The 52,076-nt window shown below is 39.6% G+C and overlaps 1 protein-coding gene across 1 annotated transcript; it reads left to right on the top strand.

The window, feature by feature from the left end:
- The first annotated feature begins 40,609 nt into the window (after nt 1-40,609).
- prmt6 (protein arginine methyltransferase 6) lies at nt 40,610-43,377 on the top strand. Its single transcript, XM_078280880.1, has one exon. The coding sequence runs from the start codon at nt 40,654-40,656 to the stop codon at nt 41,707-41,709; it is 1,056 nt and encodes a 351-aa protein (XP_078137006.1). The 5' UTR covers nt 40,610-40,653; the 3' UTR covers nt 41,710-43,377.
- Nucleotides 43,378-52,076: the final 8,699 nt, after the last annotated feature.

Genomic DNA, 52,076 nt, shown 5'->3' with positions numbered 1-52,076 from the left:
TTGTTTTTAGGGCTGTCAGCATTAACGCGTTAATCTCGATGCGATTAAGGGCCGAGCGTTCATTTTTTTTAATCGCATGCCACCATTTATTAATTTATTTTACACTTCACTCAGCATCGCGTCGTGCCTAACAGGCTACTATTTTGACCCTTTGCCGCACCTTTACTTATCATCAAGCTGCCATACTTCCTCGTAACACATCCTGCTGCTGCAGGCTGCAGGCATGATGGAGAAACACAGCAGCAACGAAAAATTCTGAATGCCTGCTTTTTATTTTCCAAAACTGACGGACGGGTCGAAAGCCATATGCACGTTGTGTAAAGCTGAATTAAAATATCACCGAAGCACATCAAGCTTGAGCTACCACCTACGAGCTAAGCATAGTACAGTTAACGTGACTCAGGTTGATGCTAGCGGGCTCAGGCAAAGCACTATTTTGGAGATTGCTACTTGCCGACCTGTTGATGAAACCAAATCCAAAAAATGACTACCGCTCTTGCAAAATGGGTGGCAACTAACTGCAGACCTGTCAGCATCGTAGAAGACTCGGGTCTTAACCCTTGTGTTGTCTTCCCTTCAACCTCGAAAAAAAACACTTTTTATTCCCGAAATTTTTTTTTTTTCTTCTACACATTTTCAGCGTTCATTTCTACGTCCCATATTTTCTGATATAAAACAAAAATTTTAAACGGGTCAATGTGACCTGAAGTCAACACAAGAAGTACTACGGTTGGCATGTTCTGACCCTTCTTATACATTGCCGTCGAGGGGGACAGCAGTTTCACGCATACACAGCCTGTACGACACGGAGAAAGCAGCCAAACAGGAACTGCTGCAAAGTGATGCAAGGTGATCACTGGACGTCAGTGAGTAATCAAAATTATCTAGGAGTTACTGCACAAACTTATTTCATTTCGTTTCCGTCTTTTAACGCACACTAACAGATTTTATGTTAAAGTCCCTGTTGATTGTATCCCTCCGACACAACACAATCCCTCAGGTCGCTGTAGGAGAAAGGGGCGGGGCGCAGGAAAGACGTGAGAGAGAGGGAGCAGAGGAGTGTTAATAAAGTGTTTGGCTGGTGTTAAACTGGATGCACTATGTGCGTTGCTGATTTTCTTATGCAACCTAGCTAGGCGAACCTAACAGTCCGTTACAGCACTGATGAGGGGCAGTGGCCCTAAATCCCGGGACCCACTGTCGGTATTTTTGGACCGGCCATCCCAGCCACAGCCCCTGTTAAAACCGCCCGCTCCCGCGAGATTTGTGTTGGGTCACTGCACAAGCAAATCCTACAGGTTGGTTGTGGTGTTAGAACTGGGAGGACAGTGTGAACCTCTCACATTTCACACTCTCCCAATGATGGTCCTTATTGGCAAGTGAAAGGGAGCACTCGGCACCTTGCGTGATGGAGGAAGCACATTGCTGTCTGCAACCTCAACAGTAGTCGGCAGTGTCAAGGACTTTGCAGTGCAAAGAGAATTGTGCATTCTAAAATGGGGAGAAAGTGGGCTAGAAACATTAACAAAATTACCTCTAGTGGGTTGAGTGCCACTTGCATTTTTCTTCTTTTACAAACTAGGCCCAACATGATCGGCACAAGGATAGCCAACATGTTCCACTGTGCACACACACTCATCAAACTGCCACAAAAATAAAATAAATACATTTAAAAATCAATGGCTGGACCTCAGTAGAATGTGCCAGTGTTTTAACATCCCCTGTTGGTTTGTCAGCCTCTCTCAACACGTGGGTTCCCAACATCCTCCACCTTTTCCCTGTGTCAATACGATTCCCTTCCCCTTGTCCTGCTCGCCAACTTCTCTCAGCAGTGGCTTAGAAATTATGATTGCTTATTGGACTGTGACTTTCCCAGCCACTGCCTCTCAGTCACCTACACACACCTACTTCCTCTATTGTAGCCTCAGGTCCCTTGCCTCCCTCGCTCTCTCCATCTACAACCCCCCCCCCCTTTTCTCTGCTTCCTCTTGCTCTTCCTTTCCATCCTCCACTCACTTCAGTGCCTTTGTGATCGGAGTGACAGGCTTTACAATATGTTGCTTCGGATCTACCTCACCTTTAATAGTTCAATACAATGCCAATGCAGGGTGGTGTAGGACCCTGGGGAATGACTGGAGAAGCCAGTCCTGTCTTTCTTTCCATCTCTGGGTCTCATTCGGTCTCCTCTACCCTTTTCAGTCAAGACAAAAAGCTAAACACACAGCCACAACCATTAATTATCATGGACAATATAGAGGGGAGATGGGTCTGTGTTCAGTCAAAGCTGAGGACAAAAAATCAGTAAAGCCTGCCATCTGAGTTGTTGTTGAGAAAGCTTATAAAGAGAGTGACAAAATAACCAAAATACATATACATACAGTATATTTGTTAAAAAATGAACCAACACATCTGAGGATCTTTGAGAACCTTGTTATAGGTTGAGCCTCAAGTGTTAAGAATTGTGTAAAGAAACCTATAACTAGAGGTGATGAATATGAAGTGAAAGCCACATTTATTACAAAAAAGTGCATAGCATCTATCTGCAAAGTAATGAATGAAGTAAAAATATCTACTGCAAATGCAATACAGTTATTTGTATAATGAATTGAATGCCAAAAAGCATGAAAAAAAGGTAAGATTGTAATGTTACATTCTACTTATTTCACTGTTTTAGCCACGCTAGCAGCATGGCTCTATGGATGATAATATGGATAATCTGACTGAAATATCTCAACAACTATTAGATGGGTTGCTATGAGATTTAGTATAGACATGCATGGTCCTAAAAGGATAAAGACTATTGACTTTGGTGATCCTCTAAATTTTCCTTTAGTTCCACAATAAGATTTATATTTGTGATTCAGAGTGAAATATTTCAACAGCTACTGGATGGATTGACACAAAGTTTTGTTCAGACATGTATTCCCAGATGATGAATCTGAATCACAAAAGGTTTGGACAACTATGGGATAGGTTGCCATGGAATTTGGTGCAACTATTCATGTCTCCCACTGGATAAATCCTTCTGACTCTGAGGACCTGACCTTTCCTCTAACGCCACCATTATGTTGACATTGTTGTTTTTATTGAAAGATCTCAGCAACTATTGGATTGGTTGTCATGACATTGGTACATTTATGTCCCCCTTAGGATGAATTTTACAAACTTGTGATCACTTGGTCATCCCCTAACTTTTCATCTAGTGCCATCATTGTTCTCATCACACCATTGTTCTTTATACATTTTCACTGTTGCTTAATGTGACTAGTGTTACTTAGACGGGTGGCGTCTTTATAAGCCTTTTCTTGGCTTTTAACCTCCCTTGCATGTTTTGTCTTGTATCAAGCCGTATTGTTGTTTTTTATTAATATGTGAATAAATATACTAAACTAATTATCAGGTCAAAACATAAATTTGTCCAATACGTTGGTGTATGAATAAATACCTACAAAACTAAAGACATTGCCATCAGCCTCAGCTGCACTTTGTGCTTAGTGCTAATTAGCAAATGTTAGCATGCTAACACGCAAAACTAAAATAGTGAACATGGTAAACATTACTTGCTTATCATCAGCATGTTAAAATTGTCACTGTGAACATATTATCACTTAGCTCAAAGCACTGCTGTGCATAGCATCAAAGCCGCTAAACTCGTACCCCTATTTTCCACTGGGTGTGTCTGTGAGCCATTCCCGATGCGCCACGAGCAGTCGCAGCCATTCAAGTCAATGCTTGATACTCCACCTGCCGCGCCACGGCGCGTCCCAGAAGTGTGTGTGAATCGGCTTTGCGCTCCGCCGAAGATACGCGCCAGGTCTATTTTTTTTACGCGAGTCGCGGGCCGTACGGACAGCCGGCCAGGAAGTGAAACAGCGAGAATATCCAGTCACTTTACCAAAAGAACCTGAAACATAATCAAAATACCCCCAAAGCCACAACCACATTTCTCATATCCTTGAAGTGACGCCAATTATACAGCAAAATTAATATTTATCAAGGTCTTATCTGAGGCATCTTTGAGCTAAATGTGGTTAAAGCTCCTTGAGTAAACTCCTGATAACAGATGATATCTGCAATAGATGACTGCACACTGTGACTAAAGAGCGTATTTACTTTTTCCATCAGTATCTCCCATCAGCGTGTCTTATTATTGGGTTACTGTAAAAATCTCTATTTATTTGCATAGATCTTACTTTTTTTTAATCAAGGATGCCAATTTAAGGTTTAAGTGATTTCTTGTAGTGGGTCGGCCTGCAATACAAAGGGTTGATGCCCGACAGTTTCTACGTCCCTGACCTGAACTGGAGGATTTGTCTCCAGCATAATAACCACAGTGAAAAGGATCAGTCCACAGACATCATTAAGACACAATATCCTAACAGAGATCTAGAAAATATGTGTGTGTGTGTGTGTGTGTGTGTGTGTGTGTGTGTGTGTGTGTGTGTGTGTGAGTGTGAGAGAGAGAGAGAGAGAGAGAGAGAGAGAGAAAGAATGCTCAAGTCTCCAAAATTATACCATTGCCTGGGGATAATGGTTAGCATCGGGGCTTTTGAATTGGTAATCCAGAAGACAAGATGCATGGATTAATCATGAAGTAAATCTATTTTAGGTCAAGTACGTTTGATAGGCATTAGCAGGGGGCAGAAGGTTAATACGCGAGGTTAAAGAAGCTACCGATGTGATCACTTTAGCAGACGATGAGAGAAATTTTAAAATGCATTCATGGTTGTGAAGTAAACAAAGACATTTTAAAGTGCATTTGTGCTGGAATGAATCTGGAAAGTTAGGAAAAAGAAGGTGCAGAAACACAGTGGGTAAATGGCAACCACCTTAGCCCATTTAAATGCCACACAACTAAAGCATTTAAATGAATAATTTTTAGGAATCAAACTGATACTTAAAAATCAGGTTGGAGTAATAGCATACATTAATGCTCATGTCTATAAAACATCTTCCTTTGTTGTGAAACACATGAAATACATTTTAGTTAAACATTTCTTGTTTTAAAGGGGAAAAGCATTTCTGCTTATCCAGGAACTCTTGTTGTCTTACCATCTTGGAACTAGTGGTTTAATTGCATTTTAAACTGGCTTAGAATAAGATCTTTACAGTTGGAATCTTTAAGATTGTCAACAAATCAAACCCAGTTATTGTTGCTATTTATGATCAATGTATTTACATTCTTTAATTTCCATAGTTTTCATTGTTAGTGAAGGAGTCCGCCATTTTCGTGTGGGATTCAAATTGCCTGCCAACGCAGCATTCAACTGACAAAACAGGGAATGGCTTTTATTGTGAAGTAATCACAGGAAATGCAACATATGTGAAATTGTGGTTGCTCATGGCCCTTTATTAAACACCATGAGTTTGTTCAGATGCACCCTTTTGTTGCTCTTTTGTTGAATGTCTGACAAAGTAGCTTCTCAACAAGTGTTTGCTGCCTCTAGAATTCTAGGACATGTAGTATTAAACTGCACTTTTCATCTGTAACTACAGGTGTCACCAACTCAACCAGGACTAAAATCTTTATTATTTTTTTTATTTATTTAATTTTTAATTTAATTTTATAATTGTCAAGTGTGTCAAGACGATTGCACAAGTATCCTCTATTAGTTAATCTTGAGTTTACATACAAAAAAATATATACACTCATTCCAATATGATATTATGAAGAAGCCCCAACTGTGTTGGGCAGGTACATAGTGATTGGAATTTTAAGCCTTGTGGACAATACATGAAACCGAACGCTTTATTTAGTTGTAATAATCAAACTTCTTTGCACATTATGCATGTTCAGTTTTCTTAATCACCAGCCCAACCAACATGCTGTTGAGACCTTGCTACTACAGACATGCAGTGAGTCAGGAGTCTGTGGAGAACTCTGGAGGAGGAAGGCGATACCTCTGACGCCTTTTCTTCAGTTCATTCAGATGGGAGGTTGATCAATGCTTCGGCTCTGTATGGACTGGGACTGGTGTTTCTAGGCGTCACTGCACTCGTTAGTGTAGACTGCCCTCCAGCCCCCCCTTAATCACACCAGTCCAATCACTCTTCTGAGACTTTTAAAAGGAGCGTACTAGTAGTTAAAAGACTGATTCCTTCTAATGATATGCTACCACTCTTTTGGTTGTTTCCTTTTTTGTATCCTTTGTCCTTTTTTCTTCAACACTCACTCCCAGCAATATTGCACTTTCTGCTCCCCTCTGTGTGACCTCAATGACAAGATAAGCACCAGCCACAGTCAGTCAATTGTTCAGTGATCAAGCATCGAGATGACATCATTATGCGCTGAAATATTAGCCAAGCCCGGCTCTATCTGCCCAGCCCTACATTCCTGTCACTTCTCCCTAGCCCCTTTTTGCATATTCATTGACGGTGTGATCTCCTTAGCGTGTACCCTGGGGAATCAGGGGGATAACCTGTAGTGTTCATCTGTGCCCGTGTTTATCTGGGCATGGGGGTGGGTGTTAAGGTGCAGAGCGGGTGAGCCAGGGCTCAACTAGGTGTGTGCATACATGATTTATGTGGCTTATACACAGAAGGGGGAGATAGAGACGACCTTGCTTGCAGTTGAAGCCAAAGCTATCTCCTACATGTTAGATGCATGGTATGCATGTTGATGCCGTAGAAGAAATGTCACATTACAACGTTTAAGGTGGGAGATGTATTGTTTTAAATCAGGGTTTCCTCTTCTTTAGCTCCACTCTTGGGTTTTATGCCTGGACTTGAAAGTGGTTTTGCTTTAAGAAAAGGTTTGCATCTTTTTTACATTAAAAAATGTCGTTTGTTGCTGATTGACACAACAGCTATTTTGCTCATAGCCAGTTCATGATAGGTTTTTACTTTTATTCTAAATCTGTGCTGTGAACGATATGAGGCATTTTACATTTAGGCAAGCAACAGCATTCATTTAGAGTAAATATAAAAGCTAGAACAAGTTTAAAACTGCAGTTTCTTTATTAATACATTGTCATCAAGAAAGGCAGACATTGACTAGTGAAAGCCGCATGTTTAGAATAGAACAGATTGGATGGATCACATAGTTCAAATATCACTCATAATGCAAAAAGTCAAAAGTGTTTTATGAGGTTTGGTGGAGGATGGCTGAAAGAACAGAGCAGTAATTAAATGTCTACAGTTACATAAGAACACCCCCTAACCACATCTATTAAACTACATGTGAGCTTGTAATGAGGCCGCCAATGCTTGCAGCACTCGCATGTGGTTTAAAAAAAAATGTGTTTCCAGTTGCTTCCTTTTGCCCTCCGCTTCACTTTAACAATTCAATCCAAAATCAATTGTGTGCCTGACTGAGGACGTTTTAACCCTTGTCAAAACAAGGGACCGTGTAGGAAATGTTGCCTACAATTGTTGTGGTTGAAACCTTGTACATGTGAGTTCACAGTGCCATGATTGCAAATGGGATCTTGCATTGATTTGTGTTTTCAATCTAACATACAGGCCACAAAGCATGTCGAACTTGTCACCTGACAAGCTTTAGATTACTATGCTGCATCCGAGCAGGCATATAAAGTAGTCCTATATGTATTTTCACTTTGCCTGTTTGTTTCTATGTGTGTGTGTGTGTGTGTGTGTGTGTGTGTGTGTGTGTGTGTGTGTGTGTGAGAGAGAGAGACTGCTCAATTTAGGTGTCTCCTTTTACTGCATTGAAATCAGCTGTTAATTCACTTTGCTGTTGTCATATTACGTTCTATTAATTTCCCTTAACTTTGGCTTGAATCTTATCAAATACATTAAACCACGAGTCATTTTCGATGTGGATGACAGCTTGTTAATGCAGATGAAAGCCCTCCTCCTTCAGACTGTACATTTTAGGATAAATGTGTGAAAAGGAAACCTTTTACCTGTCCATATTCACACAGAACCAATCACCCGTTGCTTATAAAACACATTGGATACGCTGTATCATATGCAGTTGTATATGTGACAGTTCTGTCACAGCTGTCAAATATAGGCCATGTAAAACCCCAACAAAATGAGAACCCAGGCAGCATGTTTCCTCAGACGAGATTGCTTTGCGGAGGTAGTAGGTGACATGTTTATCCTTAATTTATGGGTGAAATGTGTGTCTGTGTGTGTTCATTTACTCATCCTGCTGAGAAACTGTCGGTATAAGTAGTGTTATACTGTACAGGGACAGTGTAAAGGATTACACAGTGACAGTGCACGCACAATAGTGTCTCTGTTTTAAATTTTACACAACTTACAGTAAACACTTAGCCTGCATTCAAATGAATTAAGCACATTAGATATGTGGGCTGAAAAGCTCTGCATGAAGAAAACTGCACCTGCATCACATCTTTTCTTTGATGGTTTCCTACAGTGTTTTGCAGTGTGTAATATAATATTCTGCGTAATATCTCTAGAGGACGTCAGATCTGGATGGGAATTAGCAGATTCCCTTCAACCTCAACTATGCTCGCATCACTTTAGCCGCTTTCCCACTAGACAAAAAAACCCACTGCAGTACAAATCACTCTGCAGTAGGCGCAGGTATTTATTGGCTCCAGCTCTGATCGGCAGTCATGGAAACATGACACCCAGGTGGACACGCTAATTTTCCTTTTTCAGTGCAATGCTATGCGACTCTTTGTCATCTCAGCCACAAATTCTGTCCGTCTCCATGTAAGCACTTGAACATTGTTCCAAATTAGTCAGCACAGAGTTTGAAAGACAGACTGAATAAGTAACGTATACAAGTAAAAGTAACTACCGCAACATTTTCCCTGGCCTCTATGCTTCTTTCTACTGTTTACTAACCCTGTTTTCCGGTGCGTTTGTGACGTCGTATGACGCAAAACAGAAAGCCATACCCGTCTACTGGCTAAAAGGAGTCGGGAGTGCATTGTTTCCCACCTTTAAAAAAAGCCAAATATATAAAAAAATATACAATGGTGACAAATGACAAAAAATTATGTTAGTACTAAGACTCGGTTAGAATTAAGGGGTTTGGGAATGAAAGTATGAAGAGAAGTATGAAAACTATAATTCGAGGTTCTACTCCTGTATGAATCCCTATGCGTTTGCATGCCTATACACTTGTGCTAGTGCCTCGCATCCCCTGCTGCTGCTACCTTTTATAAGAATTCCTAACAATAGAATTTAATGTGATGCAAAGGCATGTTCCTGAGACCTTTTTGCCTTTCTAAATGGCTTCTAAACCTTATTTATACACTGCTGTCCCGCTGGCAGAACCTGCCCATGTCCACGCACCACATCAAACTAATAAGGCACACACAAACAGCCAGCTATTATTCAGCAGCGTGAGACTGACTACATGTAAGCATGTTCATGATTTATATTCACAGTCACACTCAGGCCCCTAGGCTTTTCTAACTTTTTGTGTCAAATGGGTTGGCAGTGTGAACCTTTCGTTCGGGAGGCCGTCAAGTATCCAAGAGGTCACAGCTTTGAATCACAATGTTCAAATGCAAAATGTGTCACTCAACAGTATCCACATGCAGAAGTAAAGCAATCCATGTTCCTAAAGGTTTCTAAACAAAGACAAATGTATTAATTCAGTAAAGTAACAGTTTGATTATTAGCAGATTTCAATGAGAAAACAACTACAGGAACGTCTTGAGCCTCACAAAGAGATCTAACAAGGAGTTTGTTACAGTGGCTTGTTTTCTCACATCCATCTCATCTTACTTTACATCTGACAGCATGAGCAACAGTAATTACTGGGGCTAAGAGAGGGGAAGTCCCATTCGTAGAGAATTACCAATCATTTAAGATTTGTGCACAATACCAAAACAATTGCATTGTACCCGTTGGGTTGCATATCAGAAGCTGGTTTTGGATTGATGTTATCTTGCTGCATTTAAATATAATAATTTTCAAGCCAAAAAAACAAAATGAAACACAAATAGTTCCAAGGATTCTCTAACACAAACCTCTATTCATGTCAGTGTGAACAACATGTAGACCAAGATGTGAAAGTCAAACCGTCCATTGAAAAAAAGTACTACTTTGGATGCTCTTTAAGGGGCAATTCTGTTCATTTTCAGTAAAAATATCCATCTTCCTCTGCTCCTTCAGAAAAAACCATGATCAAACGCCAAATGTTTGACTCAGTCCCAGAGCCAGAGTTATCGTCTCCAGCAGGATCAGATCACAATAGCAGCTGTGGGTGCCTTAGACACTATTTTGACATGTTCCCTGTCGGAGGCAAAACATTTAAACCAGGCAAATTTTAAAGCAAAATTTGTACTTTTTTGGACCACTTCCCCTAAATGAAATCTGAAGTGTGAAGATGTTTTAGTTTGGCAGGTTTCATTTCAATTCATTGCAACCCTCAATATAGCAACTAGAGGTAGAGAAAATCCTCAATCTATCAAATGTCTAAGATTTAAGTTTAGAATGCCAGTGTCTCAAATTGTATAAAAATAACCTTGTTGTGGGTGAGAAGGGGCATTGCTTGAAATACAGTGCCTTGCAAAAGTATTCACCCCCCTTGGCTTTTTACCTATTTTGTTACATTACAGCCTTTAGTTCAATGTTTTTTTAATCTGAATTTTATGTGATGGATCAGAACACAATAGTCTAAGTTGGTGAAGTGAAATGAGAAAAATATATACATAAAACTATTTTTTTGAAATAAAAAACTGAAAATTGGCAAAGTGTCACATGATCTGTCATTACATATACACACCTTTTCTGAAAGGCCCCAGAGGCTGCAACACCTAAGCAAGAGGCACTACTAACCAAACACTGTCATGGATACCAAGGAACTCTCCAAACAAGTAAGGGACAATGTTGTTGAGAAGTACAAGTCAGGGTTAGGTTATAAAAAAATATCCAAATCTTTGATGATCCCCAGAAGCACCATCAGATCTATCATAACCAAATGGAAAGAACATGGCACAACAGCAAACCTGCCAAGAGACGGCCGCCCACCAAAACTCACGGACCGGTCAAGGAGGGCATTAATCAGAGAGGCAGCACAGAGACCTAAGGTAACCCTGGAGGAGCTGCAGAGTTCCACAGCAGAGACTGGAGTATCTGTACATAGGACTACCATAAGCCATACGCTCCATAGAGTTGGGCTTTATGGCAGAGTGGCCAGAAGAAAGCCATTACTTTCAGCAAAAAACTAAATGGCACGTTTTGAGTTTGCGAAAAGGCATGTAGGAGACTCCCAAAATGTATGGAGGAATGTGCTCTGGTCTGATGAGACTAAAATTGAAACCTTTCGACCAGCAAAGAAAACGCTATGTCTGGCGCAAACCCAACCATCACATCACCCAAAGAACACCATCAGAATCCAGCATCATGCTGTGGGGATGTTTTTCAGCAGCCGGGACTGGGAAACTGGTCAGAGTTGAGGGAAAGATGGATGGTGCTAAATACAGGGATATTCTTGAGCAAAACCTGTACCACTCTGTGCGTGATTTGAGGCTAGGATGGAGGTTCACCTTCCAGCAGGACAATGACCCCAAACACACTGCTAAAGCAACACTTGAGTGGTTGAGGGGAAACATGTAAATGTGTTGGAATGGCCTAGTCAAAGCCCAGACCTCAATCCAATAGAAAAGCTGTGGTCAGACTTAAAGATTGCTGTTCACGAGCGCAAACCATCCAACTTGAAGGAGCTGGACCAGTTTTGCAAGGAGGAATGGGCAAAAATCCCAGTGGTAAGATGTGGCAAGCTCATAGAGACTTATCCAAAGCGACTTGGAGCTGTGATTGCCGCAAAAGGTGGCTCTACAAAGTATTGACTTTATTTTGTCCTATTTCTTGTTTGCTTCACAATAAAAAACAAAACAAAAACATCTTCAAAGTTGTGGGCATGTTCTATAAATTAAATGATGCAAATCCTCAAACAATCCATGTTGTGAGGCAACAAAACACGAAAAATGCCAAGGGGGCTGAATACTTTTGCAAGGCACTGTACATGCGAATTAGAGCATATTAACAGTCTTTGTTAGGCATAAGTGATTTTTTTTAAAATAAAAAAACAATAAAAGCACGTACAGTTATTATTTGGGCCACGAGGATGGATACACCCAGATCAGCTCTTCATCTGCTCTCAACTCACCTGTTTCACATTTTAGATCTTGACTCTCACGTAGGTGTTTTTGTACTGTAAAGGAGAGCATCAGAGTATCATCTGAGCTCTCCTTGAACCCGACCCAGCTGGATGCCCCGGTTCATGCTGGGCCTCAAACTTTTTGCCTGTGATCTCAGCACTCCCTAAAGGGATACACCAGGACATGTTTACTATTGACAACCGTGGAGCTATAAAGGAAAATCAGAAACTCACCTTCACCATATTGGCTGATCATTGACTGATGCCCAGTTTTTATTCAAATATCAACATCAGCAAACCAGCAAAACACTCAACACCTCCCACACACACACACACACACACACACACACACACACACACACACACACACACACACACACCAGCATACTTCTATTTAAAGGGTATTATACTTATTTCTCAAGCACCACTGATAAAATGAATATATCTGCTCATTAATAGAGAAATATTCATACTAAACACATTTTTCTGTTCCCACTATACCACTGGTTCAAACAGACACCCATCCCCTACTAGCTGAGTGAATAGGGAACAGGAGCATAAAGAATACTGAGGCCGTGGATGTCTGTGAGCTAGTGGAGGATTATCCATATAGACCCGCTTTCTTCAGGTCATTAAATCATCTGGCATTCTGTAGCCAGTGGTTGAGGCCGCTCCCAGGGCCACGGCCAACCCATAATGGCATGAGCTCTCTGGCTGAAACCTCCAGCCTGTCAGAGCTTTAATAAGCTGGAGGCTGACACTTCATGTAACACTGAGCCAGAGGGACTCCAGCGCTCTCTTTAGGAAAGCGACCTCGCACTTCCTGGTGGGCTGCAGAAACATCCCGGCCGAGGTGAAATCATAAGATTTTAAATGAGACGTCAAGATTCATGCAGCTGAGTTTGTAAAATGATCCGGAGCTCTGTGGTGTGAGAGTTATACACGTGTAATAGAGTATTTACACGCAATAATTGTAGAATTCTAAATAACAATTGTGTTACATCATGATAAATCTTAAACTAGTTTACTTCAGTGAAGAAGTGCCTCTCCATTTTACAATGGTGTTCATAAACAGTGATGATTGCCTCAAGCAAAACTAATCCCATGATGGGGGGATAAATACAATAGTAAATCTACATTCAAGTCACCTGAAAGTATCAGAAAGCACTGTATTACTTGAGTCAGGGCAATAAGAATGCAAAAGAACTATTAGAGTCGCTGCAACGAACTTGAAGAGAAATGGAACAAATCAAGCCAAGGCTTTCTAATTGTATGCAGAGAGGCTGCAAGGACTGTAAATCCTGCAAGGGAATTACCTGGCTGTATGCATCTCATGAGCAGGACATATTTAATATCCTCTCCTGAAGAGAGAGTATTGGAATGATCCGAGGTTTATCAACAACTGCTCCTATTCATCAGACTTTTACAGCCTATTTCCATTCTGGGTTGTTATTACTGAGGCTCTTGCTCAAGGCCATCCCTCAAAGTGCTGGACTAAATCTCCGGTACATCAATGAAAAATGCAAGTGCTACTGCATCAGATTTTCAAATATGCTGGTAAAGCAGTCTGATATGTGGGGTCTCCAGCTTGCCTTTCCTCACCTCTTTGTCTTAAACGTTGCCCATACGTGACACTCTGGAATTTAATCACTTGTCCTGGCTGCTGCCTCTTTAGACCCCTCCAGATGAACAACTGTTGCAGCAGTGGCCAGTGGAGCTCAGAAATAAATGCCCCCTGTTTAAAGATTATCATCCTATCCTCATCCTATCAGCCGTCTGTGCATTGACTAAGCGACTTGCCATGTTAAAGAATGCTACTGTCTATCTCCGATTAGAGCCCTATCACACTGCGTTTCCATTGCAGGGTAATAAAATGTAATATACAGAGCTGTCACTCACAGGTTATATCCTGCTAAGAGAATATGGAACTGGGAGTTTAAAAGCAGAAAGATAAGCAAGCTATAATACTGCAGGTATGGCCCCTTCAGTAGCAGGTAATGGAAAATGTGTGGCAAACCTGTCCCTTATAAAGAAGTAATGTTTCCAGCATAGTAAATGATCTAACTGGACTGTAGAAGTCCTGAAGGATGACAAGAGACATGTCAATGTCACCCATGGTTTTTCCACTGCTAGGTTTCTCCTGAAGAACGCTGATTTCTTGGTCATGTATATTCGGTTACAGCGATTTACATGTATTCATGTGCAGGACAAAGACTTCAGACAGCAGAGTGTGTGGATAAAAGGAGAGATTAATACACAGAGCGATGCATTCTCGCATTTAAAATAATTCCATCCAGGGTCAGACAAAAACTGAAACTAACAGAAAGTAGCATTTAAAAGTCTAAATAAATTAGTTTCACCAGGCCGAACCATTGACCATTTATTCAATTCAAAGACTTTCACACTATGTAGAAAAGCTGTGCCCTGTCTTTCTGTCTGTCCTTTCACTGCAACTGTACTGTTTTGGTTCACTCTCACCACTCTCATCGTGTCAGTTTCGCAGCAGCAGTCCGCTATTATCAGTGAAAAATCTCTAGAGACCCACTGTACACTACCTGGTTATCACCAAGCTCTGGTGAACATAGTGGAGCATTCAGCAGCAAAAGAGTTAGCTATTTCCTTTGGTAGACACCAAAAACAGAGCTAAAAGAGAGTCCATGTTGGATTTACATTCATCAGGTGGCCAGAAACATGAATCCACCTACATTTAAAGCTGACTAGTACAGTGCCCGTTGAAAATGTGCCTGTTTGGCCCGCAGTGTGTGTGTGTGTGTGTGTGTGTGTGTGTGTGTGTGTGTGTGTGTGCTTGTGCATGTGCACAGAGAGAGAGAGAGGGGGGTCATTTTAGTGTTGTCTTTTACGTCAACGATATTGCATGTTGATATCACCACAGTCGTGACGGCGGTCCTGTCTCGTCATTATTATCGTATTTGCATTCCTAATCCAAACAACGTCAAACTTGACACTGCACTTACTCTTGCCCGTAGCAAGACACCTGTCAAGTTTGAAAGATAGATTCGAGAGATATGCTTATAACAGACACACAGACACACAGACAGACGTTCCTGTAATTTATAGATAGATGCTATATCACTGTCGTGTTCACAACTTTTTTGCTACCAACCAGTGGACAAAAATCACTTATTGCAGGTTTAAAATAAGTAAGGGGAGCAATTTGACTACTACTGCATGTATATGCAGATTTACAGTAACCGAGTTACAGTGCATGTACTGCAAACAGGTTGTCCGATTACGTGCATAACCCCAATTCTCTGGGTAGCCACCCACACAGTCCTGAGGAGAGCCAACATTAGTGAAAACGCCTGTGTGAGCGGACTATGGGTGTGTAAGGACTTCAAATTAAGCAGTAGCCCATTATAATCATACAGTACCTCTCTTAAAGATGAGCTCTATTCGTGACATTTAGACCAAGGCCAAAGAGGAAGAAGGGGAAGATCAACCTTGGTAAAAATATTGTCCGTAAAGCCATGTTTTTTTTCACACTTTTGCATACATGAATAATTCTAGGTAGTTATTTTACACAAGATGACCTTTAAGTAGCCTAATCAAGTGCTCGTCATGTGTTATGGACTGTACCAATTATAAAACTGACCATACCATTACCTCAATATAGCTAAGCTAATGTAGCCACATTGTTGTAAAAGAATCCAATATTTGCTCTCATAGTAAAAGATGACCTGATCATTCTCAGGATGTTTAATGGTAAATATTTTTGACTTTTTTTCATGGTTCAAAAGCTGGCAACTGTAGCTTGCATTCTCATTCGGGTGGAAAAAAACCAAGCAGTAAGTCCATTTATTTCTATATTTTTTAATCACCCAGAGCTTTTGTCAGGTATGAGAAACAGGAACAACTTCTGTCAGATGTTAAAATACTACAGCTTCCAAAAACTTTCTTTCTTATTTTACATCAAATACGCATCCCTGGATGCTTAAAAGGTGGCTGTAGAAAGTTGGCAGTTTTATTCTTCTTAGAGAGAACAGCGGCTGTGATCAGCTTGAATTCATGTCAGTTGGATCACTGTTATAGCTACATTTAAAGCTTCCAGGGTGTGACTATCTGATACTAAAAAAGAACACTAGAAGGCACTAAAAGGATAATGAACTACTTTGGAGAAAGAGCCTGGGAAATGGTGCATATTACAACAATGAAGACATCATATGTTTTAAACTAAGACATGCAGTGTCATCTTGCTTGGTTTTAGTTCAAGTTAGATTCCCCGACAGTAAACAATGGCTCTCACCCAATTACATAGCTTGCCAACTCAGCCAAGCCGGTTGTGGATAACTGTAATTACTGGTAGCCACAATTTGGCTGATGAAGTAAGTGAAATGATTTAAACACCCCACTGGAGCATCTAACACAAATAGCATTTACCTCTCCTGTGTTGCACAAATCATGCAGAAACATGTTGTCCAAATAATTATCCAAATAAGCTATATACTGTCAGAAAGAATGGCTAATTAGCAATGATACACCACCTAATCACAAAATAGGATTTTATTTTTTTGACATAAAAATAACAAATCATCCTTGTAGGAGTTAAATTGACATACATAATGAAATACAGAAATAATGCTCCAGAGCAATTTAATGCCATTATGTACTAATATAGCAGAGGTAACAAGTCGCACCTCATACAATAAAGTCTTCTCCCACAATGTCATGCTCATTCCAACAGAGTCATGTGAGGCAAACATATGCAATCTCAAAGTAATATCGGTTCGATATGAGTGAAGACCGCCCAACACCGAACCAGTTGGAGGAAATTCATGAATGACCTATGCTCCCCAAAGAGCCAAAGGGTTTAAGAAGATATACTAGACCATAGATAAGGCATTGCAAAGGATGGACCAAGAAAGGCACTTAAGCTAACTGACACCAATGATATACAGTGTAGCTGATATTTTATAACATTAATTTTATCAGTGAATTGAAATCTATTAGTATTAAATACAACAGATTAAAACAACATTTGGATGTGGTTCAGAATGAAAGAATGGAAGCTGACATACATGAAACTCCCAGTGCTTTTCAAATGCCAAGATAAAATAGATTTGCTCGCTTGCCATGCAGGTCATTGCCACAGACAGCCTTTGTTAAAGACACACTTCCCATGGGTAGCGCACTATGCACGGCTCGCAGGAATCTCACTGAATGCAGAGGAGAGTGGAACAAAGAAGTGTAAGCTGGCTTTTTTCCTTTTCTTAATAAGGCTCTTCTTTGGACAGACAGCAAAAAATGAAGTACTTTAAGGAATTTAATATTACATTTATGGGATCATGTGCTCACTATTCTAGTAGAAAGTTGAAGTTTTTTGGGACCATTTGAAACATCTTTAAAATGAACTATAGGTGGTTGGTATCATCATTTTTTAAATATTATTATTTAAAAAATTAGCTTTTATGAGACGCAGTGTGCAAGGAAAGAAGGAAATACTACAAAGATGGATATTGATCACACATATTTTGCCATTATGCTAAATTACATGGCAGCTTGAAATGAATAAAATCAGTTATTAAAGCGGCAAGTCTCAAATTTGATTTGATTGTAAGTATAAACCTCTCCAGGGACGTCGTTAGGCCTATTTTAGGGGGCTGAAGCTACCCCAAAATGTTCCTAAGCCCCCCCAAATAATAATAAGGAAAATAATAATTAAATTTTTCTTTTACAGTGCACTCTGTATCACTCACTACGTGGAATCAATCTTCCTTCACCATTCATCTGTTGGTGTCGTTGTGCACTGCAGTCTTGTTTTATTTTTATTTCACGAACTGTCAACTGGTTGAAATGGCAGTGTTTTAGAGAGAGGCTCACAAGCGGCCGCTGGCACGGTAACAGTATGTGGACGAGCGAGGTAGAGAGTTACTGAAGAGAGAGAGAGGTAGCATTAAAACAAAGCAGTAAATCAGAGAAACAAAATGTTGTTTTCTCATTGGTTTAAACTGGCAGCTTTCAGAATGCTGCAGACTGGTGTGTTGCAAGTAGCTGCAGGATTTATCTTGTCTCGTCGCAAATCTTTGGTCTAGACTTGCTACCGCACACACAGTGAGTGTTGTTGTTGTAAGTTGTTGTTAATGACTTTTACTTGCTTCACTTCAGCTACATTTACTTGAGGTAAAGATAAAGGAATATTTTAGTTGGCTATAGAAAACAATAGTCTAGCTAGTGTAAACGAGTGAAATACAAGGAATAGCTCGCCTAGTAAGGTATCCGAAGCGCTCTATTCTTTACCATTAATATAGCCTGCTATCTCTATAGTATTAAAACAATATCAGTCCCTAAATATCATAGTGTCACTGTTAATGCTTTTGTACCAGTATATCCTTCAATTCATTGAACAAATGGATACTGGAAGATATTTTAGGAGAGAGAGAGAGGCACCAAGGCATAGCCTAAACTAAATTATTTCATGATATTTATTATATATGCTTGATTCTGCATTGATTTCTGCATTCTTTTGCTGTAATAAATTAAACAAGTATGTAGATGTTGCCTAAATGTAGACTAGGCTATATATGAGCATACATCCAGATACATACATACATACATACATACTAGAACTTTTATTCATCTCGCCATCAGGTTATTAAATTCAGACATACTTTAAATCCTTGTCAACCATATTGCAACCAGCTAGTTCAGCGTATCATGCCTGACTGGAGTAGTGTGTTTTTCTTTAGGAGTGGGAAGGGCAGCATGTTGCCTGTTTCGTCATTTGGGCTGCCTTGTTGAGTGCAGTGGCACTGAGAACATTATATTTTACATAATTGAAGCTCTTTTTTAAAAAATTAAATAGGATTAGTCCAACGAATCGTTTGGTTTGTAATTACGCACCTAACCGAAAGCCTCGTACCGAACGGTTCAATACGAATACGTGTATCGTTACCCCCTAGTAATTAAATAGTCTTTTTTTGACCTGCAACTTATCTAATAGAGAGAGGAATTAGGTATGGTATTACTTTACCACACATTTACACGGGCAGATAGATAGCGGTTAAGTCTTAGCCTAAAGAAGAACTCAGCAGGAGCACAGTCTGGCCTCAGTAAATCCCCCCCATGCAGCTTTGATGTATCTAAAAGCTAACTTTAGAGTTTGTAAGTAAGATTTTGCAAGGGAAAGTTTTGCATAGCCTCGGGGCTAAGCCCCTCCTGTCTTTCAATCCTAGTGACGTCCCTGAACCTCTCTTAAAGGTACTCAGTGGTCGTGTTAACCAAATATTTTGGAAAGATTTGAAGGGCGTCATTTTGACAGATTAGAACACGTTTGCGATCTACCGTAATTTAAAGTAATACACACCTGTCCAGTTAAAATGAATAGTGTCTGCTCCATACAGCAGAGTTGCAGCACAGTGTAGCTGCAGCCAGGAGAGTTTACTGGAACCACCATGGCGGAGGATTTGGTGTCAAAGTGAAAAGCAAAAGCGCCTATTTGGCAATATTTTCCAGTTTAAACCCAATGCTAACAGGGAACCTGATAATGTAAACTCCGGGCATCCACCCAGCAGCAAGAATGCGTAACAGCTACCCCCCATTCCGCAGTAGCACATTGGTTGGCTATATCGCTAAATACCATTGCAAAATGTCACGGCAGCTGAGTGTCCAACGTTTTCTTGAAAAAGCCCAATAATTGTCATGGCACAATGGCCGTAGTGTTTTGAGTGGCCTCTGCTGTAAACATGGACGTAAACAATGTAAGATTTAAAATTATTAAGAATATTTAGTTTAGCAAATGTTTTATGAGGAAGTAAATCCATCAAAATACACACAATGAATGAATTTGGTAAGAAACTGTGAATGTAAACACAAAATGGGGCTGCAGCAAAAATTAGAATTCTATTTGTTGGAGATTTACCTTTTTTGCCTACATGAATATGAGTTGTCGGATATGGACATTGACTCACTGGAAAAGAAGGTACACGTCAAAACAAATCGAGGTGAACTGGCAGTGAGTGAGTGCTCCTGTCATGCTGGGAAAAAATGTGATGGCTTCACAGTATTGTGACTCTTAAAAGGTCTACTTCATGTAATAGTGCATAGTGATACCTCTGATTCTAAATATTGCACAGCAATTGGCATTGACAGAATGTCACATACTGTATCACAGTTCAATTTGTGCAATGCTCTAAACCTGTTTTTAAAGTAGACCTAATGTGCTTTTCCCTATTTTCAGTCACATATATATATATAGTGTTACAATGTCGGATGTTCATATTAAACGTGGCCAAAGCTTCAAATAATGAGTTAAACGTATGTAAAAGTAATCCCTGTGAGCAAAAATCTCAGATTTCAGACCATTCTAAACACTCGGCTTCCAACAGTTGTTCTATCCTCGGCTCGAGGTGACATCATTCCCTGCCAGATTTTTTTATATGGTCATCTGCTCTAGTTACAGTACGTACATACATAGCTAAATGTAGCTACATGCTAACGCCAGGGAAACGACATTCCTGCTGGGAAATATTTTATGTATTCTAGTTTTTGTTTGAGAAGCCTTTATTGGTAATTTTTCATTGTAGAAAGTGCACCTAGTTATAGTCAGTCTACTGCTACATGTAACCTTAACGTTAGCTACATGCTAAGCCCTGACAGCTGTAATCTTGGTTGCTGATGTCAATTTCGGATTTTATTCCGTCTGGAACGTTAGGTTGTGTAGCTTTTGGGTTAGAAGCCTTTATTGGTGATTTTTCGTGCTGCTATACTCTGTAACAGTCATCACCCAGCTGCAACAAACGATACACAGACCCGGAAACGCTGACCAATCAGAGCAGAGGGGGCTTTTTCGGGAGGGTGCTTAAAGAGACAGGCGCTCCGACAGAGCATCTCAGAAAGGTGCAGCAGCCATGGGCAGTATGAGAAAAATGATGTGTGTTTTGAACATTAAAGCAAACATATCCTAGTACAAACACAAAATACAAGTATGAACCTGAAAATTAGCATAATAGGTCCCCTTTAGCTATTCATTATTCCATGACCTCAGTTTGGATTTGACTAACTGCTACCTCTGGCAGGTTTTGTCACTTTTGATCAGAACAGAGAATGCTTGAAATGCAGTCATTTTAAGAGAGCATGTAGGCAAGATAAAACTAGAAGTCCTACAGCATACACATGTTCTTATCATAACTGCCACACATACAGCAAACAGGACTGATACTGGTCTAGATTCTAAGAGAGAAATTTTTTTTCCTTCAATTATACCATGAAGAGATCCAAATTGCTTTCTAACACAGTGGATAATGTTGTTAAATTCTGTTTAACATTTCTGGGGATGCCCAAACCATCAACACAAGCATTTTACAGCACTTCACTGTATTGTCTCGAAACCTATTTGGCTTCACCGGTTTCTGCACAGTGACCCTCAGTCACACACAAGGATCTCTTTACGGCTCACTTCACATTCCATCTGAGAGCTGGGAACATAAACCAGACCGCTACACTTGCTCTGTTTGCTGCGAATGCTGAGGCAAAGGGACAGGAAATCATTGCCATCAAAACAACTCTGGCAAAGGTCAGTCAAATCAGGGAAATTAAATTAGTCACCTTGAAGAAAAGCAGAGCTCTGTAACAGATGTGGAGGAAAGGACAGGAGGTGGTGGCACGCGGTAAACTCTACATGATGGAATGGATTTGTTTGTGGCTGAGTGTGTGTTGTGTGTTTTTACTTGCTAATTAAGGTGTGTAATTGGGCCATTCCCATTTCTTAATTACCATGACAATAAAAAGGGATTAAAATGATTAAATATGGTTGAGCCCACATTTGGAAGTAGATAAAAAGACAAATAAACCCATCTACACTTTGTTGCATTGCAGTCATCACTACTGAACACTGCAGGAATTTCACCAGCCTGTTTAAAGTAAATGCTCTGACCCATCCTTTTCTAGCAAAGCGTTATACATGTTTTCATACCGGCTCCAATGAGAAGGTGATGCAAAAATAAGGAGCTTGAAACTGAAGGCTAGAAAATGTAGTATGGTTGGATATCTTTTAATAGCAGTTGCATTTAATTTCCAGACAACAGTGCAATCTCATCTTCCAGAAAGGTCCATTTCATGCTATCATGGGCAAATATGAGGAAAGGTGGAAAAGGTCACGGCTGTCAAATTTGTATTGTAGGTGACAGAGGAGCTGCAGGGTCTTTTCAGCGAGGGGATTCGTTAGACAAGCAATTCATTTGGTTGTTAGCGATATCTCATTATGTCAGATACACAACGGCTGCAGTCATATTCATAGAGTCATTAAGCATGTTTGCACGTGTCTTACACCACAGGAGGTATGAAATAACTCACAACATAGTGAAGCACTGGAGACTTTGATCATGCACACGATAGGCATTGCAACAAAACCTGTTTCATTTAGTTTTTAGTGACTGAACAATATAAAGTGAGAGATATAAGTGATAAAAGCACTGCAGCCTTGAAGAGTTGGTAGCTTTGATTGTCTCACATGTATCATCCAGCTGACTACGTGCTTTAAAGTTGTTACATGTTATTGATGGAAGAACTATACCTTGAGGTACTGCATGTTGCTACATTCTCATAGCCCCTGAACATCTTTCAAATCTCAGCTATTTGTCTATAAAATGAAATACAAAACAGTCAAAGTTAAAGCATCTTTAGATATTGTTTATTAATAGTTTAACACTCCATAGATTGAACCCATATGTGCATGTTAGTTAATTGTTTTCAAATAATGCAGTTTGTGATTATGATATTTATTATTTATAGGCGGGTCAAACAATCTGTCGCAATAACAGATAATATGACAATTTGATTACATTATTTCCCAGTTCAGTGTTCAGGATTAAATTCAATACATGAGCTTTTCTAATCTAAAAATAAATGATTCCCAAAAGCTTCAAGTGCTTAATCATCACTACTGTATGTATTTACAGACAGTTGTGGTGCTGGATATGATGGTGGTTTTATGAATGCTGGTGCTGACAGCTGCATATGACCCAGAGTATGAAATTGAGTTCAATTGGTCTGAACCAATTTTACATAACAATTTAAAGATTTAAAGGTGCCAAGTGCAGCATTTTGTGTTTCTTTAAAACGAAGACAATATTGCAGTAGCCTCCTGTAGGAGAAGGAGGGTCTTGCTACTTGTACACCTGCTGCTCCCCACCATCACTTTTCACGTTTGAATTGAAGAGCCAGACAAAAGGGTAGGATAGAGGCCAATATGCATTTGACCAGATAAGCTGATCTCAAGTGGAAACCATGCAGTAAGAATAGTAGAACCGCAATAAAGTTGCATATTATCTAAAGTAAAGCAGTAGCTGACAACAAGTTATGGCACTTAATGCTAAAACTATCTTTACACGCTACACCTCGTGGCCTGATTGGGGCACTGTAGTGAAGCACAGCACACATCCAACTTGCCTTTAATTCATACTAAATGGCCTAGATTGAAGCCATATTAATTGTTTGTTTTTTTGGCTGCTTGGGGCCAGTGCAACAAGCTGCAAACACAATGCTGATATATTATCACTTCATAGAGTTGTCATGCAAATGTATTGGCAAATAATTGTCTACTGACACATCCAGCAGACACAGAGCAACATTAGCAAGCATCAGGATGTGTTTCTGAACACCTGACCAGTCTAATATTCACTATCCTTTTAGCTCTGCTTTAGCTCTTTAGCTGCTAAATACTCAACTCTGTTAACCAGCTAGTCGTTATCTGAGTGTTTAACTGAAAACAGATAAGAGTGGTGAAAGTGAACCAAACAGTAGATTGGCAGCACATAAAACCAAAACAATGAGCTGAAGGACACTATATCGCTCCATAGTGCTGAGGGAAACTGCAGTCAGATGATAATTATCTGTGAGTTTGGGACTGCAAACACACAAATACTCAGAAACCATGTGGGCCATTTTGACAAAATATGGAGGGAAGATGCATCTTGTTAATTATTAATCTACCAAGCAATGCAGCCTTGCTGCAACCAGCAACATTTCCAACAACTATTGTTTTCCACAAAATGCCAAACATTAACAAAAATAACCTTCAAGGACATCCAAATATCACATCACAGGTATGGCAGAAAGTTCTGACTTCCCTCGTCCTGTTTACACCTGCAGTTCCAATATTTTTGAAAAGGAAAATGCCAGCTTGAGTTCATATTTATTGCAAAAAGAGGTTCACTGAGAGTGTGCCAAAGTCCTGTTATCTGTAATTTACAACTATGTTATGTTAAGGCATCCCTCTGCAGGAGGAATCCATTCCCCATGCTGTTCCAAAAAAAGCTTGATCCAACTGGATGCTTTTTTATTATACTGGAAAGAATATAGAGAAAAATATGGGCTAAAGCATAGACAATTATTTACAGCTTATTAGCCAGATGCAGTGGGGCATTACTTAGCTCCATGCTGTGCGGCCTGCCATCTTGAATGCATCCAGGGACCTCTCAGCAGAATCCTGTCATCTACAGCACACTGTATGTCTTTGCACTTTCTTCCAGGCAATGTGGCAAACTCTTTACTGGCTCTCCAGGGATGGAGAATGACCAACTTTAACTAAATGTCCTGTGCAGTGGCCCAGAGTAGCCATTTAGGAATGCAGTGTAATGTTCCCTCTGGCACATACTGCCTCGCCAATTAGAGGTCAGAATGGAGGTACTTGTGCAGAGCACCACTTTAGATAGACAATGTCATTGTTTGGGGATGAACACAAAGCAAAATAAAGAGTCATGGCTCACTGGATCCCCAAAGTGCAACTTTTTTAGAAAGCTCAAAATAAAGGCAAATGCTTTTTCCAACAGTTGACTTTTAGCAGCCACTACATCACACCCAAAATGTATCTTATTGGGCAGGGTCAGACAAGTAGAACATTGAGGAAGGAAATCAGGCAATTCCCCTGGTGGGACACTGTGCACCTAATGTTCACATGCCACAAAAATAAAACACATTACATTTAACATGTGGCTTTGTGTAAAGTTTTTTTTATATGTGAAAACAAGTGTGTTTTTTGGGTGGACAGTAGCACTTTGTTTACTCTGGCTATATTTGCCTGAGGCCTACACAGTCACCATGACAGCCTCAGACAAGGACATCAAAACCACCCAAGGCAAGACAGTACATTTTACTTTGGGTCAAGTTTGTGTAACAATCAGCTCACGTGCTGGGCTAAAAAAAACTCAATCACACTGCACACTGATAATACTAACATTTCATTAAGCTGAGTGATGCACTCCTTTAGGAATATTTCGTAAGTGTCATAGCACAATGTGAATGTTTTCGTAGTCCTCTTTTATTATTAAACAGGAAAAAGAAGTTCTAGGTGGGTCAGTTAATATTTCAAAGCACAGTAGGTATATCACTTTAAAATACTTTTCTCCATGAACACAAATTGATTTTTTTTTTCTACAAGATTTTAAGATTTAATTCTGAAATTTTGCTTTCTATGTTATTGTAGCAATCAGTGGGACGAGACATAGCGTGGGTATTGCTGGAAACAAACTGTGCAAGCTAGCAGGCTACAATATCATTCCACAAAGTTGTAAATTATTCAGCTTCTTATCCAACACTTTACTGTTATTACTTTCTGCCATGATCTTTCCCTAAACCTAACCAAAGACAATATGCAACTGGAAGTAAATGTCTCAGCCTTTCCTGTACAGGAATGAATGGGAGGTGAAATCTTCTGACCTCACAAGATGGTTATGGTTGGGGTGTGTCTGCCTTGATTGACATGTTTCATAGCCTGTCCTATCAAACTCAGTTATTTTGGTTGACTCTCGCCCTCACACCTCAGCTTCTTCTAGCTGTTAACCTGATGCAGAAATTAAGACCTTCTGACTCCATACAATAAAACACTTGGGATGTTTTCTAAGGTTACTTTCATACCAGAGCTGTTTGGTCTGTTTTAACCGAACCCTGGAGCGTTTTGTCGGATAGTCCGGTTTGTTTGGACTGGTGTGAAAGCTCATCCAAACTCTGGTGGGGACCAAACAACCGAACTCTGGTCCGCTTGAAAACGGGGGTCTCGGTTTGCTTCCAACTGCACCAGAGTTCGGTTCACTTCAGGTGAGAACGCGATTCGACCCAAATACAGGAAGTCAGCCGAAAACAGATAATTTACTAGCCTGCAATTTCAGCCTTGCACACAAGTTATGGACTTATATATGCGATGATAATCTTCAAATCCATAACCTATTATGACCATACATCTCTCGTTGTCTGTGTGACAACACCAGAAACCCAAGACGTTATACATTTAGTTTGCTCCATTATTTCTGAGACCAGAAGTGTCAGCCAGTTTCACACGGATTTTCTGTCCAATAGACCAGCGATTGTTTCGACCGTGTGACGTGTGTTTACAATATTTGGTGCGTTTGACAAAGTGTAGTGTGAATGCTAAACCGAAACCAAATGAAAAATGCAACAAAGTTGCAACTTCAACCCTGAATCGCACCAAGTCTACCGAACTATAGGTGTGAAAGCGCCCTGAGCTTTAAAATGCATGCTGATGGGTGAGTCCACAGATGTTATGTATTGTTGCACCCAGTTTAAAGTGAGCACAAGCAACTCAAACTTTACCATCAACAAACCATCAAAGAGAAAACATTCTAAAACTGGACACACTGTTTGACAAGCGATCTCTGCACTCTGTACCAAAGTTGATTTGAATACTGTTGACAGTACGGTAGTACAGCAGAATTTGACCACATACTTCCAAACCCTTTGTACTGAATCTAAAATGCGATCAGTCAGGCTGGATTAACAAATTAGTTCCAGAGTATTTTTGGCTGCATGTGGACGGTGGATTTTACTTTTTTCCAATACACTTAGAGAACAGGATGAAATAATACACGTATAGTGCAGGAGTGATTTGATTATGCTGAGACATTCATGTCCTTAAACCTAAATTATTCATGCAGAATTTGTGTCACTCTAAGCTAAACTAAGCTGAACAAAATCCACCACTGACTTTTACATTCAGGCTTTATAGCGACTATTTCTATTCATCAAATCTGAATTATGTGGCTGAACGTGGCAGAAAATACTTTATCTGTCCACTTAGGTCTTTAATTTCACAATTCCATTTCAACTGGAAGAGGTTGTGGACAGATCAATGTGTGCAATAAGACACACAGAGTCTAGCAATTAGCAGTTGTGCTAATGTGCTTGAATGGATTTTCTGATTTGGTTGGAGGAAAGCAATACTGTAGAGCTAAATCTCTCGCCACCTGTCCTCAGTCAGCGTCTCCATGACAGTACAGTCAGAGAAGTCGAAAGCACCTCTGCCTCACTACAGTATTATACCTATAAGCAACATTTAATTATTCCTCCAGAGCAAGATTGTATATTTAAACTGGCATATATTCAACTTTGCAATTTTTCAGAGCTTGCTTGTTTTTTTTGTTGTTTTTTTATATACCGGAGAAACAGTTTTTGCAATGAAGGCTTGAAAAATATAAGTGATAAAAACGAAGGCTTGAAAAAACTCTCCAAAGATTCAAGAATGAAGTCTCTTTTTCTCTAAGTATTTTCCATCAGTCTTCATCTGTGCTATGTTAACATAAACATTTAAAAAAAATAGATACACCATAGTATCGCAATATTTTCCGTGGCAATACTGTATGAATATACGGACGCCAATCTTTAAAATCTACAAACATGGATTGTATAAATTGCACATGAGAATTTAACTTTTTGGTACTAGAATAATAAAATCAATTGCTTTTTCAGTCCACTAGATGGAAAGTTGAAGTCAGACGAACAAACAGAAATGTATCTTTTTATATACACCAGATGTTTTTTGATGAATTTCTTCCTTTTTCGGATTTAATTTGAAATTGGAAAAAAGGTAATTCATTTGAACTATATCGCAGAATATCGCAATATGTTTAAAATATCAATAATATCATATCGTGACAAAGATTTCCAAAGCATACAAAAGGCACAAGAGAGACGTGTTATTTCCTGCAGGCGATACCAGTCAATAGAATTTCATTTGAGCTAAAAGAGAGAATAGGTGGCATCTCACTAGTGCACACAGAATGCCCTAAATTATGATATTAGTATAAGTAAATTAACACAGCTTTTGAGTGGAGACAGCTAAAAATATCAAACATGTATTTACATTTTAGAAAGCTGTTGAATTGTTGGATGATGGCTGGTCCACAGTTTTACAGCCCACCTCTAATGAACTCTTTTAAATGACTACTGCATCCCTGTTATCATTGATTTGAATGCGGCTTTTTAAGACGTGTGCTGAGTTTCTTTCAAATATTTACAGCATTATGGGAGTTTCTATTTAATCCTTTAGCTTTTAAGACATTTAAAGCAGCTATTGAGGTGCTTTTGTATGCGTTAGCAGCTCCATGAGACAGCGGGAGGCAGGTTGGATTTGAGATAGATGAAGCCAATTGCCTAATACCTGGCTTAAAACAATATGCCCCTATAGGTGAGCTATTCTCTAACCCTATCCTTTAATGTCTACGCCAGTGTATCTGTGTGTCTGTGTCTACGTCTATCTGTTCAGATAAACCCTCCACTGACACGCACTAACACCACAGGTTCTCTCTTCATGCCTTCTGTGGAAGATGCACGGTACCTTAACAGAAAGTGAATACTGCCTTCTGTCCTCCTGAAAGAGCATTGATTTTTACTTTGCAGCACCCAAGGTCAGCGTGAAGAACACGCCGGGAGGATCTTATCACCTCAGAAGTACAGGCCTCTCTCTCAGTCTATTTATTGAAGGGAAAATAAACACAAATGAAGTTGAGAACACAGCTGTCTGACTCATCGTGACCTTGCATTATGGCAGAGCAACAAATAGCTAAACTGTGAGGCGCTTTCAATTAAAAGAAAATTGAACAATGTGTTATGATGTTACATATCTTTTAATTGTGTGGCTTTTGCTGTAAGCTATGCGTGTGTTTTAAAATTCCGCCGTGCCTGTTTATCTCCAAGTCTTTCTCAGCTGAAATTTACCTCGTAACCTCAGACTTAGCATTTCCTCGGCTGTTTGTGATATCATACTTAGGCTACAAAAGGCAACACACTGCCTCCGAGGCAGTAAACAAGTAATGGGCCTAATCATGGCTAGGGTGACAGCATTTCCAAATTAATTGTTTCCCAGTGAATGACTTTAACTTGGCCCAAAGTGCAGAATTAAAACTGACAGCAGAACAGAAAAGGCAACGTTGCATCAAAGAGGGGAATAAAGACGATGTAAAATTTGCCAACACAAACTCCTTACACGATTGTGTTAATATGGAAATTCTCCTGACACACACAGTGCCACTGTGTAATGAATCACATGTTGTAAACCACTTGTTTTCCAATTTTTAAAATTAAAATGAACATATCAATAACATGCTCATGGTGGATTCCGCAAAGCATTACAATCCCAAGTTTGTATTTTTCACTAACATTGAATATGACACTTTGCGTTTTGTCAACTCAACGATGCACACGCAACATACTGTACAGGATATCGTATTGTTCATATACGTTAATAGATCTATGATCACATTTGATACGATTTTAAAAAATATATCGTCCAATCACTCTAAACAGAATTTTTAAGGCTACATGTATTTATAAATGTCCATTACATTCAAGCCATTGCCACAAAGCTCATTAAGACTCCGCTCCACACAACTCTCTCTGTATTTCTCAGTATGGCTATGTTCAGAAGATTGTGTCATCCGGTGACTTTCCCGCGCAGAAGCTCGAGTTAAGATATTTACCTTCTTACCTTATTTTCTCAAGAGTCCATCATGTTTTTTTAATCCTCCATGTCCTCCTTAGCTGCTAGCAACTGCATGGAGGAGGGGTGGGGGTGGTGCACGATCACGCACCATAGCTTTAAATGTCTTGTACTACTGCCGCTAAAAAGAAACCTTTAACACAGACGTGAAATGCATAATTTTTCAAAACAATGTCTAAATCTGATATATATGCACATGTAATCACATAAAGTCATAGGAGGTGCTGGGAGGTGAGTTTCTCTACCTTTGGACAGAGCCAGGCTAGCAGTTTTCGCCTGTCTGTATGCTAAGCTAAGCTAACTGGCTGCTGGCTGTGGATTTGTATTTAGCGTACATACATAAGAGTGGTATCAATTATTGTAGCAGTTGCGTAGCAGAATAGCAGTTGCGTAGCAGAATTAATAATTGATACGGACATATGTAACTATAATTAATAACTCAAAATGATATAAAATATAAAAACATGAATGGGCATTAGGTAAAGGAGAGTGATGGGACCCATTTTGGGCTATCAGAGAAAATAAGTTTTATATTCGGGAGCATCAATAGGAAGGATATTTGAAAGCCAATTAATTAATGAATTAGTCTAGTCTCATAATCTGAAAGCTGCTATTTTACACACACTAATCCGGAACCAAGTTAATGAATGATGAATGAATGTATACAGTGATGAACATTTTATTAATGAAAGCAGACCACCGTGTAGGTTAGATAGAATTAGTAAATTATATCTTTGATTGATGTTTACAAATTAAATTAAATTCCAATATATGCATGCATCACAGTTGAGAGTGTAAGAAACACCAGGGAGGATTAGGAAACAATTCCAATATTTGGCCTAATTCTAAGTTTTAAGGGAGATTCTACTTTTGGTGTAAAGCTTATTAATCAACACTTGTTCATTTCTTGAAGGCATACTATGTAACTTTTTGCAGCTGTAGTTCCAATGAGACAACCTGTAGGGGGACCGAAGAGGGAAAAGTTACATAGTATGCCTTTAATTAGGAATTCAGCATCAAGCATCTGACATCAATCTATGAACACATGAAAATGCGTTTCTTCACCTGATAGAGAAGACACTGCTCTGGAGCAGGGGCGATTCCAGGATTTCTTAAGTGGGCTGGCACAGGGGGGGACCAATAATCAGTCAGGGGGGGAGGGCAGGGGATTTTATCAGAATACAGCAGAGAAAATATGCTTAGAAATATTTGAACTGAGTTGCGATTTGAACTGAATTTCTTCATTTCTCTCTCTCTCTCTCTCTCTCTCTCTCTCTGCTGTTGATTAAATTAAATAGCAGACAGTATTAAACCAAGTTTAAATGTAAAAAATTACAATCATGGATACTCAAGCACATGTACTTGAGTGTACGTGGTGGGTGCGATTTGTGAAAAAAGCATAGGGGGGACGGGGACGGGGACGGGGTGGTTCTGATCATGCACAACAAAACATGCAAGAATTAAATCCCCCTTTCAATACCATGGATAAAGTGCCAAACACTTATTTATGAACTTCAATATTCAATGGAAAATAATCTCAAAATGAAATAGCACAACGTGGTGTTAACATATAATACAGAGCTTTCAAGCCGCGGAGCGGAGTTCACTTTGTGGCGAAAACAAAATACTTTCACCCAGGAAATGCTCGTCCGTTCCTCGGGAGTGTTTAAATCCAAACCACGATCTTTTTCCTAAACTTAACGAGTCGTTTTGGTGCCTAAACTTCATCGCCCGCATGACGCTAACTTTTTCTGGCTAAATTCCACTACCACGGCCCCTGAAAGCATCGTCATCTGGCGGTGCCTGTACCCAGCTCACAGTCACCTGTTGGCGGCTAAACAACTGCTTCTGGTAGCCGGGAGCTGGGAGCTCTGTAGCGGCTAAATACAACCAACTGCTGCTCAGATTTTATAGTTTTATGGCACTGTAGACTCTTTACGTCACAGCGCTTTACTTGGTTTAAAATACTTCTATTTTAGGTTTATAATGGTCTATTATACCAGGGATAAAAATAATTCAGCAGAGGCAGGGATATATAGACCAGAAAGGGGGAAATCCCACGCATCCCCCCCGGCAAATCGCACCCTGGACATGTGTATATATAGATATGCACAAACAGTAATATAATAAGGTACCTGTCAGTGTATTTCGGAAGAAGTGGGCTTCGTGTATTACCCCCTCTCTGGATGAGAGGAATTTATATGGACACAAAACAAAGGGAAATGAAAATGGGTAATACACTAAATAGATTGAAAAAATATATTTAAACTAAGAGGATTAACCAAAACAAAACTGAGGCATGAGCATTGGTGTGCCCAGGAATTTCTGTAAGACTTTGGATATATTTAATATGCCTATATAGAATACATATATATTCTCAGTGTATTAATTACCAGGATCTGACTGTACCAAAGTGATTAATGTAAAACTTAAGACTGATAGTTAAGTTATATAGGTTGAAATTGACTAAATTAAACGTTAAAGTGAACTAGTACAAAGTATTATGGCTGTGTTTTTCTTTTCTCTTGAAGCATTGTGAAGGAGGGTTTGAGAGAGGGCCAGGAAACACTCTCTGGCTGTTAGAACATTTCAAAACAGAACATTTTACTATTCTTTCATTACAAGCTATGATCAATTAACTGGTTGTATAACTGTGTATTCATAATTATTTTGTTTCATGAGCTACTAACAGAGTCTAAACACATTGCATGTTTTTTCTGATTAAATGTATCTATACCAGTTCCTATAGACGCGGTTCCATGGTTTTACATTAAAAAGAAACATAACTTCAGTATTTGTCAGATGGTTAGTTAACCCTTGTGTTGTCTTCCCGTCAACCGTGAAAAAAACACTTTTGTTGTCCCTATCTCAATGTTTCAGTCACTTTTTGTAGTTCTCAAGTACTCAAGTTTTGTATTTTACATTTTAGTGTTTTTTTTCCATTGTTTTGGTCACTTCTTTCAACATTTTAATCGCTTTTTCTGCCGGTTTTTTTTTCAGCTTTTTGTCACTTTTTCAATATTTTGGGTGCTTATTTTTTGCTTTTTTAACATTTTGTCGTGTTTTAACATTTACGGCCCTTTATCGACGTCCCATATTTTCTGATATTAAAAAAACGTTGAAAACGGGTCAAATTTGACTTACTTACATACATAAAGTCTATCTTGTCTTATCTTATCTGAAAGAAGTCTTACTTGATTATTTAGCATTTTTTTTATACTTAGTCATTTTCCATAATAATAATAGTATAATAATAACTTTAATTGTATAGCACCTTTAAAAACAATAGTTTAGAAAGTGCTTTGACAGTGAAAGTAAAGCACATACAAATCAATACGCATATATACACATCGAATCAACACACATACCCATAAATACACAACATTGTAATAGTGAAAAAGGAAGGATAGGGCAGCTCTAAAGGACAGAAACAAAATAAATGATAATGAGTAAGACGATAAAGAGAGGGCATCACATAAAAACAAGTCTATAAAAGTGTGTTTTAAGAATCATCGCTTCATGATTGCTACATTATTATCCAAGTCTTGGCAAGAAAGTGAATAAGCATAGTTTCCAAAGTGTTGAAATATTCCTTTAATCGAGTTTTGAGTTTTTGGAGTTGGTTTATATGTCTTAATCGCTTGTGTTAATCCATTGGCAACACTTGACTCCTTTGCTATCCACACAGCTAGAGAAAGGGCTCCTGCAACTCTAACTTCCTCATCTTGAGAAAGTGTGTGAAAGCTGCCAGAAGCATTACACGAAATGTCATCCTCTTTGGCCAAATGGATTGATCCTCCCATGGCAAACACAGCATGGATTTGCATTAAGTTGACTGAATTTTCAACTCATCTCTTTGCCTCATGTTGCGTGCTTGCGTTGCACTACAAGTGAATTACTTGCTTCTCATAGAAAAAAGAATGGAGGCAGAATTGATTCCTTAGTGGTCTGCAGTTGGTGTGGCTTGCTGGTGATCCATAGTCCTCGTCCTGATGTTATTGTAGAAGTAGAAGAAGAGTCTAAAAGTCTCACGTACAAAACAGGATTATCAGGTAATCCTGCCTTGTACAGAACACAACTGGTTCCAGAGCACAAAGTCCCAGACGCCTAACTACAAACCTGTGTCTGCATATATTAGCCCCAGCAGGATTTCACTATTCATTATTAGGAATTTACAATAGAAGGCTGGCTTTGCTGTGGGATTATGATTCATCTAAAATGAACAAGTCGTAAAAATATGCAGAATTTTCTCTAACAAAAACACTATCATTGTTATTATTTATCTACCTCAGAATCTCATACTTGCTCTGTAGCTCACTAATGAACATGTATATTATAATATTAATTTGTCAGATGTAGAGCTATTGCTAGATTAATATTTGATGGAGACAGTCTAGCTGTTTCCCCATTTCTAGTCCGTCAAACTATTCCTCTAACTACGTAATGTGTCTTACAGACCTTGATTGATAAATAAATGAACGTATATTTTATATAATGATTGCTGATAATAAACCTTGTTTTATGTCTGTAGGATATTGTAAACTATTATTTTAGAGCAGCACAACTCCCTTAGACTTCATTGATATTTGTAGAATCCTGATGGGACAATTACAGTATCTCTTTTATTTATGTACTTATCAAATAACTTCCATTAACAAACAGACAATATTTCCGTTTAACAAACTGCGCAGTGGGTTTGTCGTGGCGTCAGCATAATACCCCGCCTGCCATAACGGCTGTTACATGCCGGTTGTTCTTAGTAATTTAATCTAATTGCAGTGTAATGTAACTGATACTGGGGTGGCATGAGGGAAGTGAGTCTGCAGGGAAAGGGATGTAATTAATGAATTGATTGCCGGGGCTCTGGATTGACAGGCCATGATCCTGTAAAGTGATTGGTTGAAGCAATTGAAAGGTCTCAGGTAGACTTGGGAGTGATGTGTGTGTGTGTGTGTGTGTGTGTGTGTGTGTGTGTGTGTGTGTGTGTGTGTGTGTGTGTGTGGGCTGTACAGACAAGGCCGTTATAACTTTTCTGGCTGGCATACTGGCATACACTGTGTTCATATAGGGAGATGTCAAAGCATGAAACTAGATAAGACACTCCTGCAAAAGGCATCCAGATGGATCCATGCATGAAACTCTCTTTTGGGTGAGATGAATTATGTTTGCTGTAAGAAACAGGTGAATAAGAATGCGAATAAGAGATGGAAAGCATGTTATGACCCACCAGCATTCACAGATTTGGGCTCTTTCTCTGGGAGTGAGATATCAAAGTACCCTGGTATTGATCCCCGGGAACAATCAATATGAAGCCATTGCACCTTTGTATTTGTTGCTCAGCAGTCTGCCTTCCTCTGAAATGGGTGACCATGACACCAAAACTGATGGCTGTGTGTGGTAGTGTGTGCATTATGTAGTGTGTGCGTATGTATTATGTACAGTATGTGCATGTGTGTATCTTGCCACTGTGGGTTGAATTGCCTTGAAGTGGCCTCTGCATGCTGTTTGTGCAGGTCGCTATGCATGCGTGTGTACATATCTAATGGAAGTATGCAAGGTTGGGTTAGTGTGTGTGTGTGTGTGTGTGTGTGTGTGTGTGTGTGTGTGTGTGTGTGTGTGTGTGTTTGTTGCAGCAGTTGACAGGTCCAGTAATACTGACAGGACGCAGGCAGTTCCCATGAGGCTGTGCATGCTGACAGCAGCTGGCCAAGAAGAAGAGCAGCTGCTGGGCTTCCAGTACAAGGAGCTCAGACTGTGCTTCTCCCTTTATCTCTCTCCCCTCTTAAGACGTCTATTCACTTACTGTGTATTACAGTTTCTTTGTTTCATTACTGATATAGCAAAAATCATATTATATCAAAGTATGAAAAAAATAGTTATTTCCATTTAACACACACACACACAGACACCATGAATTCTACACATAACTTGGTGCTTGAGGGAGGATGAAGATGAAAAAAATAAAAGCTGGTTATCGATTTTTCCACGACACCCCTCATTGTCCAAAGTGACTGTGCTACCACCCGTCCGCCATGCTTGACCAACCCTTGCCCGCGCTGCTTTCTCCACCATCTCTCCCGCTTTCAGCATTATCTCTGGATTTACCCAACATGTTTCAGGCACAAATGGGGCACTGACACACATACAATAATAAGGACACACACATACACCCTCAAGCACCCCTCTCCCTTCCTTAGACCTTGTTCACTTCATAGATGAAACGGCGCCCAATCCTAAAACAACGCAAAAGAACATTTATTGCGTCTTGGAGAAAAACATACGACCGGGTTGAAAATGATGACTCGTGTTATAAGAGTAGTGTAGCTCCTTTGGGGAATAGCTCAGTGTGTACTGTGTGCGTAGTGAGTGTGTGGAGGGAATGAGAGAGAGAGTAACGGTGGATGAGCTCAGAGCAGACTAGTGTTGGCGATCAGAGCAGAGGAGAAATTAACAGTAAAGTTGTCAAGTGGTAGTCAATGTAAAAGTAGGTTTTAAGATTGTCCATGAATAAACACTGCAGCTCCTCAAGACCAAAGTGAAGTAAATATAAATATATACTGTACATACACTACACTACAGGTAATGTGCAAGTCTGAGTCAAGAACTGAGTACACTTTAATATCTGTTTATTTATCGCAAGTAATATCGTTATCGCATAATGCATCGTTTCCTCACATTGGGAAGCTCTCATCCTCCATCCAAGGCATTGTGTTGGCCAATTTAGCACACATTTCTCATAGATATGTTTGTAACATGCCTTTTTAATTCTACTATTGACCTTGCAATCATCATGACAAAGGATCAAATGATTGCTGCTGTAATGTCTTTTCAGAGGTTACGTTAAAATGACGATTAAGTTTGAAATAAGGTAGGTGTGAAGGGTAAGGTTACACAAACTTTGATACCAAGTTAGCCTCCATGTTAGCATCAATAAAACAGTAGTCTGGATCGACGAAAGTTTACCAGATAGTTTGGGCGCCACCGGATGTCCCTCACTTTCCTCTTACTTTGTGTTTATGTTACACTACTGTAGGTCGCATCGAGGAACCGCAACCGGAACCTCTGAGCTAGCAAGCTAACGTTACACACTGAAAATGGCAATTTTTTTAAGAAAATTGGGATCGTGCAACAAGGCATTTCTGCTTGGTTGTTTCGGGAAATGATTGAAAAGATTGACAACAAATATGTTTAGGGCATTTACTATCTAACTGGGACATTTTGGGACCTATTGGCAGGAATTGCTATAGACAAAATACACACGGTGATACACTGGTAAGAGCAAATTACGTTTAACCATGTATCCAGCTAATTTAAATAGCTCACGTTACTGCATTGTGTGAAGAGTTAACTTCAGGTTATATTGTATCTGGAGTTTTCTTTTGCGTTGTGCAAATGTTCCACCAAAACAAGTTCCTTCCCGAGTCTATTTTGCAGAGCCACGGTTGCTGCGTCTGGAGCTTAGCGCCGCCCAAGACGTTTGTGATTGGTTTAAAGAAATGCAAACAACCCAGAGCGTTTTTTTCTCCTATCCAGGAGTGTGTGTGTGTGTGTGTGTGTGTGGAGGGGCCAGATCTACTCCACAGTGCTAAGAAGATAGGTCTGGCAATGTGACACTAATAAATCAATTAACAGAATATTTCCCATCCTTCTTTAACTTAACATAAGGCGTGGTGTATGATATAGAAGGAAGAGGTAATATTCACATGAGGAAAACAATCAAAATGTATTTATAATAATGTGAGTACACTTTTTTGTCAAGACACTGTCTGTAATTCAGAATATTGCTTTTTCATAAGCCCTGACTAAAGTAGCAGCACAATTTACAAACAATAAATAGCACAATATAAATAAACAGTACTAATGTAGTGGACTAAAAGACAAATTACAGTGAGAGTTATGAGTTGAAACAGTGTTGATTGAATATTAAGTAAAACATCAATAAAGTGCAATTAAAATCCACATTGAAGAAAATATAGCAATTTTAACATTTTCTAAAGTTTATTTCAAGCTCTAGTGGCATCAAACATGAAAGTTCTAGGAACTGAAAAGACTATCGAGGCTGTATGTTGAGTTGAAAATTCTAAAAGGACAATGCATTCTCATGAACGGATTTGTATCAGTACAAAACAGGCCACCGCCCGCTGGTCACGTGACGACTGGTCATATGACAGTTAAGTTTAGCGGTCTTTACAGTTACATTTAGCCGACAACAGGTGGCTGTGAGCCGGGTACAGTGCACTGCGAGGTGACGGTCCATAAGCGGCCGATGCAGTTGAAATTAGGCAACAAAAAGTCACCATCATGCGGCGACGACAGTTACGTTCAGGCACCAAAAGAACTATGTAAGCATTACTTTTCGTAGTGATATGTAGGAATGGTTCATGAGAACAGCCTGAAAAGGATATAAGAAGGAGGGTAACACATACACACGTTTTACAAGTGTACTTTAAAGGCATCATACGCTTGGTCAAGGATAGTCAGTTTACCTCAGCATACAAGGTGCACTGATGCACTGCAGCCTTTTTGTGCAGAAAGGGATGCTTCAGATGTTACTGTACCATTGTAAAATGTTGTTTTTTTTTAATGAGAAAGACATCTTAATCTTGTTTCCCACAATCAGATTATGATTTTACCGGGTTATTCTAACCCAGCTATGATGCACGTGCTGACCCAAACCTGGGTCAGCTGTAACAGCTCGTTGGATAGCAGACTTTTCTCTGCATGAATACAGATACATCTTCATGTACTTTAAGGATAAAGGTAAACCGTGCCAGGCATCTAAGTGGGAGCTGGGTGTTGGCTGTGTCTGGGCCTGGCAGCAGTTCTACCTGAAGCTTGAGAGGAGGAGAGGACAACATGGCCAACAGCTGCTTGGCTGTCTGTTGTGTCTACTGGCTACATCACCTTTTGCCAAGTGCAATCTGAATTCCACGGCTTGTATTTTACGGTTCAGTAATCTATGCTATTGTATATTTTTATTCCTCTTCCGCATTTAGTCTAATTTTGTTTTTGACCAGTCGGTTGTGGGTGTTCAGCTTTGATATTTGGCTCACTTTAGGATTACACTGCATCTTTAGATACTGTTTGGTGTTATTGTGTTTCTGGTTTAACATAAATCAAATATATCCAAAAGGGAAAACTAGAGCTTTGAATATCAAGTCAATGTTTACTACAAAGGTATGGCTCATTTCCCCTTAATTGTTGCTGTTTCCATTACTCAAGCTGTAAACATATCAGTTCATGCAGAATTATTTCCCTGCTTTCTTTTCTATATAATTTTGAAAAGACTGAATTATTAAATGCACACATTGTCCCTGGAGTGCTTGTGTTTGAAAGGCAGCATTGAATCCAAATTTAGAAGAAGCATGTTAATGTGAATGCACACACATACACCCATCCACACACAAACATTTTATATTTATTTATTTTTCGCAATGCTATTATTTCACATTTTCTGCATTACACTGTGCTGTTTTCTTGCTTTAACAGCTAGTCTTGAAAACAACAAAATATCGACCATCTTGAACTACTGCTTCCTTCTCTCTTTTTCTCATCTTTAAAGAATGGGATACAGCTCCTGCTTATTTGTCCAATATCTTTTGCCAAAGATCTCTGAAACAGAGTGCAGAGGGTCCCACAGGACTGTCTAGAAGGGAGGAAGCTGAGCCATGGGCAGCTGTGTTCTGCCTGCCATAACTTTGGGGAAAGCTCAGAACTGGTAATGGCCATGCTGTGTTGTGCAGTGTGTTATATGAGATAGGCACTCTACAGTATATGTACTATAGATGATTGGAATTGGACCCTATATTAATTATGGAGAGTGAAATGCTCACAGATGTATGCAAAGGCAATATGACAAGAAGACACTGTGTTGAGGATCTGATAAAGCGTCTAGCATCTTGTGGTGCACAGTGCAACTTATTGCCTGGAAAATAAGAATGGCTTCTGTAATCTCAAAGTTGCACTATAGAGTACTAAAATGAAATGATTTTGCTAATGACAAGCCCAAATGAAAGTAACAGGTTACAACTAAAATGACTTCTTTTTAGAGGTTCGGGTGACTCCAGCTTTGTGCACAGAGCACTTGTTGGCTGATAAGTAAAACATTTATATATAATTATAAACAACAAAGTATGTGACAGTGAAAGTCAGTATTTGCACATTTAAAGGTCTGCTTTATGATTCTATTCTTTTGCCTTATGATTCTATTCTTTTTATGATTTACTTTATTTCACAAAACGGCTATAGCTCCTGAACCACCCTAGCTGTAAACAGGGACTTGAAAGAAAGAAACCCTTCAAGGTTTCTTAGGAAACACTATCAATGTTACTGAACAGAGCAATGGTGGTTTAGACCATTTTAGGCCATAGATCAGAGACACACTGGAGCTAAAGGCACCAAAAACAGCTGTCTTCAATTTGACCCATTGTAGCAAAAATACTACTATTTTAAAAGAGACATCTCCCAAAAATAAGTGTCCAAGTTAATACTGCACAACCAAATATTGTTCTGTCATCCAAAACACTTTTTATTAGAGTCTGCTTTTTCTATTTTGGAATATTGCATCAATGTCTCAAATGATAGAAAACGCACACTTTTCAGTTTGTTCACTTCAACAGCCGTGGATTTCTGTCAATGCTCGCTGCTACACAGTAGAAGCTCATATGTACCATCTCCTCCCTGACACTGAATGCAGCAACCCGACCACTGCGTCACTGTTGTTTGATTGTGGGAATTGTAGTTTATTCAAACATGTGTCTCTCGTGTTGTGAGCGGTGGGAAACTACAAGTTCCAGATTTCACAATGCGGAAGAAGCGCAACAAAACACTGTGAGGTTGTAGCACAAGAGCCGAGAAGATGTCTCATGTCGTAAAGAAAAGAAAATTGGATAAAACCCGTCAGGACAGACTGTACTTTGACAGCTATACTGATGTGACTATTCACGAGGAAATGATAGCGGACCACGTCCGCACGAACACGTACCGGATGGCGATACTAAGGAACAGTGAGTCCATACGGGGTAAAGTTGTACTGGACGTCGGGGCAGGAACCGGCGTTCTAAGCATTTTCTGTATTCAAGCCGGTGCTAAGAAAGTCTACGCAGTTGAAGCCTGTTCTATCGCAGAGCAGGCTGTGAAAATAGTTAAACAGAACAACATGGAGGACAAAATTGAAGTCATTCGAGGCACAGTGGAGACGGTGGACCTACCGGAGATGGTGGAGGTGATAGTGAGCGAGTGGATGGGTTATGCCCTCCTGCACGAGTCCATGCTCAACTCTGTCCTCTACGCGCGCGACAAGTGGCTTAAGCCGGGCGGCATGATCCTGCCCAGCAAAGCCGAGCTCTACATCGCACCAATTAGCGACCCGGTGGTAGAGGACCGCTTACATTTCTGGTACACCGTCAAAGACCAGTACGGCGTCGACATGTCCTGCATGTCCGACTTTGCCAGGAGATGTATCATGAACTCCGACATAACTGTGAACTCGGTTACCGTCGAGGACGTGCTGTCCCACCCGGCCCGCTTCGCCGAGCTCGACTTGTACTCGGTCACCGTGGAGGAGCTACGGTTGGTGAAGGGCAAGTTCAGGTGCGAGTCATTCGGCTCGGCGGCAGTGAACGCTTTCTGTGTTTACTTCACGGTTACTTTCCCCTGCCCGGACAAGCCGCAGGCGCTGGTGCTCTCCACTTCCCCGTTCAAACCTGAGACGCATTGGAAGCAGGCGGTGCTGTACCTGGATACTCCGGTGGATGTGGTGCAAGACACGGTGGTTACCGGAGAGATCAGCATGTTTCCCTCGGAGGAGAGTGCCAGACATATATGTGTCCATGTAGACTACACAATAGGAGAGCAGAAAAGACAGTCCAAAACTTTTTCCATCCCTGACTGGAGCAGTGAAGCTCAGTCATAGTTTAGCATCAACATTTAGTGTAACAGGTCAATCACCAGGCAACACACTCAAAGGCCTAGGTCCTTGTATTATTATCTGTCACTAAGACTCCCAACCTGCTCAATGTGAGTATTTGAGGAAGTGGAGCAATGACTGTATTTTTGACCAGTGTGGTAAATAATCCATATCTAAAAACTATAATGTCACATTAGGTCTCACTTGGGCAAATGTATGAAGTGACTGCAGCTGACATCTAGCCTATACATACACATGCTCATACATATTTAGGTTTTAACCCAGCTCTCTAGGTGTAAGTCTTACAAAATTCAGTTTGAGTAGACACAAACACACAGTGGCTACTACTATCATCATGTGCACTACAGTACATGGTCTTATTTTGGAGTTGTTTATGTTGTGTAGTGTTTATGCTTGTTTTCACACCTAATAAATAGTTCAGTAGACATCTAAATTGGAAGAGGACACATGCATATATCTAATACCTTATATATTATATATGTTTTGTATTGCATACTGTATATTCAGTTTACAGCAATTATGAGCTATTTTATACCAAAACATTGCAGTAGTAATGAGGAGGATTGTAACTAACCATTAGCTTACTGATTAATCATGTGGTCTATAAAATGTCAGAACACATAAAAAACGTTTTGACCAACAGCCCAAAACCCAAAGATTGTTTATTTACTAATACTCAATTCCTTACTTATTACTATACTATTACAGACAGAGAAAAACAGCATATCCTCACAGTTGAGAAGCTGGAATAGGGGATGTTTGGTATTTTTAAATCAGAACTCCCAAAACATTTAGTCAATTGTCAAAATAGTTGCTGATTACTTTTCTGTCGACCAACTAATCAATTAATCGACTAATCATTTTAGCGCTACTATTTCTTGTAACAGTTTAATTATTACTGGTGGGGAAAAGCCTTAGAAACAGTTTTGACCATCAAAAGAAACAAAAAGTCGCTTGACTAATAAATAGCTTTAGGAGGGTGTGTAGCTCTGGGCTTTTACAAATTGTTAAATAAATCCAATGCCATGCTGCAGACATCTGGTATTTTAATAAATGTAATCATGCATATTGTGTTGGATCTGAGAAAGATTCTGCATTTAAATGAGGACTGATATATTGACTTGGACTAGCTGCAGTCAGGCAGGAGGTGTTTTACATGGGCTTGGTTTCAGTTTTTAATAACAAATTAAATTGGCTCATTCTTTTGGTTTAAAACAAGCACGCACTGGCAGTGGTTGCCAGACACCCCTGACTTTGTCCAAAGTTGGAATTCTACTGCAGCATTTTTGCAAAATAGCAGTGACTATATTAATTGTACCACAATGTATTTCCTTCCTGGCCATTAAGGATCTTGCTGTCTCCAAGTGACTAAGTTGTGGAAATATGCAACGTTTTTATCACAATCAACAATCAAGAATACTTTTTTTTTTTTTTTAATGAAAGTTAATAGGTTGATGGCTACGTTTTAATAATTTCTCACTCATGTATTAACGAACACGTTATCTGGTCACTGATCAGTCATTGATTCACTTTTGATACTACTTCAGAGTCGGCGTACAATAAGTGGGTTTGATGGATTATATTGCAGGGAAACTGCGTTTCACAGAGAATTGAGTAAATGCAAACTAGACTCTAATAAACTGTTTGACTGTTTCATGTGTCATGAGTCCTGACTGAAAACAGCTAACTACAGAAAGAATGATGAGCATGTATCAACACAATAGCTATTGTTGTACAGCTTCAATAGTAAGACATTATTACAAACACTGAATTTGATTATAAAAATGTGGATGTTGGGTTTTATTGAGGACCATCAGAACTTTATTGCTAAATGAATATAAACACTTTGAAATGTATGATAATGTAGGCTATGTAAAAAAAAAACAGCGACATTAAGATAAAAAAGGAATGAATACTTATTATAAACACTTTTTCATTTCATGTTTATTTATTAGTCTCGCATTGCCAGATCTACCTCCACAGCGCTTGTCTATCTCGTCTTGTGCGACGCTAAGCTCTGGAAGCAGAGAAGGTGGTTTTGCAAAATAGTCTCGGGAAAATAACTTGTTTTGGTGGAACATTTGCACCCCGCAAAAGAAAACGCCACATAAAATATTAAGTGAAGTTAACTGTTCACATAATATAGTAACGTAAGCTAGTTAAATTAGCTGCAAACATGGTTAAACTTCATTTGCTCTTACCAGTGTATCGCCCTGTGTATTTTGTCAATAGCACATTACCACCAATCGGTTCCAAAACGTCCCAGTTAGAAAGTAAATGCCGTAAACATATTCTTTGTAAATCTTTACAGCCATTCCCCCAAAAGAATCAAGCAGGCCCGCCTTGTTGCACGATCCACATTTTCTTCAAAACCTGCCATTTTCAGCGTGTATCTCGCTAGCTCAATGGTTGTTGTTTTGTTTTTTTTACCAAAGGGAATTCCCGGTGAATATCCTGGAAATGAACAGTCCTTGATCCAGACGGATGCTATCACATAGACACTTGAACAACAAATCTCCAATGTACAGCATCACAGCAGTTATAGCAATTGCTAATTTCCAATGCCTGTTTCTAGAAGGGCTTTTAACAGTCATAAGAAAAACACATAAAACAGCCACATTAAAAAGCATACAAGCACACAAACATACAAGGGCACATACACCTGTACCATCCCCCAACCCCCACCCCATGATTAACATTTCAGTATTGGCATTGACCTACAAAAGTACTGTACTTCTCTTCAGCAGTATTTGTAACACTAGATTGGATACAAATAATATAATAACACATCCACTCCTAGATGATACTTTTATACTATTTTTTTTTCCAACAAAAGAAATATTGTGTTACTCCCAAGTCAAACCAAGGACAATATGGTAATTAAACCGTTATGTAACTAAAGTAGACACTGCGGACTGTGCTGATTAAGTCTATTTCAGTGTGCATTGAATTCAAGCCATAAAATGTGAACGAGTCTTAATGCATAAAGCACCTTTCCTGCGTTGTAATTATACGGCAGTTAATAAATACACATAGATTCCTGAAAATGTTAGATGATAATTCATTTTTCACACCCCATCATCATTTGAAATATGGTGTTCGTTTGTATCAGTGTCATCAGTAGAAATGTGAACCCACTCGGTAATGAACATATTGGAAATTAATCAGAAGCTATAGTGTCTACAAATCAAGGGCATTGTCTGTCAGGATAGGAAAGAGTGAATAATGGCTGAATCACAGTTGGAACTGCAAACATCTAGCATCCACTTGGATTAACTACATGGCAAGATTCTGAGTCGAGCAAGAGTAAAAAACACACATCCATAGCTGATCGAATACTCACATTGCTCACTGCCTTTTCAGAATGACATAAAACAAGCTGATTAACTGTTAGTTATGGCCATAAGGAATAGGGACACATCAGCTAAAGTTATCCAAACCCCATATGAAAGCCTCTAGGGACAATCTGAAGTGTAAAACTGTCCTCAATGGTTTTCTTCACCCTCATTTTTTTCTTAATGTGCAGTATTTGGCACTTTAACTCCATTGATCCTGCATCTGAGTATGATCGTGAGGCTTGTGTGAGACATTAGTTCCATATTGAAAGCAAAGATTGAAACAAAGACTTGACACTTACACAACAGTCATCAGTGCCCTTAACACTGACGACACAACTTTAGACGGGAGATCCTCAGTTACTGTGTAAAGTGACAGTAACTGCAAACAATAAACAGTACAGCAATCAAACTCACGATGCATGTGATCAGTGAGAACACACGAAGAGTAGAAACCTATCGAGAAGAAAACAGTCGTCCGTGAAGTCTCTCCTGTCACAGCAAACTGAAATCAATGCATTTCTGTAATGAGCTTCAGCTCTACTGTAGTGTCCAGAAAGCACTATGTGGAGCTAACAAACTGGACATATTGCTCCGTTATGTAACTAACAGTCATTACTTGAGCCTTTGGAGCACTTTTTGTCTTAACTAACAAGTATTTTTGATGGTCAGTTAAAGCACATACAGACATTGAAAAGTGTTAGGATGTCTCTGGAATGTCAAATCTTAGCTTGGTGTAAGATGACAGCCTTGTGGAGTGGAAAAGAAAATTGATATTTTCACATGGGAATAAGCCACTTTTTGCCATTTAAATTATACCAGACCATTGGCGATCAGTGGCATTGCAATAGCAGTCAATATTCATAAAACTTGCAGTATTTTTTCTTTCTTTTTTGGACTCTTTAATGAAACAAAATGTTCTAAAATCATGGTCAAACTTTACAGTTCATGGCTGAGAGATGTTGCAGTCACAACCGTTCTACACTCTTTCATTCAAAAGTCAAGCAGTCAGATCAACTTAAAGCTCTGGTTGTAACCACATCTGACCAAGGTCAGCTCCTTGTTGTCAAATGTCAAACAGGATTTTCTTTTCCTGGGTCATTGCCCTGTTGTGAAAGGGCTATACAGTGTACAGTATGAGCAGAGTCTTTCAGTTTCTTTGTTGCCAAAGAAGCGCTTTTGTGTCGGAGAGAGACAGAAGCTTTTCATTCAAATGAAATTCTACACTTGCATCTGGCCTCAGGTGCGCGTACAGTGGCTAAATGTCTCGTACATGTGCCTGAAGAAGAAAAAGCCCCCGAGACAGCACAAAGGAAGGTGTCCAGTGAATGGAAATGTCAAATGTAGCGCAGGCAGCCACTGTTAAGCCCAGAATCACGCTCATGCATGCATGGCCACTCTTGGCTGCTAAATGCTAAACTAATTGTGATCCAATTCTGCCTGAAATGGTTTGGAAACCATTAGAAACAAGTGTTAAAACTTGAAATGGGATTATTTGTCTTGTGTCGCACAGCAATTTAGGAGCCAATCAATAGACAATGTGCTTAATCTAGCTGATTTCAAGACTCATTGTTCAATGCAAATCTGGTGAACGAGACTGAAAGGCAGCACAGTCCAGGAATCGCTGAACTGGAGTCACAATATGTGCCGTTGTCTTTAGAACCTCAATCAAAGTCATGATAAGTGGTTAGGAATAAAGTGATGTGTATAGTAAATTTCATCAGAATTCTGTAGAATCATATTTAACAGCTTACATTCTGGTTATATATGAAGCTTTACTGTATACATATTGTGTCAGCCTAGCATTTTCTCTCATTCTTCCTTATAGATTTGTTCAACTTTATCTAAGTTGGACAGAAAACATCTATGAACCTATATTAAATTGTTACACAATTTTAAACTTTTCGCTCAAAAACCCTGTGTTGATTTGGCCAGCCTTTATGCCCGAGGTCTTGTTGGAACACCCCGTCTGAGGTCTTTGGCATTCTGCGCCAGGTTTTATATATTGTATCCTGTTGCTTCAATGCTGAGCACTTTGCATTAGGCCTGATGTTCAGTTTTGGTTTCATCCAACCACAAACATTAGATGACAGCATCATCTTTTCTTACGCATGTCTGACTGAACTCTGGAGTTCAGTCAGAGTGGTCTTTGATCATAGTCTTCTTGGTCTGAAGTCTTTGTCCTGTCCCTCCATTTGGATAGACATACCAAAGCTACGTCTCATGTTGTGAAATTGCATCCAATTGTTGTTTTCTTTCACTTGCTTCCCTTTTTCGCGTCTTAGTCAGTCCCACCGAGGAAGCACGGGAGAGACGCAAGGAAATCATGCGAGGAGAGAGGCAATGAGGAAATGTGTTTCAGAGGGATGGGATGTCCTTTTCCTCTGAAGCGTCAGGTGAATTCGCCAGCTGTATGGGCAGAGTTAGAAACGGCTTTCAGCTGCACATCTTCCTGGAAGGTTGCTCTTTTGTATCCTCGCTCATAGCTCCTCAGAGGCAATAAAGGCAGCATTAAAACATTGTTACAACAATACATACATACAACATAAACAGGCTAAAACAACTGTCACACGCTACAAAGAGTATAGACAATATTGAGTTAAGATGCATGAACAGGTATAAGTGTCCAAAACCATTGAAAATAAAATAAAACAATACATTTAGAAGCAAACACATTGACCAAGAATGCTACTTCTGGATCCTTCAAACTGACTTGAATTCACCAACAGTAAACCGCTCGGAACGTTTTAATTCCCTCTGTACATTGTTCCAGGAGAAAGGGGCAACATATTTAAAAAGTATTTAGCCCAACTCCATTATAAATCGAGAAACTGCCGTCTGCAGAACATTGTGAGTGCAGGCCATATTTGTTTCATTTCTACTGTATTTACATAGATAAGGAGGAACCAGCCCAAGGAGAGAGTCATTATAGAACAGTCGACCACTGGGAACATCTGCGCACACACAGTTATATTCACTCACACATACATTCATTCGCAGAAGCATACAAATACAGTGGTGTACAATATAACCACAGCAGTAATAAAAAGCAAAGCACAGTGGTACACAGTATCCAACATCTTTAGACACTGGGCGATACATGAGCAGAGCAGGAATGAAGAACAGAGAACAGCTTTTGATGATTGCCAATGGAGTTGAAATATACCACAGTGGTCACAGGAGTGATTTCAAGTAACTCACTAAAGACGACAATGTGACAATGTAAAGCTCAAGGCAAAGAAATACACAACTTGCAGTTATGTGGTTTTTATGTGACAGTGGTGATATGGGTTTGTCAGCGTCTAGAAAGATGGGAACACGGTGTACAGCTGTTCACATCTGTGTTGACCACATCCATTTAGCTCCTTTTACCAGGCTCCCACTGTATTGCCCTGAAAATTGAAACATTCAGTTTGATGTCTGTCTCAACAGCACTCCATTTAAAATATAACAGCACTCGCATCAGTGACTGTAATAACCTGACTTTAGGAAAAAAGTACAATAGTGGGCTTTTTACCATATTACAAAAATTGTAAGATCAATGGTGCCCAAAAGTGATGAATCTCAGGGTCTTTCACCTCCACATTCAATACCTCGCTGTCACCGCTTGCTTAAATCAAATAGTGCCCTCTGTGACAAAAGTTATAAATTATGTATTCTTCAACTAAAATAGAAAAAATGTAAATGTCCATGATGGGATTTGGTTTGAGTTGAGATAGTGGTCAGTAATGTCAAGCCCATTTAAATCCCTGCAGTAATTTGTTCCTGTTGTGATGTTTTTAGTGTTTTAGTGACCAGATTAGCATGGTGGGTGGGTGGGTGGGGGGGAATCATTGAATGTGTTTCTACAGAGCTCATTTTCGATCACTGCTGAAACCTGACTGGACTCCGGTGGCGCACAGTATCTAATCATGGCCGCTCATTCATCCTTGTATGCTAATGATACAACGAACAAGCCAATAGGATTCAATTCCCACCCTCGCTTACAGTAACCAATATTTCTGTCAGCATATCCTGTGAGGACAATTTGGGGACGTGGTATTGACAAAAGCTAATTTGGTGACAACCCCCCAGAGAGGTTGACTTCATTTCTCTGGGGCAGGGACCATTTGTCATCATTATCGTTAGCAACAGGAACTGACCCTCATGCCTGCAGCTAAACCCCAAAATAACTCTGTCCCACTGTATGTTCCTATATTATTTCTCAACAGTAATAAAACAGTACACTTATTTAAATGAGAAGCAGTATTTATTCTAGCCCTGAGCTGCAAAATCTCAGCCGAAAGAACCCACTGCCTATCACAAATGCATCCAGCTGAAAGCACTGAGGCGTGACTTCATGGACAGACACACAGCGTACAACAAGGACAGATCTGGACGCCGCCTGTTAAGAAAGTAAATCCCAAATCACTCGCAGGGACACGTAAATCTAAACGGGATGGCCCCGAATCACAATCAGCCCGAGGCAGACGGCTCTCAGCCTGTGAGCAAAGTACAAATCCACCAAACTGTGTGGCCACATTCTCCCCCGCCCCCTCTCCTCCCCACTAATCCTTTTTCAATCATGCACTTTTTGGATTATGCCTCTATGTAATTCTTCTCAGGTATTGTTTTATAACTTAATATGATATTTCAATGTGGGTGAGTCGGGTTATGGGTTTAGGACACCATGTTGGATTGGATAAGCAGCGGAGGTCTGCAGGTAGCAGATTGGAGCGGAGGGTTAGTGCCAGGCAGAAAGAAGTGTGATAAACCTTTGACACAAAGTCCAAATGCAGCCGGTGCACAAAGGTGCTGGGACTGACCTGATTCAGTCCTTCGAAGGTATCCCATATTGCAATGTGAACCCTGTTTTTGTCCGACTTACTAAGTGTCTCACCTCCCATGAGAAGTTAGGATGCTGTGCATGGTCAATGTTTGTAAAAGAAGTAAAGATAGCAGCTCTGCAGCCACCATCTTGATTCGCCTTGTCCGTATCATGAAAGCAGGAAACGCTCACAAATACACAACCTTTTCATTTGTCTCCTCAGCTCTTTGCAGGTAAACTCATCAACAAATCTACCAGAGACCTTTCTTTGAAATGTGGAGATTCATGCAATGTTGTTTTTTTTTACTTAAATATTAATCATTTAGAATTTTGTTTTTTATCCATCATCATTTTTGCATATAAGAAGTCTGTACCAGCTGATGATTTTGCCAAAGTCAGCGGCACCAGTGGTGAAATGTTTCTAAATACAAAAACGCAAGTAATGTACTTAAGAACAATTTTGAGGCACTTGTAATTTACTTGAGTATTTCCATTTTATGTTACTTAATACTCCATCTATCCACTACAATTTAAGGGCAAATGTCAAACTTTTACTCCCAATACATTTTTTACAGCTTAAGTTACTTTGTAGATTAAGATTTGACAAACAAAAGGTATGATCAGTTTATAAATGATGGTGCAATTTTGTGTATTAAACTACTAACTACATATCAGTATATATTAAAGTATTTAAAACTAGCTTCAACTTGACCAGCTATAACACTAAACTCACTTACACATGTATGCATCAATAAGGGAACGCAAAATGGATATTTATCAAATATTTCACTAATTGTGTAGCATGATATTGACACATCACGATGTAGTGGATATTTTAATTGAGATTAAATTGAAAAACCATATAGAGATACAGTGACCAGATCAGAGTGTCAGTTTCACTGGCTCATCCAGTCAATTAAATACATGAATGATCAATGACTTCATCACAGGTGCCAAACACTCCCATAACACCAAATGTAATGCTAACATTGCTTGCCATATAGTCTAAAAAGATATAATAATTGCATATATACTTCAGTATAAGCAGTCTGGCAACATCTCTGACGGTTGACAAATGTCTATCTTCTCATGGTATATATAATCATATTCCCCAAACCTTATGCATCTTAAGTAAAGTTTTGAATGCAGGACTTACGTAATAGAGTATTTTACATTGTTGTATTGATACTTGTAAATGTTCTGATTATTCTTTCACTACTCAAAGTCACCACTGTCTGTTCTGCAGATTTGCCTGAACTTGCATTTGTCCGTCCCAGCTCCCCGCACTCTGAGACTAAGGTTGATGACACAGCTGTATCTTACCACATAAAAGTGTATTGAGCACAAGCTTAAACACAATATTTCTTTATGAATAACCTGCCCCCCCCCCCTAACACACACACACACACACACGCACACACACACACACACACACACACACACACACACACACACACACACACACATACACACACTCCTCTGGAGTTACTCTTCATTGAACAGGCATAAAAAAATCCAATACCTCTGTGTCTGGCGTCCCCCAGACAGTGATGTCCAAAGACAGCTTTACCCATCAATTTTCTAATAACCATCATGAAATGAAAAAAAAAAATGAAAAAGAAACTTAACAACACACAAGGGTGGAGGTGAGATATTGGAACACAGGGCTCACGTGATTATCGGTCTCTTAAGTAAAGAGCCATCTATTGAACCCACTGATGGATTTGAAGACACACGGTCTGTGTGTGTGTGTGTGTGTGTGTGTGTGTGTGTGTGTGTGTGTGTGTGTGTGTGTGTGTGTGTGGATAATCCTTTAAATTCAAACGCATCCTCTTTCCGTTCTGACCTCTAGCACATTGTGTGTGACACAGTCCGACCACACCGTGTTAACACACACAAGACACCTATTGGTGTTTAAGCACCTTCACCTTTTATTGGTGCCTGGTTTCATTTAGAGAGAAGAACGTCTGCCTGAGTGTAGTGTTTTTAGGCCTTGAAAACTGTAGAAACTGCTTTACAGTCTTCAGATGAACTTGTGAGCGAACACATTATACTGTCATTGCATTGAGTCAATAAGAGGGAATTTGCTCTTCGGTAGCTTTCCACTGTGCACTCCTCTTTCTTGTCGCTGAGTGATTTAGAAAAAGAGGTTCATGTAAGGCAAGTTGCCCTTGGGCTCACAGAGGAGAGAGAAAGAGAGAGAGAGAGAG

This window comes from Sander vitreus, chromosome 22, assembly GCF_031162955.1.
Source record: "Sander vitreus isolate 19-12246 chromosome 22, sanVit1, whole genome shotgun sequence".
NCBI classification, from domain to species: Eukaryota; Metazoa; Chordata; class Actinopteri; order Perciformes; family Percidae; genus Sander; species Sander vitreus.
The sequence above is the reverse complement of the archived record's forward strand: the minus strand, read 5'-3'. Positions and strand labels throughout refer to the sequence as shown.

Bases quoted from the DNA above. Each gene is read 5' to 3' on its own strand.
- prmt6 (XM_078280880.1), top strand. From the start codon at position 40,654: ATGTCTCATGTCGTAAAGAAAAGAAAATTGGATAAAACCCGTCAGGAC.